A 72089-nucleotide genomic window follows, 5' to 3' on the forward strand; every position below is an offset into this window, starting at 1 on the left:
ACGCGAGTTTACTCTGGTAACGGATCATGCCGCTTTACAGTGGATGTCCCTTCATTGTGAGTCTAACCTGCGCATCACTAGTTGGTTCTTGGATTTGCAACCTTATCGTTTTAGTGTTATTTATTGTAGAGGTTCCTTGCAAGCCAACACAGATGCTCTCTCTCGTGTCCACAACCTAGCGGTGCAGGTCGCCTGACCTGAGGGGTCTGGGCTGAGGAAGGGGGGGTCATGTCACTCATGTGCAATTAGGAGGCAGTCAAAGAGCCTAAAGGTGAGTGAAACATCATGAGATAAGGGGTTGTCACGTGGTGCTTACCTGAACTTCTTTTCATCAACAGAAATCAAGAAGAGAAATAATCACACATATCACCTCACTTCCGGCCCATCAGGATGACGTTGTTTCCGGTTCCTGCTGCAGCGTCACACCATGCCAACCATTTTCTGTCACATGTTATCATTCTTCTAACATAAAACATATAATTACAAAGTTAATACATAAATCATGAAGTAAATACACGCTGAATCACAAAAAATGAATGGCATAGTTTAATCTTAAACAATGACCTTAAACCTGAAGTTTCAACAAAATACTACTTGAGCAAGTACAACCTGAATTTGAATGCCTTCCTAAAAGGCAAGTTGAAAACAAGGTCAATGTATTAATTCTTAAATTGGCATTGCATATGAGACACAGACGTGTCAAAGTAAAAAATGATCAAAACGACTGTTGACTTTGAATGCACTGTGTGGTCCATTGCCAGCTGTGTATTCTGGCCAATACCCCCATACTGCCAGAGGGAGCCCTCACAGTGGCATGGAAGGTCTCCGAATTCCAGCGGAGCCTCATGGACATTGTAGTTTTTATGGACAGCCTTGCTGGATACCATGGGGGCCACCAGGAGTCACTGTAGGGAGGCTTGGGGAGTGTTATTTGCCCTGTGCCCCGGGAGTACTTCCAAGTCACATGAGCGGAAGGGATGATGTATTTCCGGGGTGAAAAAAAGGACTTTTATCTGACCCGGAAGTGATAAGGAATTATGGACTGAAGGATGAGAAACACTTCCGGGTCAGGAACTATTAAAGTACTATGGGAGCTCCCAGACGGCGAGCTGAGCTGGGTGGTAGGAGGGCAATGCGTCTGGGAGTGGAGGATTGATTTATTATTGTTATTGTATTGATTAATGAATAGTGTAGAGTGGAGGGTGCTTAGTGCACATTATTATAATAAAAATAATTATTGTGGCACTTTTACCTGGTGTTTGGCGTAGTACCTGAGGGTTCAAGGGAGTGATAGTGCCCCTTACTGCTACACTGGCATAATTGGCAGGATTCTCTGGCCGTATGTTGGCATGGGACCTGCATTTAAAACAAATATTGTGTACGCAGACGACCCTAAGAAGGTCCCACTCGAACGCATGGAGGTAAAAATGCTACCCTCTACAGCGAGCGCTGCAACAAGAGGCCTCTTTCAACACGTGATGGGTAAAAAAAAACGGCAAAGAAGAATGGGGATCGCTCAGCAAAACAACCCCTAGATGATGGCGTGAGTATGTGGACTTACCTGACGGGAAGCGAGGAAGACAGGGCAATGATTGAAGCCGAAAGGGCCTGTGCGTTAAGGCAGCGGGATGGCTGCCGGACATCGGACACAAAGGACTACTGATATGAACTGAAAAAACATAGTGAAGGTTCAGAGGTATGTGCCAGAAACACACCCGAAGCACCGGTAATGTATAATTCCTATTTTTAAGAAACCTGTCTTTTCATTTCTGACGACGAGTCGGAGAAATACTTCCCACCAAGGCAAGATGGCCCGATGACAAAGAGGCTAACCCTTCTAGGTAACAAGAATGGGGGATCCTATTCGACGAAAAGGGTCATGTGAACTATCCTGGAGCAGGCTGGGAACACCTAAAGGACTACAGTCGATCATATGATCATGAGGGTTGCCTTCCATTTGCCGAAAGTGGACACGTGATTTCTCCAGAAGGATTATGGGAAGGAGAAGGTCGACAATAGTTCAGAGGTGAGGTCAGCATTTCCTCGATGGAATCAAGCTCCCTGAAGGGGAGGGGGGAGGCAGGCGAAGCAGCGCCAGCTATAAGGGAAAGTAAAGAGGGATGGGACGTGACTGAACAGTCCGCCGATAAAGTAGAAAAGGTGGATCACAATCGGCCAATGGCGCCACCCCGGCCCTCTAAAATGAGAGACTCCAGTTCCCAAGAGCCTTTGCAAAACCCAGCCGAACATGTGCCAGGAGCGGACGTGCTGATTGGCTCCCGGCTGAAAGGTAAGGTGAATAATGATAGTAGCTTGCCTTCGGCCAAAGTAAATAACATTTTAGAACTGTGGGATCTCGAGAAACTGCTCGAGCCCGTATATGATTTATTACAGGAATTAAAGAACATCAAGAAACAGATGGAAGAATTGGGAGCGGGCGGCACGGTGGCGCAGTGGTAGCGCTGCTGCCTCGCAGTTAGGAGACCTGGGTTCGCTTCCGGGGTCCTCCCTGCGTGGAGTTTGCATGTTCTCCCCGTGTCTGCGTGGGTTTCCTCCGGGCGCTCTGGTTTCCTCCCACAATCCAAAGACATGCAGGTTAGGTGGATTGGCGATTCTAAATTGGCCCTAGTGTGTGCTTGGTGTGTGAGTGTGTTTGTGTGTGTCCTGCGGTGGGTTGGCACCCTGCCCAGGATTGGTTCCTGCCTTGTGCCCTGTGTTGGCTGGGATTGGCTCCAGCGGACCCCCGTGACCCTGTGTTCGGATTCAGCGGGTTAGTAAATGGATGGATGGATGGAATTGGGAGCGACGGCTGAAGCACCGCTGAAAAGGATATGGGATTATCTACAGCGTTTTGGTCGGGAGGCTGTGGTGTTATGGGTCCACAGCTCGTTGAGTAAAGGCCATTTTTAAATAAATAATCATTGTGCTTGCGGCTTAGCGAGGGGACGTTGGGCCATAGTGAGCCGCGGGGCGATCCGTAGGGTGTGGGCGTTTCTCAACTAGTGCACAGGTGAGGAACTGCCCACATTCATGATTGTCCCGTGGCTAATGCTGCAGCTGCTGTGGCCCTCGTCATTTTAAAAAGAAGCGCGAGTCGGTTTTAAAGAGGGAGGAAAAGCGTTGGAGGGAAAAGAAATGGAGAGAAAGAAGGAAAGGAGAGGACGGAGGTTACCGGGAGCAGGAGAGGAAGCAGACGGTGCGTGAGTGTGGTGGCGCTGATCGGCGCTCGTGGACAGCTGCATGGAAGCTGGGTGTTAGGCCGACACCCTCGTGTTGGTGTTGATGTCGCTCCCGCTGAGCGATCAGGTAGCGGAGTGACCAGGGAAGGCGACTGGCGCAGAGAGGCCATGGAAAAGGCAGCGAAAGTCGGGAGACTTGGTGCTGGAATCCCCAACGTGGGCGACCTGGCCGTTGGTTGGAAACCAAGTTCTCGGGACTGGGATGAGTGCCATACCGGAGCCAGGGATCGGGAGGTCTCCAGTCTCGTGCGTGTGTTTCAGGAGGGCAGCTGCAGAGAGCGTCTTGCCTGCTGCGATGCCCAAACGGGATTAGCAGGTGAGACGCTAACAAAAGAGCACCGGATTTGTTTGTTATTGTTTTAAAGACTGCTTCCACAAGAAGATTTAACCTCACGTTTTAAAGGATTGTTTTTCTATTTATTGATTTTTTTTAACCTCCACGTGTTCTTTTTATGGATTATTTATTTAATGAATATGAAGAACTGCACTATTTATTTGAACACTGTTTTTGTTTTGTTGACTGTTTTTAATAAAGCACTATTGCACTTTTGTATACCACCCCTTGCTCAATTGTTTATTTGCCTCCATTGACTAGCTCACTCGGCAACATTATCGACGGTGTTGGGTTCATGTGCTTCCAACAGCAAAGGGAGTGTGGAGCCAGAACCCACATCGTCACAGAGGCTCCCGTCATGCTTGATGTGGTGGTACAGGTGAGTCCGTTACAACGTTCCCCCAAGCTTCTCTGGGGAAGCGAGACAACACAGCCAAGGCCCAAGTGATGGGACCTCCTGGAGGAAGACGCCGCTCGCGGGGCTGGACGCTCCGCCCTATTAGACTTCGCTAAGGGGAGGGAACTGTGGTCCATGGCCGGCTTTGTATTCCGGCCAATACCCCCATACTGCCAGAGGGAGCCCTCACAGCAGCATGGAAGGTCTCCGAATTCCAGTGGAACCTAATGGACATTGTAGTTTTTATGGACAGCCCTGCTGGATACCATGGGGGCCATCAGGAGTCGCTGTAGGGAGGCTTGGGGAGTGCTATTTGCCCTATGCCCTGGGAGTACTTCCAAGTCACATGAATGGAAGGGATGATGTACTTTTGGGGTGAAAAAAAAGGACATTTATCTGACCCGGAAGTGATAAGGAATTATGGACTGAAGGATGAGAAACACTTCCGGGTCAGAAACTATAAAAGGACGGCGAGCTGAGCTGGGTGGTAGGAGGGCAACGCATCTGGGAGTGGAGGATGGATTTATTATTGTCATTGTATTGATTAATGAATAGTGCAGAGTGGACGGTGCTTAGTGCACATCATTATAAAAATAATTATTGTGCCACTTTTACCTGGTGTTTGGCATGGTACCTGAGGGTTCAAGGGAGCGATAGTGCCCACTACTGCTACAACTGCTAAAGATTTATTTCACTGAAATAATACAAATCTCTTAACTGTGCATACATTAAAACTTATGTTAAAACTCCACAAATGCCATTTTCAATTGCTCATCACCAAACATGACTTGATAATAATACTCTACACAAGTGTTTTTCAACTGGTGCTGTGAAAATAACAGTGTAGTGCCCCTACACTGTGTCCAGACCTGACAGAGACATGCTCCTCAGGTAGTCGAGACTACCTGGAGAAGCTGACATAAAAGCAGCTCTTTGATCGCTGTTTCGCAGACACAGCACTTAAAGAGCACTTTAGCAGCCAGAAGATGTGCCGGGTGTCCATCCTCCTGGGTGCATGTTCGCCAGTGAGTCTCGCAGAGGTGGAGGCCAGAGGGCATACAAGTTACATCTGACCCCAGGCCAGTGGAGTGAGGCAGGTAGGAGACCACCTGTATGGGCAAAAAGGCAAAGCAGCTGGGAAATACGCCCAAAGTGCTGATTAAGTGCTGTTCTGCTAACAGCAATCTCTGAGTTGCCTTTCTTTGCCGCCTCCTGTCCAGAGCCTTTGTACAGTTTAGCATGTTTAAGAGATTTAATGATTTTTTGGTTGGTAGAATTGTTGTAGTTTGGATAATTATGTTGTGTTCTTTGCATAAATTAGCAAAGATACTGCAAACTGAAACAATGTATAGGGTCATTTCACTTCTGTTTCATAGAATTTTGTCATTATATTGGGCAGTTAGCACTGTAAGCTACCTGGCAGGTCAGCGAGTTAAATACAGAGGTACTGGAGCAGGGGTATTGAATTCAAAAGTTTCTCCTATCAACAATCTGAACCTCACGTTTGTGATTCAGATCCCTATATATGCTGTCTCTGAATGTCTCTAAATAAAATAAACAAGGTATAGTTACAGCAGCATTCCAAAAATATTTATTTACAATTCTCAGTAAGGACTTTAAACGTGAATTTGAATTTAATTGGCCTTGTATTTGTATGGAATACAAATAACTCTCTTTAACATATATTAAATATTATATTAACATATAAAATGAATAAACAATTATATTTATTAATAAAGTAGGCCTATCACGTTCACATTTTAAGTAAAAGAAAACAGAACCATCTGAATAAAACTAAAACTTGCATTTCTTTACAACAGTCCCATCAGAAATTTTTTTTATGTTTCCCCAGAATCCACATTACTTTAATTGAACGTAAATTTTCATGCTGCTGGGCTGTAAATGAATGTGAAAGGACTCTGGTGGATCTGTCTTAGTGGGCTCCCAGTTCGGTTATTTTACATGCCCTTACATTGGACTGCTGACAATATATTTGCGCAGACGATCCATGTTTTCTCTCATAGTGGCGCTTCACATTGCTACTTTTTACTAAACCCATAAACTGGTTCTGAACTATCCACAGGTAGAATGAACATATATATTGGTATGTCCACTCATCTTTGAAAGTTCAGTTTTCTGTGTCTACTTACCTTTTCTTGGAACAAATCATTCTCCCTGTCACTCTTTGTTTCTCTTATTTCCTTCTGCGGCATCCATATGTTTTACTCATATATTGTATCTTATTGATCCTCTCTCCGTTGAGTGACATGAATAGACAAGCACACCTCAAGGAGAAATAAAAATTGCTGCATAATTGTTTTCCAGTCATTCTCATTTTTTATCAGAAATGCATCATGGTCCAGATAATGCTGTCACTTGGTCCAGGTCTGCCTTTTAGTGATGCCTGTACTAGAGACTTATTTTGGTTTTAGTGCCATTCAAAGATAACTTATTTAGTAATTATGTACATTAATACTTATGTGATATGATATTGATTCATTCATCATACAGAAACATGAAATGAAAAAAAAAAAACTTTTCTCTAGCATTAAACCACTCCCTCTTTTTCCAAGTATATGGGATGGATTGCCATACCTTTAACTTTGTTGTTTATATTCTTTTACAATATATACAGTATATATACAGTATATATATATATATATATATATATATATATATATATATATATATATATATATATATATGTATGTACATGGCCAAAAGGGGGCGCCCCAGATTCCAGACCCAGATGCATCCAACAATGACAAACATTCACATTAAGTGACTTTTATAATATAATAGTCATTTTCACAAGCTCATACTTCAAAATACAAAATTACCTCTAATATGAACTCAGAAATCTCCCTCCACACAACTCCAGGCAAGTTTTGTCCTACCCGACTACTGCTTTCCTGGATGAGGACAAGTGGCTTCTTTTTGGTGGACCCGGGAGTATTTCCGGTGCCATAGCACTGAATGGCAGAAGCACTTCTGGGTCATTCAGAAGCCTCACAAAACAGACAGCTCTTCTCCTGGCAGAACTCTCTGTATGGAAAGAAATAGTTTTCAGCTTCAGGTTAATTAAATAAAAACCTCGTGTGCAAATAAAAGCATAGAGTTTGTGAACAATTGGGATGATTTTTGGGAAAGGCCTGGATTTTTCAGAAGAGATGGTCTTCATCCTAACTGGAGGGGATCTTATGTATTATCCCAAAATATGGCAGCAAAACTGCCTGGTTGACTGATTAGAGCACCATCCAGACCATAGTCATGTGATCTTAAATCACAGGTTGTTGTTTATCCCACCTGTTTTTTTTCGTGAAGCTGTTACCCAAAGCCCTTGTCATGGGGCATCCAGTAAATTTAGTCTTGATACAAACCTTAAATTAATTGATAACCAAAAAATAAGCTGTATAATTAGACCAAGGGATAAAAACAGACACTCCACCAGGGGCATCTGTAATAGAAATTTACTTCAAATTAAAACAAAAAATATATCACCAGTTCAGAAATAACCATGCACTTTTAAATGCTGTTTATTGAACATTCACTCTCTTGGCACTAAAGTTGTTTTGGTAAATGATATTATATTAAGTACAAAATCTGATCTGTGTCTTCTCACTGAAACCTGGCTTAGTAAATATGACACTGTTCCCCTAGCTGAGGCGCCACCAGATGGATACTCGTTCCTTCATAAGTCTAGAGATTCTGGTCGAGGAGAAGGCCTTGGAATAATTCATTGTAACAAAATGCAAATCACTTCTAAAAATTTAGGCAACTTTACATCCTTTGAGGCGTTCATTTTAAATATTAAAACAGATTCCAACAAAATTATAGTACTAGTCTACAGACCACCAGGGCCATATTCATTGTTCATGACTGAATTTAGCAAACTTCTATCTGATTTGGCTATAAATTATGATCTCGTAGTACTGATGGGGGATTTTAATGTACACATTGATGTGGTTACTGACACTTTTAGCAAATGTTTTACTTATTTGTTAAATTCAGTAGGATTTTGTCAGATTGTCAAAGGTCCAACTCATAATCATAACCACACATTAGATTTAATTATAACTTACAAAGTTGAAATTCAAAATTTAAATATTACTCCATTAAATGAAGTTATTTCCGATCACTTCTTAATTACATTTGATTTAGTCCTGCCCTTGCCAACGCACTCACAGATTAAAACAAAGACAGTGCGACATCTAGATTGTAATTCTGCTTCAAAATTTATAGATACCTTGAGTAAGTCGAGTGTAATTGTGGAAAACTATTTAGATCAGTTAACATCAGATGTAAATGTGGAATACAATTTAGACCAGCTAACATCAGATTATAATGTGACCTTAAGAGATGCTCTGGACAGTGGCTCCCTTTAAAACAAAAGTGATCAAAGCATATAGAAACTCTCAAATCCAGACATCGTTACTATGAACATGGAGAGAAAGCTAATAAGCTTTTAGCTCAACAAATTCACAAGCAAGAAGTGTGCAACGCAATCTCGGTAATCACTAACACAAACGGAGATAAAATCATAGAACACAAAAATATAATGCACACTTTCAGAGACTACTATAAATCCCTATATACTACTAAGTTTAAAGAAGACAATACACAATCTAATGCATTCTTGGATACATTACAACTACAGTGGGATGCAAAAGTTTGGGCAACCTTGTTAATAGTCATTATTTTCCTGTATAAATCGTTGGTTGTTACGATAAAAAATGTCAGCTAAATATATCATATAGGAGACACACACAGTGATATTTGAGAAGTGAAATGAAGTTTATTGGATTTACAGAAAGTGTGCAATAATTGTTCAAACAAAATCAGGCAGGTGCATAAATTTGGGCACCATAAAAAAAAAATGAAATCAATATTTAGTAGATCCGCCTTTTGCAGAAATTACAGCCTCTAAACACTTCCTGTAGTTACCAATGAGAGGCTGGATTGTGGTTGAAGGTATTTTGGACCATTCCTCTTTACAAAACATCTCTAGTTCATTCAGGTTTGATGGCTTCCAAGCATGGACAGCTCTCTAACTCACACCACAGATTTTCAATTATATTCAGGTCTGGGAACTGAGATGGCCATTCCAGAACGTTGTACTTGTTCCTCTGCATGAATGCCTTAGTGGATTTTGAGCAGTGTTTCGGGTCGTTTTCTTGTTGAAAGATCCAGCCCCGGCGTAACTTCAGCTTTGTCACGGATTCCTGGACATTGGTCTCCAGAATCTGCTGATACTGAGTGGAATCCATGCGTCCCTCAACTTTGACAAGATTCCCAGTCCCTGCACTGGCCACACAGCCCCACAGCATGATGGAACCACCACCATATTTTACTGTAGGTAGCAGGTGTATTTCTTGGAATGCTGTGTTCTTTTTCCTCCATGCATAATGCCCCTTGTTATGCCCAAATAACTCAATTTTAGTTTCATCAGTCCACAGCACCTTATTCCAAAAAGAAGCTGGCTTGTCCCAATGTGCTTGAGCATACCTCAAGCAGCTCTGTTTGTGCTGTGGGCGGAGAAAAGGCTTCCTCTGCATCACTTGTGCATACAGCATCTCCTTGTGTAAAGTGCGCCGAATGGTTGAACGATGCACAGTGACTCCATCTGCTGCAAGATGATGTTGTAGGTCTTTGGTGCTGGTCTGTGGGTTGACTCTGACTGTTCTCACCATTCGCTTCTGTCTATCCGAAATCTTTCTTGGTCTGCCACTTCGAGCCTTAACTTGAACTGAGCCTGTGGTCTTCCATTTCCTCAATATGTTCCTAACTGTGGAAACAGACAGCTTAAATCTCTGGGACAGCTTTCTGTATCCTTCCCCTAAACCATGATGGTGAACAATCTTTGTCTTCAGGTCATTTGAGAGTTGTTTTTTGACCCCATGTTGCTACTCTTCAGAGAAAATTAAAGGAGGAGGGAAACTTACAATTGACCCCCTTAAATACTCTTTCTCATAGGATTCACCTGTGTATGTAGGTCAGGGGTCACTGAGCTTACCAAGCCAATTTGAGTTCCATTAATTAGTTCTAAAAGTTTTGGAATCAATAAAATGACAACGGTGCCCAAATTTATGCACCTGCCTGATTTTGTTTGAACAATTATTGCACACTTTCTGTAAATCCAATAAACTTCATTTCACTTCTCAAATATCATTGTGTGTGTCTCCTATATGATATATTTAACTGACATTTTTTATCGTAACAACCAACAATTTATACAGGAAAATAATGACTATTAACAAGGTTGCCCAAACTTTTGCATCCCAATGTACCACAAATAGACGCTTTTAGTGTGGAGGAACTTGATAAACCTCTGGCATTATCAGAATTACTAGATGCTATAAAGTCACTCCGGAAAAGCAGCAGGCCCTGATGGCTACCCTGCAGAGTTTTACAGGAAATGTTCCGCTCAGCTAGCTCCCCTCCTATTAGCAACATTTACAGAAGCCAGAGATTACCAATTTTTTCCACAAACCTTTCGCCAAGCACTAATCACTGTCTTTCCAAAACAAAATAAGGGCTTATTACAATGTGCATCATACAGACCAATTTCACTTCTGAATAACGACGTTAAAATACTCTCTAAAATCATAGCCAGAAGGATGGAGAAAGTGCTCCCCTCTGTAATATCACAAGACCAAACTGGATTTATTAGGGGCTGGCACTTGTCTTCAAATCTTCGACGCCTGTTTAATGTAATATACTCACCAACTAAATCAAACACCCCAGAAATATTACTATCATTGGATGCAGAAAAAGCATTCGACATGATTGAATGGAAATACATTTTTACTACATTGGAGAAGTTTGGGTTTGGCCCGAACATTTGTGCATGGATTAAATTACTGTATACTAACCCAGAAGCTTCAGTTTGCATCAATAACATTTGCTCAGACTACTTTAAACTAGAACGTGGCACTAGACAAGGATGCCCCTTGTCACCGCTGCTGTTTGCGATTGCCATTGAACCACTGGCAATACATTGTCGAAATACTGATCAGATAAAAGGGATTAGCAGAGAAGGACTGGAACAGAAAATCTCATTATATGCAGATGATATGGTACTGTATACAGTAATCCCTCGCTATATCGCGCTTTGACGTTCGCGGTTTCGCGGTTTCGCTCTATCGCGGATTTTATATGAAAGCATAACTAAATATATAACGCAGATTTTTCACTGCTTCGCGGGTTCTGCGGACAATGTGTCTTTTACTTCCTGTACATGCTTCCTCAGTTGGTTTGCCCAGTTGATTTCATACAAGGGACGCTATTGGCAGATGACTGAGAAGCTAACCAATCAGAGCACGCAGTTAAGTTCCTGCCTGCTGAATGCAGTGTTAACCAGGAAGTCTCATCTCGCTCATTCAGCATCAACGTGTTTCACTGTGTAAAGAGTTGTGCTCTTTTGTGTTTATCTTTGTGCATAGTCAAGCCCTTCGTTATGGCTACAAAACAATCTGCTACTGCTTCAGGGGCCGTGCCCAAGCGCAAACGGAAGATGTTAACGATTGCCGAAAAGGTAAACGTTTTGGATTTGTTGAAGGCTACGATTCTTTTTATTTAAAAAGTAGGAAAGGAATATAAGATCTACGGCCGAAGTGTCCTTTTAACCAGGGTGCAAAACGAGTTGTAAGTGGATGTAATAAGGCAGTAGTCTGGATGGAATCTGCTTTAGGGATTTGGATTGAAGACTGCCAGAAGAACAACAACGGCAGTGCTACACAATCGCCTGAAGTGGCTCCTTTAAGGGCTGTAACGCTCTCCTTTGTTGTGCAGTAAAATAAAACTCATTGTTATTGGACAAGTCATCGTATCATTGTTGGTGAGTAACCATAATTAATTTTCTACTTACAGTACTTAGTACATGTACGTACGTTTAGTGTCACTGTACACACACATTTACTGTATACTATTTTTGTTGCATTGTACGTATTTATTGCTGGTGGCATGTCTATTGTAATGGCTGTAACATATGTGATATCGGAGACACTCAATATCTTTAAAATAATATTTAGGTTTTACTATATATAAACAGTGTGCTTATATACATAATTTCAATGAATCTTACCTAATATCTAAGAGAATACAAAGGGATTATGCTGTATAACTCTGCGGGGAATATTTATAAACAGTGTGGCAGAGTTTATAAGGGCTTAAAATATATAAAAATAACCATACAAACATATGGTTTCTACTTCGCGGATTTTCACCTATCGCGGGGGGGTCTGGAACGCAACCCCCGCGATCGAGGAGGGATTACTGTATTTCAGACCCAGAAAATTCTGTGCCTGCAGTCTTAGCAGCACTCACAGAATTTCAAAAGATCTCTGGTCTCAGAATTAATCTGAATAAAAGTGTACTCTTTCCAGTGAATTCTCAAGCATATAATATTAGACTAGATACCCTACCTTTTATCATTGCAGAACAGTTTAAATACCTAGGGGTAAACATCACAAGTAAACATAAAGCTCTATATCAGCAAAATTTCGCCGTCTGCATGGAAAAAATTATACAAGACTTGCATAGATGGTCAACCCCTTCATCTCACACTAGCTGGAAGAATTAACACTGTTAAGATGAATATTCTTCCTAAGCTCCTTTTTAATTTTAAAACATCCTAATATACATTAATAAGTCATTCTTTAAGCAATTAGATTCAACAATAACCTAATTTATTTGGAATTCAAAACATCCACGCATCAAAAGAGCGACCCTAAAAAGACAAAAGGCAGAAGGTGGCATGGGTCTACCTAACTTCCAGTTTTATTACTGGGCAGCAAATATACAGGCGATAAGAACCTGGACACAAATAGAAGAACATACACAGGCTTGGACCGCAATAGAAGTAAAATCTTGCAGTACTTCTTTGTATTCCCTGCTCTGCGCTCCAATAAACACATGTTATCGGCAATACACTAATAACCCAATTGTGCTCCACTCACTTAGAATCTGGAACCAATGTAGAAAGCATTTTAAGACGGAGAAGCTTCTATCTGTCGCACCTCTGTAAGAGAACCACCTCTTTCAACCTTCACAAACATATACAGTTTTTAATATCTGGAAAAAATTTGGAATTAATTTGCTTAGAGATCTTTATATAGGCAACATCTTTGCATCCTATGAACAATTACATTCCAAATTTAGCATTCCAGCTACACATTTCTTTCACTATTATTATTATTATTATTATTTTTCGAGCACATCTGTCTCGTCTAAAACTCTCCAAAACGTTTCCTGGGCATGATCCAACCTGCGAATGCTGCAACCAAGCCCCAGCCTCACTAGGTCACATGTTCTTGGCCTGCACGAAATGAACATTATTCTGGACAAAAAGTTTTACTTACCTTTCAGATAGCCTTGGACTCACAATCCCTCCTAACCCATTAACAGCTGTGTTTAGGGTTCTTCCAGAGGGGCTTAAAGTGGAGATAGACAAACAAATTGTGATTGCATTCAATGCACTCTTGGCATGCAGACTCATTCTGATAAACTGGAAGAATCCAAACTCTCCTCTTTTAAGTCAGTGGGAAACTGATGTGTTGTATTATTTGAAATTGGAAAAAATCAAATACTCAGAGGATCCGTACAGACTTTTTTCAAAACATGGCAGAATCTAATCAGTAATATTTTAAAATAAGTTCATAAAGCACAGAGAATTTATTAATTTAGGTATGTTTACAAGCCTTAAAATTTAACGCGGCTCGGCTTGTTCTCTCTCTCAGGGGTGGGGATCGATCTGTTCTTAACTCAATTTTTCTTTTTGTAAAAACTCGATTGCTTTGTATGGATTGTAATAAAATTTCTAAAAAAAAAAAAAAGAAAAAAAAAGAAACTCCCTGGTTTAATGAAAACACTCGCGCTCTTAAATTAGAGTGTCGAAAACTGGAGCGCAGATGGAGAACAACAAAGCTACATGTCTTTCAAATTGCATGGACAGAGAGTGTTAATAAATATAAAAAAAGCCCTATTAAAGCTCGCTCAGAATACTATTCCATATTAATAGATAGCAATAATAAAAATCCTCGGGTACTGTTTAGAACAGTGGCTAAATTAACAAATAAGAATTTAGATCAACAGTGCAAAATACCAACAGATATTAGCAGTACAGACTTTATGAACTTCTTCAATGAGAAAATTAAAAATATAAGATCCCAGATCTCAACATCACAGTACAAACCAAATACTAGCTTAGCAGACCCTGTCTCACATTGCATTCAGCACTTTAATAATTTTAATCCTGTATCTGAGCAGGAAGTCTTAACTTTAATTTCTAAAATGAAGCCCACTGCTTGTTCCCTAGATCCAGTGCCAACAAAACTAGTAAAAAGTGCAATGGATGTTCTTGCAGTGCCTATTCTAACCGTTATCAATAGTTCATTACTGCATGGCACCGTACCTGATGCACTAAAAGTGTCAGTCATTAAACCTTTACTTAAAAAGTCAGACCTAGACCCACACATACTAAATAATTATAGGCCTGTTTCAAATTTACCATTTCTCTCTAAAATACTAGAAAAGTAGTCGCCTGTCAGCTTCAGTCACACCTTACATATTACAATTTATTTGAGAAATTCCAGTCTGGTTTTCGCACTGGTCATAGTACAGAAACTGCACTAACACGGGTTGTAAATGACATTCTGATATCCTCTGATGAAGGAAACTCCACTGTAATTATTTTGTTAGACTTAAGTGCAGCATTTGACACCATTGACCATTCTATTTTACTGCACAGGCTAGAAAACGATGTTGGGCTTACAGGCCCGTGCTCGCTTGTTTAGTTCTTATTTATCAAATCGATTCCAATATGTACAGAAATGTGCTGACAGTACTCCATCATTATACACAGAAGTTCAATATGGTGTCCCGCAGGGCTCAGTACTGGGACCTTTACTGTTTTCACTTTACATGCTTCCACTGGGATCTCTCATTAGGAAACATAATGTTAATTTTCACTCATATGCAGATGACACCCAGTTATACCTTTCATTTAAATCAAATGAAGTTTCTCCGATGTTGTCTTTAATTAGTTGTGTTAGCGAATTAAAGGAGTGGATGAATGATAACTACTTGTCTTTAAATACAGATAAAACAGAGATGTTAATTGTTGAAGGGAATGACGCTGATCACAGCAATATTTTGTCATCATTTAACTCAGTTGGAATCCCAATTAATTTTACTGAATCAGCCCGCAATCTAGGAGTTATCTTTGATTCTAGCATGTCATTTAAAGCACATATTACAAAGTTGTCCAAAACATGTTTCTTCCATCTTAAAAATGTTAGGAAATTAAGGCGCTTTCTAAATAAACAGGATTCTGAGAAATTAATTCATGCATTTATCTCTAGTAGGATTGACTACTGCAATGCAGTGTTCACTGGCTGTTCAAACTGTTCTTTATACAGCCTCCAGTTAATCCAAAATGTGGCTGCAAGAATTATTACAAGAACAAGAAAATATGAACACATAACTCCAGTTCTTAAATCCTTACACTGGCTCCCGGTTAAGTTTAGGGCAGATTTCAAAATCCTCCTTTTAACATATAAAGCATTAAATGGCCAAGGTCCGCTTACTTGTCTGAACTTATCATGACTTACAAACCTGAGCTCATATTAAGATCTCAAGATGCCGGTCTGCTTATGATTCCAAGGATTAATAAAATAACAGTGGGAGGTCGAGCTTTTAGTTACAGGGCCCCTAAACTGTGGAATGGTCTTCCTGCTTCTATAAGAGATGCCCCTTCGGTCTCAGCCTTTAAATCCCGGCTGAAGACTCAGTACTTGAGTACTATCCTGACTAGAGCTGCTGATTAACTGTACAGACTGCATCTCTGTTGTTAGTCATTAGCACTAAAACATAAGTAACATGATAGTTATAATTGAATACTAACCCTCACCTATTCTGTTTCTGTTCTCGGTACACAAATGTAACAATTGGCGCCACAGCCCACCTGCCAAGTTGTTTGCCTGCCTATGGTAAAGTCATCCCTGATGGAGGATCACAGGAATCATGGGAAAGAGGTATCCTTTCTTCAGATTGGCTGGCCCAGCACTGTTTCAGCTGTGGAATGGCCAAATGGGGGAGGCAGCTTTATGGATGAGGTCTCCAGGACTCTAAAAATATCCAAATCTTATTATGTGCTTTTATCTACTGTTAAATTCTGCTCCATACTTCTAAACTTTTTATTTTTATGCTGTATTAAGGATTTGTTCTGTTCTGTGTATTGTATTGTATTGACCCCCTTCTTTTGACACCCACTGCACGCCCAACCTACCTGGAAAGGGGTCTCTATTTGAACTGCCTTTCCCAAGGTTTCTTCCATTTTCCCTACAAGGTTTTTGGGAGTTTTTCCTTGGCTTTTCAGAGAGTCAAGGCTGGGGGGCTGTCAACAGGCAGGGCCTGTTGAAGCCCATTGCGGCACTTCCTGTGTGATTTTGGGCTATACAAAAATAAACTGTATTGTATTGTATTGTTAATTAAATCTCTAAGACAAGTCAATCATGACTTTAGGAAGGTTCCATTTGGATTAAATCCTATAAACAAGGCTCTCTGAACTCTTGTGAGTCTGCACATAATGATATTTCATATTAGTTCATGCTCATTCCAGTCCTCTGTGGATGTTCATGTACTCTTTTGCATTCATGATTAACCTATCGTTGAATGGGGACGCTATTTCCAAGCAATGCAGGAGAAAATTGGCCAAATGCTTGGTATTGTCAGGCAAGTCTCATAGCATAACATGACACTAACTTACAGGTCTTGAAGGGATAGGGCTATTTATTTTGCAGTAAATCGAGAAAATGATATACCACTCTGTCATTGACTTGAAAATGAGCAATGTGACTTGTTAAGGACATTGTGTACACCTATTACAAGGTAACAAAAAAACAAAAAGACTATGAATCTCTCCTACAATTTCCAGTACAATATGAAATTCCTCTCTATAATTTGTCATGTCAATGAAAAGCAAACATTTATGGAATTTCTTGTGGTGTAATTATTGCAGATTTTGTTTGCTTGGTTTCAGATTTCTTTACCGTGTGGTTACATACAGTTGTACAAAACTGAAAATCAATACTTAATTAAAGCATCTGAAATAATTACTATTCTCTATTCACTATTGTCTACTAATCTTACAAACATGAACAGTTTGTTTTACTGTTGTTGTTGAACTGTAGCATAGGGTTGTGCTAAATATTTAAAGGGTGTGAACTTTAAAAAAAAAATAATCCTCTTATGTGTTTTTTTTACTTCTATACCATCAGCTAGTGATTATCTTAAGCCAAACTACCAATCAGCAGCCTGCGTTGAGAAGCACACACACAAAAAAAGTTATATAAGAATTTGTACATAAATTAAGAGAGGCTATCTGCCTTTCATAGCCTTCCAAAGCATTAAGAAACCGAGCTACGCCAGCCCAGTTGATCAATATGTTTGTGACTGTGCTTCTGATATGCATTTTCATTTTCACCCTGTTTCAGGCTTTGAAAACCAGGAGGTTTAGAAATTTTCCACCCGGACCGCCAGCTGTTCCATTTCTTGGAAACATTCTACAGCTGAACTTAAGAAATCCCTTAGAAGATATGAAAAAGGTAAAGTGCAAAATACTTACCAAATATAATTTGGAATGAAAGATAGTAAGAGCATTTGTTTATTATTAAGGATAAAAATCAAAGCAACTATTTAAAACAATTTAGGAAAGAATTATGTAAAATATTAAATTTGCTAAGCACTCTACACTTGAGACATTCTTTATACACATGTTACAGTAAATGATATCTTTCCATTTAATACTAAAACATGTTTTGAAGGCACCATACACAACATGAAATAATGACAGATGAAGGAGAACAATTACAAAAGTACTTCTCTTCCTTTCTAGAACTGCTGCTGCAGGATTAACCTTCTAAAACAGACTGCTGTGATTTACTGAGCTACACTTTCTCTAGATTCTACTATTTGTTGTTTAATATGGCGCAATACACATTTTCTTCATATTCTCAGCCAAACTCCTCTTTATGCTGTCAATACCGCATTATACTTTTTAGCTGGTATTACTATTTCTAATTGTACTATAATCAGCTTTTCAGATTTAAATGATATTGTTGGTTTAATGACCTGTAAAGCATGTTAGCGTGGTGCATGTAGTGAAAGGCATTATATAAAATAAAGATTGATTGACTCAAGCTGTATTATTGGTTCTTTTTAAAATCAATGAAAGTGGAAAGTACTAAGTTAACCTTTCAACAGATCAAGTGTAAGATATTCTGTTATTACGGGAGATCTGAGATCAATATCCAGTGGTCAGGATTGTTATAATTAATCATAAATATTTGGAGCCAAATAATTCAAATGAAGCAGGCTAAAGGTGATTTATAAGACCAACAACTCACTCATCATAAGATACAGAAAGGGTTGCCACAATACATTAAGTAACTGTCTAGTACACTCATTGTGTGTTAAGAAAAAAATGAAAAAGTATTCTGCGCCATCCTTGTCACTGACTAACTAACAAGAATCTGCAATATATTTTCAATGTGTTTATGAAGAGGTCATTTTTTTTTAAATACAGCAATATCTCAACCTGACAGCCTGAAAGTAATGAATAGACATCCAATAATCTATCTATCTATCTATCTATCTATCTATCTATCTATCTATCTATCTAATCCATTATCCAACCCGCTATATCCTAACTACAGGGTCACAGTGGTCTGCTTGAGCCAATCTCAGCCAACACATGGCTCAAGGCAGGAAACAATCCCTGGGCAGGGCGCCAGCCCACTGCAGGGCACGCACACACACACCAGGGACAATTTTGAATCATCAATGCACCTAACCTGCATGTCTTTGGACTGTGGAAGGAAACCGGAGCACCCGGAGGAAACACATGCAGACACGGGGAGAACATGCAATCTCCACGCAGGGAGGACCCAGGAAGCAAACCCGGGTCTCCTAACTGCGAGGCAGCAGCGCTATCACTGCGCCACCATGCAGCCCTTCTTTATACATAGTAAATAAAAAATAAAGCGCTGTTAGTTAATTATTCAACTGAATGCTGCCCTGCACTTTAAAGGAGTCCAAAGCGTAAAAGTTGTTCCTGGTCCTGCACAAATTGTTTAAAGTATCTAGTGCGTAAGTGCTATCTTTGCAGACATTGGAGCCTAAATAAATAACATATTTGGTTTGCTCATTCTCTGATTCTGCATCACGTTTCCATTGCTACTCCAGCTTCCTTTAGATTGATGGTTGAATCTGGATGGGCAAGAAGGACTGAGTGCATAACTCTGTCCTATAGTACACTGACATTCTCTCCTACGTTGTTCTGTACCCTTGAGTATGCCTTTAATTAATTTAACAGGTTTAGAAAATAAATGGATGGATGGTTGTAATTTTTAAAGAATACAGGATTAAATGTTCTTCTAAAATATGTATCAAAAGATATTCATTATTCCTAACACACAAATATAAATGGAATAGAAAATTCAGAACAATATTTTGCTCAACTGCTGATTTAATGAAACCTGAAAACAGCCCTTGTGTTTTGTTTTTTACAATTAAAATGTAAGTTTTATGAATCATAGAAATCTCTTTGTAATGTGTGGAACATAATCCAATTACAAATGCAATCAATAAAACATACAGACGTGAATTTTCGGAGTGCAATAGTCACTAGTCACTGCACATTTACAGCTAATATTTTTGGGATCTGAAATCAATGTAACTAGCAGACTGGATTTAATGTGCTTTATTCATTTTATCACAGAGAGGGCTTGTGAATTAGTTGTTGACTAAGTGGTTTTTTCTGAGTGACCCCCCCCTACATGCAGTCCCATTTGATGATTATAAATGGAACTTTGGTATATTACTCTCTTTACAGAGTAGTGGTGGCACTGGGTGGGTAAAATGCTTATGCAGTGGATCCCCTTTGGTGATTTCAAGTTAAAAGCAAGTGTGATTTCCTGATAACGATTGTTTGAATTTCTCCATGAAGTGTGTCAAAAGCTACAAGCTGAGCATATCTGTGATTGTGGCTGCAACCACAGCAACCATTTATGAAAACCTTCCTTTGATACCTTTAAGACATTCCTATGAAACTAAGAAAAATAAGAGCGGGACAAAGCAGCAATCTGCATGTGTGCTTTATGGCTTCTTTAGTCTTATTGGTATTTTCTTAAACATAAGTGCATCTCTTATAGATGGGAAAGTATTTGAAGTTTGAAAACTTCTGGTGTTAAACATATGTACATCTCTTATAGATGCTAAATTATTACAAGCTTGCAAACGTCTGGTGTAACATTTGTTTTGCCATTTGTAAGCAGCTCTCGGAGACATATGGAAATGTCTACAGTGTGTTTATTGGGAGCACTCCTGTTGTAATCCTCCACGGGCTGCAGGCAGTAAAAGAGGCTCTGGTCACACAAGCAGTTGAATTTGCTGGAAGACCTCAGGGACTCTTAGTCAACGATGTTACTGAATATAAAGGTATGTGCTTGAGTTGTATACATATCAGCAGGTTAAAAAATACAATTCTCCCTGAAGGTTTTGGCCGAGATAATTTTATTGTATGTGAAAAGGTACTTTTTATTCTACCATAAAGAAAATCAATCTTATGCAGAATTCACATGACAACAATTACAAGGAATGCATGCATTGCCATGTGTAAAAAAATAAAATTCAAATAGTGACGAAAGGGCTCTTTACAGAATAAAGACCAAATAGTCTTTGTAATTGTTAGGTGAGATCAATTGGGAATTCCCAGTTTTAGGAAATGGCATTAAATGTATGCAAATTGCAAATGAGTTTGAGTTACTGGACAGTACACTCACCCTTTTTTTCTCATTTCCATCTCAATGCAATTTTTCATCCTGCCAGGAGTGATCATTGTTAACTACGGCACTCATTGGAAGGAGCAGAGACGTTTCGCTCTCAGTACATTGCGCAATTTTGGCTTAGGCAAAAAATCAATGGAGGCCAGGATTCAGGAAGAGGTTGCACACCTGACAGAGAGCCTAGAACAGTACAAAGGTAGGTACAAATGAACACTTCTGCTGGGCTGCAGAAAAAAAAGAATGTATGTATTCAATGTCCTAAATTGAATGAATCAACTTTTGTGAACTTTAATGCATTGGCTCCAAAGGACAAAACAAATACATAAAAATAAAAATGTAATGGAAAATAAAGAAATCACAAATAAAAAAAGATGAAAATGCAAAGAAAAATGAATGACTTGAGGAAAACAGTATCACAGTGATCTTGATTCCATTCCCAACCTAGGGAATATTCTGTCTGAAGTTAGCATGTACTCCCTTTTTTTTTTTTATTCAAAAACATGTGTAAGTTAGGATGAATATTAATTGTAAAGTAAATATGGGAGTGTTTCCCGAAAATGGTGAATCTTTGCAATTAATGAGTAACTTTATGATGCCCAGACTTAAACTATGCGTGACGTTTGAGGGCGCTACTTAGTTAACTATGCTTTTACAGTCGCCTAAAAAAAGCATCATAAGTCAATTGGAAAACAGTTGATTTGCAATAATTTCATTAAGGTGACACTGTAATCCAAGAGTGGTACAGAAAAAGATGTGAAAAGTAATATAAAGTAAACCTAACATCATAATTTAATAATACATAATGGCAGAGCATATAACACAAAATCAAATGTAATTCTTTCTGACATTAACACAGGAAAATGATGGACAAAAAAAAGTCCATTCTTTTGAAGACAGAGTGTCGTGGTTTACATTACTAAGGTACACAGTATCTGTTTCAACTGCAAGAAACAACAGTGAGTGAAATAATACATGGAGAAAGGGGTTTTGGAAGCAAGGAGATTGTATGTTCTCCCCATTGGAGTTTCCTCTGGGTGCTCCTGTTTCCTAATTCAAAGACATGCAGGATAAATAAATTTGCATTGTTAAATGGCCCTATTCCCTATGCGTGGGTGTGAGTGTGTTCCATGACCCTGTCTTGTGGTAATGGGTTAAGAGCCTGGAAAGATGGATGGATTGAAGGAAATGATACAAAGAGAAGAATAAGCCTACACAACAGTGTCTTTTGGACACATAGTCACCACTTGGACACCCTGGTGGAAATGTACAAAATATTCATGTATCCTTAAATTAAGTAAATAGATTCAATTATGTATTCAAAATTCCTTACACATGTAAATACTGTACAGAATAACTCAAATATAATGTAATGTACAAAAACACACCTACATAAACTCTCATTACCAGACAGCAGCAGAGTTTTTCTGCATACAGTAGCTATGCTTATATCTTATATTCCACCACAGTACTGGTTTGTTGATTTACTGTATTGTATTGTCTTGCTCTTCTCTTCTTCCACCACCTGAAGGTTCTGTCAATAGGAAAGCAGGAAGGGAATACTTGCTAAAACGTAGTACCTGTCTACCAACAAACTCTCCATTTCCTCCCTTTTCATACTGTCAGACTGGCTCAGATGAAGACATCATGGGTACTCCCTGACTACTTTGCCACATTATTCGTAAAAATTCCTTACTGATTGCAAAATATCTTTCTAAAAGATATATCTGATATGCAAAAAGATCTTTCAGAGATGCAAGAAAATAATTCCAGGAAAAAGTAATGAAATAATATATGCATTCATTCAAACAAATTATTTTTGTGGGACTTCTTTAATATTTTAATGAGAAACAAAAGTTGAAAATGAATGCCTTATCCCTGTTTCTCTTTGTAAAAATAATGTTCCTAATACATTCAAGGTCTTCTTGTCCCTTTGCAGGTCAGATTATGAGTCCTCACACGCTCCTTCACAATGCTGTGTCCAATGTGATTTGCTCTGTATTGCTGGGGCAGCGTTTCAGTTACAATGATATATTCTTTCAAGAAATGATCCATTGTGTATCAGAGAATTTGAGACTAATCAATGGACCCTGGGGCATGGTAAGATTTTTTTTTTTTACATAAAAAATGAGCAGAATGCCATTGGGGGTGGGGAATGTTAGTGTGGGTATATTTTTGGATAACAAGCAGAGGCAGAAATAAATGTGTTTTCTCCAGATACATTCCATTATGTTAGGAAGGCTTAATTATAAATGACACTCTTTGAAAATATGGACTTTGCACTATAGGTTGACGTACAATATCAGAGACTGTTATAGTGAAAACCAGGGTGCAATATAAGAAGAGAGAAAACATCAAATATGCAAGGTTACAAAAGAGTACATATCAAGGGGGAGCTTGGTAATGTTTGTATAAAGGAGTTTTCTGATTCTGTTACCTTTCACTGTGCTTAAGTTCTGTCCACAAACACAACAGAACATGGCTACTAGTTCTTAGCAACACTGTCCTATCTATATGACTTAACAGACCAGAAGAGCATTAAAGACGGTCAATGTTTCAATGTGTGGTGCACTGAGGATAAAATCTAAAGAAGAGTGGCTTGAACATCTGAGGTTACAGAAAAACCAACAGCAGACATAGTGCAGTGGTTGTGTACCTGTTACACTAGTGTAAGAAGTGGGATAGTCTTTTATCATAGAAGGTCCTATTATGTTGGTAGATCAAGTAACAGGAACAAGTAAAATGTAATAGATAATACAAAGGTAGATAATGTAAAAGGTAAGACTGTTATGGGGTGAAGCAGTGATGTCCCTATGTAAAAAAAATCTTTAGCTCAGTAAACTGTATTAGCTATTTTTTGATCCTTATGATGGCTAAGAAAGATTTTGGAGTTAAAATCAAAAAGAAAATTGACATGTGGTTGGCTCAAACATGTTTTAGTGTGCTACGATTGTGATAAACCTTTTCTGAAAATCAATATTATAAGGAGTACGGGGAAAGCATTGTAAAGGAAAAAGTGTGATAGCAGAGATATCAGTACTCAACACTAAAGGAAACCTGTTGGGTTACCACCTAGGTACGTTTCTTGTCTTGCCAGTCTATGCCAAAGTAAGGAAGGGTAAACCTGAAGGTTCAGTTCCAGTTGGAGATACAATTTTGCCATGTGCATATCTGACACGTTGACTTTAGAAGTTTGATATCCCTTTGGTGACTTCTACCACCATCTCACAAAGAAGAAAAATAATTTAAAAACCTCTCTATAGCTCTGCAGGCTAAATTTTATTTTGAAAGCAAAAGATTGCAGATTAGGACCCTGGAAAGACTGACCTATGAATTAATTGAAATGAATGTGTCAGAAATTTTTGTTTGGTGTTTAACAGATAAATATAGACTACCTCTCTTCAGTCTGTACATTATTATCATAAAGCAAGTTACTAGCAAAGTAAAGGTATAATTGTCTACAAGAATAACGCAACTAGTAGATAACAGTTTTGAGTTTGTATTTTCAGGGCATGTAAATGCAACACTAAAATAGGTATAATGTATTATTCTTGAAATTGCACTCTGGGCAATTAATAGTTTTGAATCTGAACATTACATGTTAGTTACGCAACCATATTATTAGCTTGGAAGAAGAAGAACAAGTTAGAATTATATGTGTACAGAAGTACAATGTGACCTTGTTTATCATAAAAATGGTTTGAAAAGATTTAATCCCCTGAGTAACATGAGATGTTCTTAGGCATAAGACAGAGTACTCCATGTTCTCATGCAATCTAGTCACGCAAGCATAGCATTCATTCAGTACAGACTGCATGACTTTTAGTGTAAAGCTTTTTTTTTTTTTGTTAGCTGAACCTTTACTTATTTTCCTTTTCCCCATTTCAAGCTTTATGATGCCTTTCCCATTATCCGTCCTCTACCCCTCCCTTATCGGAAAGCGATTACCAACGCATTCAAGGTTAAATCATTCTTAAAATCCATAGTTGAAGAGCACAAGAAAACAAGAATAAGAGGGGAAGTAAGAGACATCATTGACAGCTACCTAGAAGAAATGGAGAAGGTATGTGAAAACCTAGCATAGAGGTACAATGTGAAATTCATTAATTACGTCAATTTATTTAAATAACAAAATGCAATAAAAAATTTTATCCAATCAAGAAAAAACAGCAAGTTCAATAATATATTCCGAAAACAATCCATGAAACTCAGTGATTGAGTTTGCTGTACAATAAGAATAAGAAGTCTATAATGGTTATAAATGCAAAATAAAATGGCAAATAAAATAAAAAAGGTTCAGCACAAGCTTATTATTACATTAATTAATTCTTTCTAAATTCTGAAAAAAATCTGAACAGGTTCTCATGAAAAGAATTTGAGTTTTTCTTTAAATGTGAAATTTTATAGAGTGTCACTTTTCCACTGAATAATAAAAGGTGATTTACAACTAGCCTGACAAAATTAGTCTTGTGTAAATAGTGTGGTATAGGATTTTTCAAATCATACTTTAACTGCTTCTAGTATTACTTCAAATATTGTTATTAAAGGATTAGAAGTCATTTTAAATTCAAAGCTGTCCAAAAGAAACAAAAATTGTTAGTCAAAACAGTTTGATTTTAGAATATTTCCAAAAAATATGAATTATTTATGCAGACACTTGATGACATCATTCACAGGTTGGATCTGGCACTGGGTATATTTTAGCCAATTTAAGACAGAATTTATGTAAGCAGTGCACTCATTTTAGTTGAATTACTCGTCAGTGTATGAAGAAATAGAACATATTTAGTGACTGCTTGAATTCCACACCTTTTCTGAAATGTTTACTGAAAGATCCCTTTCCCATCATACTCTAAGATCATCAAGGGTTAGGGGTAAATTCCTTAAATTTTTTTTTGATATCTTATGGAGTTGCGGGTGAAATATTGATCCAAAATAGCAAGTATCACCAAAGGGATAGATACAGATGAAACTAGATTAGTAGGTTAACTTTCACAAAGTGTCCCAGGACCCACATCATAGTGGAACTCATTGGTTCCAGAAAATAAAGTTTCTGCTGTGGGAAAACAACTTTTAACTTAGGTCTTGCTCTTCACGAAGAAAGCAAACAGTAACTACCAAATTAGCCAGTCAAGCCAAAGCTAATCCTAGTCTTTAACTTGAGAATGTTTATTGTAACAGGCTCACTTCACCTAAGCCATGTGTGAGGGACAGCCGACATTTCAGTCTGGACAGGATGTCCCTCAACTGGGAAAATCAGCCTCTAAAGGACACTGCATCCCCCGGAACACTAGATGTCAGCTCCCCTGGATAGAAATGGCTCCTCAGGTTCCCGCAGGGCAGCAAGGGACATGGAGTCCGTCTCTTCAGCCCAGTTGGGTACCGTGGGTGCCGCCAGGGGGAGCGCACCAAGAACCTGGGGTTATGATTATGCCACCCTGGAAGTACTTCCGGGTCATGAGGACGGAAGTCCACAGGAAGATGCGGAGTTGACCTGGAGAAGAAATGCTTCTGGGTCATGGACTATAAAAGAACTTTAGGAACTCCCAGACGACGAGCCGGAGTTGGGAGGAAGTGCGACAGAGCTGCTGGGAGGAGTGGAGGAATAATTGTTTATTGAATTATTGTATGGTAGTAGTGTGGATTAGTGGTGCTTGGTGCACATTATTATTATAATAAATAATTATTATTGGATTTTTACCTGGTGTTTGGCGTGGTACCTGAGGGTTCAAGGGAGCGATAGTGCCCCCTACTGTTACACTGGCGTAGTCGGCAGGATTCTCTGGCCGTGTATTGGCAGAGGAACTGAATTTTAAAAAATATTTTGTGGGCAGAGAACCCTAAGAAGGTCGCGTCATAGCACTCGGAGGTAGAAACGCCACACACTACATAGAGTGCTGCAATAGTGAGCCTTGCTGGATCGTTATACAATGGGGAAAAAATCAGGCAGAAAGAATGAGAACAACCCGAAAAAACAGACCCTAACTGACAGGGCGAGTGAGTGAGGACATACCTGACGGGGAGTGAGGAAGACAGGGCACTGATAGATGCCGAAAAAGCATGAGCGGTACGGCAGCAGGAAGGCTGTTGGATACTGGACACGCCGGACTACCTACATGAGTTTGGTACACGACGACAAAGTCTGGAGGTATGTGCCGAGAAAACGCTGAGGCACCGGAAATTTTCTTTTCTTATTTTGCAGAGGCATGTCTGTGGAATTCCGACAGGGAGTCGGACACATACCTCATACCCGGGCAAGATGGCTGCAATAGCGAGAAGTTGAGCCACTCTAGGGATCTGCAGGGGAGAAGCCCACTCATCGAAAACAGTCACGTGGACTTTCCTGGGGCAGGCTGGATAAGCCAAAAGAAAAACACAGTGTCACCTGACCAGGAAGAGACCTGCCTATTCACCGAAACCGACCACGTGATCTCGCTCAAAGGAAGTTGGGAAAGAGAAGGTTACCATCGGTCCATCGGCGAGGTTATTTATTCTCTGAGGGATCCGAACTCCCTGAAGGGGAAGGGGGAGGCAAGCGAAGCAGCGCCGAATATAAATAAAGATAATGAGGAGCGGGACACGACTGAATGGTCCACCGTCAAAGTAGAAAAGGCGGATCACAGTAGGCCGGTAGCGGCCCCCGTTCCTCTAAAAACTCCAAATCCCAAGAGCCTTTGTGCAACCCAGCCGAGCACGTGCCAGAAATGAACGTGCTGATTGACTCCCGGCCGGAAGGTAAGGCAAGTGATGGCTGTAGCCTGCCTCCGGCCATATTAAATAATATTTTGGGACTGCAGGATCTTGAAAAGTTGCTCAAGCCCATACACAGTTTCTTCCAGGTATTGGCGGATGTGAAGAAATGGGTGGAGGAGCTGGGAGTGACGGCCGAAGGGTAAAGAGTATAGAAATGCCTACAGCATTTTGATCGGGAGTCTCCCGTCATGATTGATGCGGTGGTATAGGTGAGTGGGACCGGTACCGTACAACATATAGGGAAGCAGTGTAATCCGGGCCCACGATTAATAAGTAGCGGGTGCCAAAGCACAGCGAGCCCTATAAAGGAATGTGGAGTGGTGACAGAAGGGGCGGGGGAAGTGCCGATGGAACCGGAGCAGCTGAAAAGTGCTGTCTCTTGAAGCGAGGCAGTGCTGAAGACGCCGCCTTCGATTAGCTTAAGATCAAAGGGTGTGCAGACAGCAAAAGGGCTCTCTTCCTCTAATAGAGAGACCCAAACTATAAGCAAGCCCCAGATTGAAAAGGAGTACCCGCAGGTAAAACCGGGAGCTCCTGACAGAATAGAGCGTGTAGGTAGGGGACACTCTCCACGTGGGCGGGGAGATAGTCCGGCCCCAGCTGGACAAAGGGCAACGCAGGCGTTACCAGACTGCTTCCAGTCCCGCCAGACATTACAATATGGGAGGAGGCTGTGTTATGAATGCCACCGACCGGGCCACGTATGGCGAGACTGTCCAGGGAGAACCGGGAAAGTCGTTAAAGGAAAACAAAAGTGCCATGTCTCCCCCTTGTTCTCCTGCTCTTGTTTTACAGGAAGAAGCCATGGTCTGGTCAGGACAGACAGTCCCTCCCGGGGAAGAACTACCCTAGTGGGGCTGGCCGCCTCATAGGATAATGTTCGGCAGGGGGAGGAGTACTGTGAAGGACAGCTGACATTTCAGTCCGGACAGGACGTCCCTCAACTGGGAAAATCAGCCTCTACAGGACACTACATCCCCCGGAACGCTAGATGGCAGCTCCCCTGGATAGAAATGGCTCCTCGGATTCCCACAGGGCAGCATTGGACATGGAGTCTGTCTGTTCAGCCCTGTTGGGTACCGTGGGTCCCGCCAGGGGGAGCTCATCAAGAACCCGGGGGGCACTGGAGGAAGGAAGATGTGGAGTTGATCCGGAGAAGAAATGCTTCCGGGTCATGGACTATAAAAGAACTTTGGGAACTCCCAGACGACGAGCCGGAGTTGGGAGGAAGTGCGACAGAGCTGCTGGGAGGAGTGGAGGATTGATTGTTTATTGAATTATTGTATGGTAGTAGTGTGGATTAGTGATGCTTGATGCACATTATTATTATAATAAATAATAATTATTGGATTTTTACCTGGTGTTTGGCGTGGTACCTGAGGGTTCAAGGGAGCGATAGTGCCCCCTACTGTCACACGTTATACTAAGGCTAAAATAAATGTATACCTCAAAAACGGAAGTAGATTATTCTTTTATATTTGCCGGTATATATATTATTTTGTAAAATGGTGCTTTGAGTCCACTCTACCACTCTTTTGTGATACATGGTCTGGTGTGGTGTAGGAGCAGATGTTACAATACTGTATGTGAAATTGAAAACTGAAATAAAGTTGACAAGAATTCAGAACCACATGCAAAAATCAGCATACTTATTGTTATATGAAATAAGACTGTCTGGTAAAAAAGATGTTTTTAATTTCATCAATCTTGGATACTATAAATATATACACACACATTTTTTTTTACCCTAGAGAAAAAATGAGCAGTCCTCATTTGATAATGAAAACTTGACCATACTTCTGACTGACTTATTTGCTGCTGGCACAGACACCACGTCAAGTACACTAAGGTTTGCCATCCTGTATTTGATGATCCATCCAGATATTCAAGGTAAGAACTGATATCTGCCAAAAACAATTATAGTTGATTATATCTGCCTCAGCTGATAGAGATATTAATAGTAGCTCTAAGAAATTCAGTGGAACCTAGCCACAGTGAATGCTAGGCCACATAAATCCCATCCCCAATACTGGCACACCTGTAAGTTAGATGCACTTATGTTGAAAATTTAGACAATTTTAATCAATGTATTTTCCAAACTCAGGTACAGTATTTCAATAAAGGAGAGTACATAGAACATCACCCTATGTTTGTATGTGTTTTCATAAGGTATTCCAGTTTCTTCTCTGATTCAAAACATATTTAATTTAGATTAACCAGTGACTTTAAAGTAATGAGATTATGGATTAGACCACTAATAAGGATAATTTTCAACCTTGTTTCTGATTCTTCCTGAATGGGCTCCACCGCCCCGCAGACCCACACTGGAAGTGGGTACAAAAAAGAAAAAATTGAATGTCTTTAGCAAAACAAGCGTATTGACCTCCTCTGTAAAACTGCATGGGTCAGCAGGATACTTTAAGCTAATATTAAAATGTAATGGCAAATCATTTCTTTTTTTCTTTAGCAAAGTGCCACCAAGAAATTGACACTGTCCTTGGGCAAAACAAAGACTTCAACTTTGAGGACAGACTAAAAATGCCCTACATACAAGCTACAATTCATGAGATTCAGCGCTTTGCTGATATTGTACCTCTAGGTGTATTTCACGCAACCACCAAGGAGACACACCTGTGTGGGTACAAGCTTCCCAAGGTAGGAAACTGATTGCACCTCAGCATTTACATCATTCTGTACAAAGTGCCTACATTTTTTGGGATGATCCAGTGAAGCCAAGTTGATATGAAAGCATGTGAATTCACAAGGACACAGTAACCTCTGCACCACTATATACTTTAAGCTTCTGCAAATCATCTGGAGCCTCATTTATAAAATCTTGTGTAGATTCCATACTAAAATTGTGTTTATAATCAAAAGGCGAAAATGGCACATACACAAAAAAAACCCAATTTAAGAAACCATGCATATGCTATGTGCCATGCCACGTATCTTCAGAAATCTGAAATCAACTTAAAAATAAGTATGCATGTTCTTATTTATGGCATAACAATATATGGCATAAAAATGTTTTCTAAATATTTATGATCTAATTAACTCATTAATTTGGCATTGTTCCTGAGTGACTTCTTAATTACAGAACACAGAAAATGGAACATCAAGTATTACTAACTGAACATTGTTTTTGCTGGACCCTTTGCGGGAGTCACAAATAAAATAAGAAATGAAGAGTAGGAGCAGCTGAATGATTAGAGTAATGGCAATACTGCCATTATGCAGTGCTTAGACCACCACAGCACACAGCATGAATTAAAGCTGGCGAGATATCAAGATCAGTCTTATTGCACTTAAAAAACCAAAATAATTTGTCAAGTAAATATCAAATTTATACTACATATACCTGTAATTCATTTTACAGTCATTTTACAACATCCAAATGTTTTTGATTTGTCATTGCTTCGATGACCTCAGACACAGGGTCTGAATCATCCACACGTTCATCTTGACTTATGTAAGGTGGCAGAGGCAGTTAATTTTTTGTGCTGTGCTGTAAATTACTGTATAAGTCATTGCAATGCAGCAAACCTTTGTGCGCTTATTCAACAGTGTGTCCCACAAGTTCAAACACTGCCATCTGCCTTCCAATGCTCCATTGATCCATTCTATCACCAACTGTGTATGGGAGCGACTTTCATTATATCTTCTCTCTTATGGTGTTTGTGGGGTGGTGCATAGTGGAAGGAGCCAGGCTTTGAGAAGGCACACACTACCACCTGAAAGAAAGATTGTAGAAATTGTGCTGTCTGTTGTAGGACATAATGGCTATGACAGCATTACATTTTTTGGAGGATATTGGCATTGGCAGGCTACTCAAGGAGGAAGTTTTCAGGGATCATAATGTTTTATTTGGCCTAATGACGATGACTGGCTTATAAAGCCAATTAAGAATTCTTAGAGATGCCCTCTTGGAGTTGTGTCCTGAATTGGAGCCTAAATTATAGTGACCATAATGCGGAAATCACACAATCCATGTTTTTTTACGTGTTTTAACAACCATAGGCTTTTTGTTAACTGGCGCTTTTCAGTATTTACACTATCTCTTCATGTTGTCATTGACAGTTAAGTTGTACAACACGCAACACACCCTTTTTATAGACAAAATAGATTGGCTACAGACTAAGGCAATTAACATTAAGCACATGCATTAGGCATTGTTACCCACATTGAAGACAGCTGGTTTGAGAAAATATGTGAATGAACAATATTATAATCAGTGCAAAAATGTCAAAATGACTGATGTGCCATTGAAATGCTCAATGAAACAAGATTTTCTGCTCATTTCATTGTCCTGACGCCTGGAATCACTAAAATGCCAACAGCAAAAAGTCTGCATAGGACTTATGGATTGTCAAAATATGCCATAATTTTATGCCAATTTATATGCCAAGTTTGTGTTTTATAAATCCTGTGTTTTGCACCAGAAATGCCTTACACATGTTTCCAGGCGTATACATGAGGTCCTGGGGCTTCAAATGAACATTTATAAAATTGCACTGCATATTGGAAATAACCTCAAGATGTTGTTAACCTTGAAAATACATTCTAATTATGACATTGTTCTGGAATAAATAACAACAATTAAGAAAGATAGTGTTAATAGAAGCTGACATGACATGGAGATGCCTATAATACTGTATTATGCATACAGCAATGGGTGAAAATTTAATTTGTTAGGTTAGGATTTTATATTGTTGGGCCATGTGCAATCTAGGCCTACAGATCTGGACAAATTTAAACTTGAAATTATAATATTCTCAAAGGCCTGAAAATACTGGACGATGAACACAAGATTTAGGAGGTCATAAACAGATTGATATCCACATTTCATTACATTGTAGAAAGAAAGGTATATTTTCAAAAGCACTTAAAACAGTGGAAACTAAACACAAATGATCTACATGTAAATAAATTTGCAAGTTATCAAAATGAAATAACTAAACTTTTATAGCAAAACAAGACTATTCAAACAATCAAAACAGTGTTGCAGATATAAAAGCGTAATTAGATATATCCCTAAATATAATTTAAATATATAACAGCAAAGGCATGTTTTCAGGTGTGTTTAATCATCAGGAACACACTTTAAAAAAATGAAGATTCTAAAAGAAAGCAAATCAAAAATAAAAAATAAGTAATTCATTCCTTTTTCTTACCTTATTTTATAATTACAGGGTCACTGGGACCTGAAGTCTGTTCAGACAGTTTCAAGTGCAATAGAGGAAGCAGCCCCGACTAGGAAAGCAATCCATGCACGGCACACTCATTTGCACCAGGCCAGGTTTTTGCTGCTATTTAACATTATGGACATGTGAGGAGAGCTACTGGAGCAGTTCCAGGAAACCGCCCTTGAACACTAGAAAAATATGCAAACTCCACACAGACAATGATTGAGCTGAGAAACATGACTGGAGCACTACAGTTGCACGGAAGTTGCAGGAACCACAAACCTGAAATTAGAAAAAACAAAACAAAATGAGGACTGATAAAAATATAATACTACCCAAAATAAAAACAACCAATTATAAATATACATTTAAAAAACACACAAATACAAAAGTAACTTCACAAATGCTGAAAATAGAGAAGCAACAATTTTTCATGGCACAATGTCAGTAATACATGAAAAATGTTAAAGATATTAAGACATGTGCTGGGACATAGAGTTGATTCCTGGTGGGGTAACTCTGTTCATGGAGTTCTCATTGTCCTCCTGAGCATTCTCTGGGTTCTCCAGTGTTCCTTCCAAAATCTTAAAAGAAGGCCACTTATGATGGTTGGTGACTTTATAGTTGGCTCTGTGAATCCGAGGAAAATGAAAATTCGGCAGACAAAGATGGATGGAATTGCTTCAATTTATTGTCTATTATATTTTGTTGATTTATTTATTGTGGTGTTTTTAATGGCAAATAGATTAGTTTATTTTATGTGGTGAGATTATGTTCATGTGTTGTATTTACCAATCTATACTAATAAAAGGCAAAGCCCTCACTGACTGACTGACTGACTGACTGACTGACTGACTGACTGACTGACTCACTCACTCACTCACTCACTCACTCATCACTAATTCTCCAACTTCCCGTGTGGGTAGAAGGCTGTAATTTGGCAGGCTCATTCCTTACAGCTCCCTTACAAAAGTTTGGCAGGTTTCATTTCGAAATTCTGCACGTAATGGTCCTAACTGGAAGCTGTTTTTCTCCATTTACTGTAATGGAGTTGAGCTCGAAAGCCGTGGGGGGCGGAGTTTCGTGTGACATCATCACGCCTCCCACGTAATCACGTGAACTGACTGTCAATGCAGTGTGTAGAAAACCAGGAAGAGCTCCAAAAAGCGCTGAAGAAAACATGCATTATATAATTGAGAAGGCAGCGAAATAATAAGAAGAGAGCAACAACCATATTCATGAGTGCTGCTACTTCGGAAACAAAGCACGTTGTAAACCTAAAGTTTAAATTAAGTTCATAGGCAGGCTGCCGCTGGCGTTTGTCATGCCCACGGGTAATGCGGGATACAAGTTTAATGAGAGGACGCAGGATATAAACGAGAGTTTTGATCACTTTGTAACTAAGTTAAAATTGCAGGTGAAGGGCGTTGCTTATGCAAATTCCGAGAGACTGTGTTTGTGGGGGATTGACAGTTAAGGTGGTTGGGGGAGTCACGTCATCATCTCCCCTCCCATTCACCTCATTTCGCTCTGAGCTAAGCGCCGCAGCTAACGCAGTAGTGATGGGAAGTTCAGATCATTTTACCGACTCAGACCTTTGAGTCTCGTTCAGCAAAATGAACAAATCTTTTTTCGAGTCAATTCGTTCAATTCTCTTTCCGGCTCAGACTGCATATGTTAAGCTTATGGGGCTGTCACGTAATGATCGTAATGATCGAACGACTCAAACCTGAAGACTCGAGCGATGAACTAATCAATTCTGTTTCCGGCTCAGACTGAGTTGGTTAAGCTTATGGGGTTGTGATGAACGAACGACTCGAAAAACCCGAAGACTCGAAACAGGTGAATCAATTCTAATACAGAAACTATAGGAAATTGTGCAAATGCGCGACTGAACGAATCACTCCCATGAGACGACTCGTTCTTCCCGAGTCACATTAAAGATTCGTTCAAAATGAATGAATCGTTCAAGAACGACCCATCACTATAACGCAGTGTTACGGAAGCGACTTTGTGACGCTGCCACCAAATACTCACAGAAAAATCCACAAGTTAATACACACGCTGTCTCTACAGTTTCTCCACACTGAATCCTCCAGGCACTACTTACAAAAGGTTACATTGACAATCGTGTTACGTTATTTTTAAAATGTTTCCTTTTCTTAGCACAAGCAGAGCTGAGAAGCTTCGATGCATGTGCTCCATAACACGTTAAAAAATCACGCATTTAATCACACTTTGCAATACAAGCAAAGGAGAACTTCCGTCAATGCATGATTTCCTGGTACACCGATTACATTGATCAGCGCTTCCCGATTCATTTTACCCTCGCACCCCCTTGGTTTGAGAAGAAGTATGAAAAAATATGAGGTTAACACAGAAAAACAGATCACCAATTGAAGCTTTATGAATAATCAATTCGCCATCAATAATTGTTTTGGTAAAGCCATACTCAGTGTAATCCTCCTTCCATTTTATAATTTTTCCGCCACTAGCCATGATTGAATGAACGGTAAAAAAGTAAGAGCGAAGCGAGGGTGACTTATTCAGGCAGGCAGGCGACAGCTCAATAGCTCGAATTTGGATATAAGTAGGTTCTATTTAGTCATCAGAAATATCTTTGTTAGGAATGGAAGTTGAATTTAGTCTTTAAATTTCTATGGTAAAGAAAAAGTTATGCAATGATGACTAAATTTAACTATATTAAGTCATATATAAAAAAGTTTATATATAAAGTCATTCCCGAATATATAAAGTCAAACCTTGATTATATAAAGTCAGCGTCGGTATATATAAAGTAAAAACTTGTTTCTGAATATATATAGTCAAAACTTGAATATATAAAGTCATCGCTGGAATATATAAAGTCAAAACTTGAATATATAAAGACATTCCCAAAGTCAAAACCTGAGTATATAAAGACGGCGTTGGAATATTTCTGAATATATAAAGTAAGCGCTGGAATATATAAAGTCAAAACTTCAATATATAAAGTCAGCGTTGGAATATACAAAGTCAGGGCTGGAATATCCATCCATTTCCCAACCCGTTGAATCCGACCACAGGGTCACGGGGGTCTGCTGGAGCCAATCCCAGCCAACACTGGGCGCAAGGCAGGAACCAATCCTGGGCAGGACACATGCATCATTTTCAAAACATTAACCGAACAGTGTTTTTTTAAATTATTTTTCTGATCACGTTTTTTTAATTAAGTTCAGTTCAGAGTTGTTTCAATCAATAGATTATATATATATAATATGCCAGCAACACTCATGACAATGACAAAACAATTACATTGTCAATCATGTTACGTTATTATTAAAATGTTTATATATAGATATAGATATAGATATATATATATATATAGATAGATAGATAGATAGATAGATAGATAGATAGATAGATAGATATTTAGATATATATATATATATATATATAGATATGAGAACAACACTCATATCAATGACAAAACAATTACATTAACAATCATGTTACGTTATTTTTTAAATTTTTCCTTTTCTTTTTCATAACTTCTTTAACACATTACTTATCCGCTGCGAAGCGCGGGTATTCTGCTAGTTATTAATATGTGTCGGTACTGTACTTTAAATGTTGATATACTTGTCTATATCAAAACTACTTTCTGTATCTGCTCTTAAGTAGGTCTATGTATGTATTGTGTTACTTATTCATTGCATTTCATTTTGTTGCACTTCTATTATGTTTACTTACTTTTTTTATTTTCCAGAACACAACTGTGATTGCCAATCTCTCTTCAGTTCTCCATGATGAGACTCAGTGGAAATTTCCATACGAGTTTAATCCATCTAACTTCCTGAATAGCAAGGGAGAGTTTATCAAACCAGAGGCATTCATGCCCTTCTCTGCAGGTAAACCCACAGCACCATTCATATTTTTACATTTTGAAAACCACTGATGTTTAGATAATGTGTGAAATAAACAGCGAAGTACTGAGGTATCCCTGACCAATTCAATGAACGAATACAACCTAAACATTGCTTTTATATTTAACATATACAGGACTGTTTATTACTTTAATCCTATATCAGAAAGAACATGCATAATAAGTCCTATTTTGATGATGAATTGTAAAAGCTAAAACATACACAACAGAAAACTTAAGAATAGAAGAAAAGAGGAAGATGGATTTATTTACTCCATCAAAATGAAAACATATTCATCAGGTTGTTGACATAAATAGACATCTATACTAATAAAAGGCAAAGCCCTCACTCACTCACTCAATCACTCACTCACTCACTCACTCACTCACTCATCACTAATTCTCCAACTTCCCATGTAGGTAGAAGGCTGAAATTTGGCAGGCTCATTCCTTACAGCTTACTTACAAAAGTTTTGGTTTGGTTTCATTTCGAAATTTTACACGTATTTTTGTCCATATACTGTAATGGACTGAGCTTGATGGTCGTGGGAGGCAGAGTTGCGTGTCGGGTACGTAAGTACGTAGAGAACAAGGAAGAGCTCCAAAGAGCGCTGAACAAAAAACGCCATTTCACAAATGAGAAGGCAGCAAAAGTTTAGGAAGCGAGTGATGCATAAAAGCATATTCATAAGTGCAGCTACTGCGGAAACAAAGCACGGTGTGAACCGTAAGTTTAAATTAAGTTTATAGACACACTCCCACTGCCGGTTGTCATGCCTACGACGAGTATGGTATTCGCGAGATACAAGTTTAATGAGAAGACACGAGGTATAAACGAGACTTTGGATCACTTTGTTGTGGAGTTAAAATTGCTGTAGCAAGAAACTTTGAAGTGCCGGGTCTTAGCTAACATTAAATAAAGTCGTGGACATCGCGAGATTGCACGAGCACAGCTGAGAAACTTCGATGCATGTACTCTGAGCGGCTTGCGTCAACTGACTTTGCAGGACTGGAAAAGATTAAATTAAGTTCATACACATGCTACCGCTAAATATTCACAGACAATTTCCACAACTTACTACCGGAAATGCCTGCTGAACATCTTACATTCACGAGTTCCGATTTGGGTGGTGAACACTTTGATGAATGAAACCTGTTATCTTTACAACGGTTGACAAACATGGAATAAGCTTGAACACAACATGTCCTCCAAATATGAACCTGATTGAAAGAAATAATGCTAATCAAATCCTTGATGACAGCAACACTCATAACGGTCACAAGGCTATTACATTGAAAATCATGTTACGTTATTTTTAAAATGTTTCCTTTTCTTAGCACAAGCACAGCTGAGAAGCTTCGATGCATGTACTCCATAACGCGTTAAAAAAAATAACGCATTTAATCACACTTTGCATTCCAAGCAGAGGGTAACTTTTGTCAATGCATGATTTCCTGGTACATCGATTACATTGATGCACACATCAGAGCTACAAAAATGTAAGAGTCGGAAGAAAGCACATTGCTAGCACTGATCAGAGGCAAATTTCATTTCAAAAGACTACCCGACGAAAGCCTTGATAAAAGCGTGGTTTGGTGCAAACTGTGCAAAAATGAGTTTGCATACCACTGAGGCACTTCAATCTTACGGTTCCATCTAAATGCAAAACATGTTACAGCGAGCACAGAAACTGTTTGCTGTTAGCACTAGCAGTACGGGTTTGAGTACCAACAAAAGGTGTCGGCAGCCCAAACCTCATGAAATGACTGGCTTCAGGACCAAAATTAGTAAGTCAACATAGGTCAAACTTACAAATTCTCTCGCAAAATACATTGCTTTGGACTGGAGACCACTAACAGTGGTGGAAGATAGGGGGTTAGAAAATGTGCTACAGTTAGCGTATTTCAAGTAAAATTCAACAGCTTTATGACATTGAAAAGCAAGCAAAATTAGATGCATTACAGAAAGCGGACTTTGTGGCTCTTACTGGGGATCATTGGACTTCCGTGACCGTTAGTAATTCTAAATACATCTAATTACAAAATGTTCAATGATCACACTGTTTTAGCCTAATGTACAAAATAATTTTGGCTAATGTTACTCAGAGTTTAAAGAGTAAGCTGGTCAAATTACCTTTTATGTTTCTGACTTATTTTTTTAAGAAGAAAAACTGCAGTTTATGTTGAAATTTTTGTTATTATTATTTAAAGACAATACCATTCTGAAAATGTACTTAAAGTACTTAAAATACCACTTTTTTTTAAGTCTGCACAATTTTAGCCAGGGATCATATTTTTGTTTCTGGTTTAAAATGAAATGCAGTTTAAATGCATTTTTTTTTCAGAAATTAAAACAGCTTGAGTTTACAATATTCCTGTCCTTGTCTATTATTTGATTCTGTCGCCCACTAAAACCCTTTTAAATTAAAAAACAACATTTGCGATTTGGGGCAAATTTTCATGTGTGATTACATACGATTAATCAAGATTAATTAATTACACAGCCTCTAATTAATTAGATTAATTTTTTTAATCGAGTCTCACCCCTAATATATATATATATATATATATATATATATATATATATATATATATACTGTATATGTAGATATGTATATGTATATATATATATATGTGTGTGTGTGTGTGTGTGTATATATGTGTATATATACAGTACAGGCCAAAAGTTTGGACACACCTCCTCATTCAATGTGTTTTCTTTATTTTCATGACCATTTACATTGGTAGATTCTCACTGAAGGCATCAAAACTATGAATGAACACATGTGGAGTTATGTAGGTGAAATAACTGAAAACATGTTTTATATTCTAGTTTCTTCAAAATAGCCACATGTTTTCAGTTATTTCACCTTTTTTTGTTAAGTACATAACTCCACGTGTTCATTCATAGTTTTGATGCCTTCAGTGAGAATCTACCAATGTAAATGGTCATGAAAATAAAGAAAACACATTGAATGAGGAGGTGTGTCCAAACTTTTGGCCTGTACTGTATATGTATGTGTGTATATATATATGTATATATATATATGTATACATGTATATTTATGTATCTATATACAGTATATGTGTATGTGTGTATATATATGTTTATATGTGTGTGTGTACATGTGCCATGTAGAACAGAACATCCTGTCCCTTCAGTTTCTAGAATCAACTGCCTTAACACGCAAGTCTCATATCTCACACTAATAAACATCATTAAAAGTGTCTCTCTCACTAATGCCGTAGGTTTTCTCCCTCTGGGGCTTCTGTTTCAAATATGTTAGCCACTGTTCCTCTCTAACAAGTGAGCTCTGAGAAGATGCTTTTGAATTGTATTAAGTCTCAGAAGGTTTTAAGGGAGTTGAGTTTTATTAAAGATTGGTTAAGTTTTCTTTTGTGTTTTATTTGTTACTGAAACTATCTATTCTTGAAGAAATTGAAACAGTTTTAAAAAGAACCCAAAATGTTGCAATGTGAACTTGCAATGCATAAAATAAATAAATAAATGAAATCAGTCTTTTAAATGAAGGGCTCTCTTCCCATAATGTAAAGATGGATAAGTGGGTGTTTTTACAGAGTTTTAATCAATCATGGCCTAGGACGTGGGTCAGTTCATACACAAATATAAAATGACTTGAAACAAATTTGAAATTGGATAACAAAGGTCATCTCACATGTTTAAAAGACTTGAAAGAAGCTGATTGTCGGCTCATAATCAGCTTAATGTGTGTGAAAGCATGTATACGTCAATGGATGAGCACCTTTTCCTGGGTTGATTTCAGTCTTGTGCCAATGCTGTCAGGTTAGGTTCCAACTGCTGTATTACTACAGGATTTATCCATTTATCTACTGAACCATCTCCCAGCATCTTTGCATTGGAATTTCTTTGCCAGAAAATGGGTGGCAATTCAATTAATATTGTAAATTAAAGCATTATTTAGACATGTTTAATTGTTCAAGGAATAAAAGTATATAAAAGTAAATATTCTAAAACAATAAATGACATGGAAACATACAATTTACAATGGATTTCACATTTCATGATCCTTTGATTTCTATGCAGCATGTGTTCAATGTGGTAACCCAGTTCATGTCAATATAGGTATAATTTTAGCCAGGCCATCATTCCATTTCAACTTAGGGGTTTTGGACCTATTTACCACTATTTCTGGTATGGACTAGCTCTAATACAACTGTGAGTAGTTTAGTAGTAATGTTACTTAGTCAAAGCAATTCTAACGGGTACAATTTGCCTCATTCAGGTCCACGGCTTTGTCTGGGAGAAGCTCTTGCTAAGATGGAGATTTTCTTCTTCATGGTGGGACTGTTACGTCGTTTTCATTTTATATGGCCACAAGGATGTGGAGAGCCAGACCCTACTCCAATGTTTGGACTCACTCAGGAGTCAACAAAATATAAAATGATTTTTAAAGTCAGAGAAAAGCTAAACTAAAATGTCCAGTGAGGACCTGGGCTATAAGAAGAATAGACCTGATTGATACTGCACATATACAATAACACATTTTTTAGAGCTAAAGCTACTATATGAATAAAATAGAATGCAAGATGGTGAGTCAAATAAGTACAAAAAGAGCTAAAAAAAAGTTTGGTGATAATAACAGTGTACTCACCTGACAGCATGTCTTGATCCTACTAACCCATTTGAAGATATCTACCTTTAACACTGCACTTCAATATATTGGTTTTCTCATTTGGAGAGTATTTAACATAACACAATAAACTTATATCAGTCCATTGTGTTCAGTTGCTTCTTTCATGCCCCAAAACAATCTCTAAACATCCATCTTTCCCATCTCCAGCCCAATCTCAAACCTCCAACTGTCAGTTCCAACCTCAGTTGTGTCACTGGACAGTGACCATTTTTCTTCAGTCACAAGACAAATCAACTGTCAAGAATGTCATAAGACTTAAGATGAAACTGAACCATTTACTGCTACCCAGAATTGTAAGTTAGGCTGGCCAATAATCTTTTGTGTTGTGTTCCTCCCTCAAAACAGCCTTAACCTGGGTTAAAAAAGAAAATGGCTTCATATTTTACATATTGTAGTTTAGTGTCCTGAGCTGTCTTGTCATAGTATACTAAGTTGTCCATCCATGCAGTTAATGTCCAAGTTGTTTAATCCACTTCAGGGTCATGACATATGGAGCTTACATTGGACAGTCAGTCAGTCAATCAGTCAGTCAATCATTATCCAGCCTGCTATATCCTAACACAGGGTCACAGAGGTCTGCTGGAGTCAACACACAGTAGGGATTATCTCTAAAAGGGGAGCCAGTTCAATATATACTTGGCAGTTGATCTGTTAAACTGACGTAAATTATAAGGTTTAACTTAGAGAACCGAGCATCTTTAGTTTAAAGTTTATCACAAATGTTTACCCCAATTAAAGTAATCCCATAACAGTTAAGGCAGCACACTGAGCAAACATATTTTGAAAATGTGATGATGACTGTTTTGTGTTTATATTAAAAATGCATCACGTATTTTTAATGAAATTTGTTCAGCATACATTCTGTCCTTTTATAGCCGTCTTAGTAGAGAGACCCTGCTTAGCAGTGATAATCAGTCATTTTTTAATAAAATGTTGTATGATACAAAACACCAATCCAGGCAGGAACCTTGCTTGATTTAAAAGAAGTTACAATGTATGTTAGAGTGCAAGTGCAATACAAGGATTATATATTTGTGTGTCAACCTGGTTTAAAAACAATTCTGTCCTTTGAATAAGATGAATTTCATCAGTATGTTGGATATGACTACCTTAATCTATGACTATTTTACTAAATGAAGGCATAGTTAAAGTCTAATTTCCTGATATTAACCGTAAGTGTAAGACTGACAACTACTCATAAAATGAGTTATTGATCATGAGGTTTATTAACCTCTGCCTACACAATTACAAGACTTTTAAATCCAGTCTGAATTTGTCCTCAAAATTGACTAGGAGGGGGTTGCATCATCCTTTTGAAGCATATTACTAAAATACTAAGGATAAGTCATCCTGAATGTTGGTGACTTCAACCAGGCAAATCTGGATGGAACATACTTTTAAAGGAATGCCCCTTTTGTGGGCACAGCAAGCTGGATCTGCTGTTTTCAAATGCTGGTGCCTTAAATTGTAAACCTGAGATCCATCTGGACAAGTCTCACCATCTTACCATCACCAACAGGCCTGTTATTGACAGCAGCATCTCCTCATTATCCAGGCCAGAAGTTCTTATCTATCTGGGGAGTTGTTGTTTGTTTATCAGAATATAAATATATATTTTCCTACTTGAGCTTCTGTAAAGTTTTTATTTCTTCTTAGGGTTACATAAATATTATCTATGTATAAATGAAAAATTATATCAAGCCCTTTATAGGCCAATTTCATGTTACACATTTTCTATTAATATAACCTGATAATGTTATCTAGTTGGCCAGCTGTTTCTCTAAACTGCCATGGGACACAAACAACAAGAAATTACAATCAAAATAAAAAAAAAAAATCAAAACACATGGAACATCATCAAGGCTTAGTACACAAAGTGCATAACACATTTAAATAACATTAGCATTAAACAATGACCCAAAAATGAACATAAAATACATAAAATAATAATATGAACGGAGGAGGAACCCTGGCTGAAATATTACATCAACAATCTTAACGAATAAGGGGAATTTGAAACAAGTAAAACTTTGTAAGAAATTAAAAAAGCTGGTAGAGGAAGTACCAATCTCATTGGAGCCCATTGACTCTCACACAGACAGAAGCAGCTGATGGTATGTCTGTGGGGGTCTCAAACATGTGTCCTGGGAAGCCAATGTGCCTTCTTTATAGTTGTTCATGGAATCTGATATTTATCTACTTGATTTATTCCTCTTCCCATCTTGGTACATTAATGTGGGCAGATCAGCAGAATGTTTTATGGATTCAAGTGAAATTACTACTCCTGCTATCATTCTTCTTATTTATTTTGTTCTATTTAAATTTTACTTGATTAAGTTACAGTGTTTGTTGCCTCATTTATGTGCCATTTGGTACAGAATTCACTACAGTTTTTGGGGCCTTATACAAAAAAAATATTGAAAATAAAAAACATTAAATTACAAAATAATCAGTCACTGTATGTGAAAATATTTTATTCAACAAAATACTTTCAAATATGTTTATACAGTATATATTTATGAATAAAGGTTAAATGTCTGTTTCAGGATGAAATGTAAATGTAAATGAAAAGGATGTGTAGGCATTGTATGGCACAAATCATCAATAGATTAGATTAAATGGATTTTATTAATTCCAAGAGGAAATTTAGATTCACACAGCAGCGGAAACATAAAAAATAAAGACACAGACTCAAAAGACAATGCAATCGATCAATCAATCAATAATAGATTAATATTGTGCAGAAATTGCAAAATGAACTTGAAGAGTATAAGGATTTAGTTTTGGACGTTGGGATGAAGCATTGAATTGCCTCAAAGCAGCAGGCAAAAACACCAAATATGTAAGAGGGGCAATGTTAAGGGGGGGGTGGGCATACTTGATAGGTAGAATGAAGTTTTCAAAATAAAAGTTTGTCACACAAGAAGTTGTAAAAATAAAAGTTTGTCATGTCATTACTGATGGTAAATATAATAGGGAAAATATGCACTTTAAATATACAATCTAAACCAAATTGACAGGATACACTGCAAGAAAAGTTAAGCCATGTTCCCAAAACACAGACCTAGACCAAGAACAGCCAGCATAAGATCGACACCAAGATCTTTAATTAAACACTGAATTTTACAAAGGGCAGCTTGGATACTTCCAATTAACATTGACAATAAAGTTAAGCATAGCAGATAGGATCGAGAGGTACAAGTTACTGCAAACTTTATCTTGTGAAAGCAGATTTACATAAATCTCTTCTCTCTGGTTTGGGAACTGCAGTGTCTCTGACCACAAGGTCCTACAACAGATAGTCCATACAGCAGAAAAGATCATTGAGATCTCTCTACCCTCCACTGAAGACATTTTTATCAAGCTTTGTACTCTCAAAGCCTATAGCATTGTGAAGGATCTCTCCCACCCTTACATGTCTCCTTGTCCTACTTCCACCTGGAAGAAGGCATCGTAGCATTCAAACTACTTTTGCCAGGTTCTGTAACAGCTTCTACTCTTTGGCTGTCTGGACTCTGAACTCTGTGCTGTCCACCTCCACTGAGATCTGCTTCTAGTAATTGATCTGAGTGATACACCATACTCATATATCTGTTACTATTGTGTCTTATTGTCATTTGTTGTATCATTAATCCAAAATTAATTAATAATCTAGGGCGGCACGGTGGTACAGTTGTCTTGCAGTAAGGAGACCTGGGTTCGCTTCTGATGTTTTTTCTCAAGGAGCACATTGAGGAAACACAGTTTGAAATTGACAACCATTATTTTATGCTCATGTCTTTAGTTGTGTCTGTCTTCCACAAACTAAGGCTATCCCATATTGCCAGACCGAATACTCTCAAATTACAGGATCTGAGTGAGCGAGAGGGAGTGTAAGTTTGTAGGAGATCAGTGAGGTAGGGGGAGCTTTAAATGTTTAGAGCGGTGTTTTGTATTGTATTCTGTAGTTAACAGGGAGCCAGTGAAGCTGAGAGAGAGTAGGTGTAATATGTTCAGTGGATTTAGAACAGCAGGTTATTATCCTGGCAGCAGAATTTCAAAGAAGTTGTAAGCGATGGATACGTTTTTGTGGGATACCAGATAGAATAGCATTACATTAATCTATACATGAGGTGACTAGGGCATTAACCACTACTTCAGTACTGTGTCGCGCTGGGCCGGTTCTAGACAGGCATATTTAAGGGGGCAGACAGAAATGTGAAGGGAGCACATGGTGGCAATGGAGGCTGGAAAGAGGTGGGGTGCTCTGGATAACTGTTTTTGTCATGTCATTGGATTGCACTTCATCAGGCCTCTACCCTAAGACCTGTCCAACTTGGGTGTCCCACCTGAAGGCTAAGCTTCTGCTGGTGTAGCTCTTAGGGTCACTGAGGCATGCAAACCCACTGACCACGATAAGGTGGTAATCCCACAGGAGGAAAAATGAAAAATAAAACAACAAAAAATTAAATATTCCTCATCAGATTATAAAAACATGGCATTTACCTTAATCGGATGGCCTATATCAAATATATTAGATCCCAACAATAACAATTCTCACTATTGCCAATATTAACAAAACTAAAAAGGGTAGGCCAAGTTATTAAAAAAAAAATCAATTCACCAAGTCTTGAAAAATAAAACTGAAAAATAGAATAAAAAATAAAATAAAATATAAAATAAAATAAAATATCCATCCAGATCTTTACAACCAACAACATAAAATGTATCTTTATTGGATGGCCTAATTCTCAAATAAATTTGCAAAATAAAGTAAGAATAAAATAAGATCTCTCAATATAGCCAATATTTACAAAACTATAAAGGGTTGGCATAGTAATTTAAAAAAAAAACAATTCACTATGTCTCTCCCTACAATTCTCAAACTAATTTGTAGAACACAACAGATTTAGAACAGAACATTTTACCTTTTTTCTTCTTTTTTTGTCTTTTTGTCTTGTTTTAAGCGTGTTTGTTTTGTAAGCAACTGAACTCTCTGTTTGCAACTAAACAGCTCCGCTCTCCTTTCTCCTCAATCCACTCTACAACAACGGTCTCCTGTTTCCCTTTGCAAAAACTCTTACAAATTTATCCATATCCAAGTTATTTGTTATGGACTTCTCATGGGCCAAGATCACTAGATTCCTCTTTCTAATTATGTAACATGTTGCGACGATAGGGGGTTAGGACCCATGACAAAGTGGAGAAGGAACTCTCACACGATGCTGAAGACACACCAATTACCAGGGCTGTTACATACAATTTATGCAACTCAGGAAAGGCTTCCTTGTACTCCTGCAGGAGTTTACACACAGTGGACAGGTCTGTTTCCTTTGAAAATTTTTGAGCAGCATCTGTTTTGCAACAAGAACTTCATTTTTCAGACTTACAACATCTGCTACAGTGCCAGCCATCACAGCCAGAGGGTGCAACAGGATGGGATCTAGAAATGCACTAGATTTGGGTGCAAAACTAGATATGGCTCTCATCAGGTCAATCTTCTTATGTGAAAATCTAGTTTCCATTTCTGAAATGGCCCTGTCAAGGATTTTGAGCAGGGATCTTTTCAGAGACTGATGGGGGGAAATGGTAGGGTCACCAGAGTCTGTATGGCCCAAGGTTGAGAGCACAACACTTTGACCCCGGTGTTTGCTCATTGTTCTCCTTCTCTTTGTTGGATGTGACTCATCCTCAGCAGGAGATGACACTCCCCAACAGTCATCTTCATGGATTTTTTTTTTAAAAAGCCCAGTGTAGCAGGCCTGATTCCTCGGTGCACAGGTCAACTGCAACATCATCATCCTCTGTCATCTCAGATAGGATACTAAGGATTTGTTCTTGATTGTCCACAGTGCACTTTGTCACCTCACCTCATAGTGACTTGTCCATCTGATCTCAAGCAGCCTTTTTAGACAAGGTACATCATGTTTATTGAGCATATAGTGGTGGTGAAAAATGTTGTAGAGTGAACTAGATAGACTAAAAAATCTTTTTGCACACGGCTCACTCTGCATGGCATGCACAACCACTAAGTGCAGTTGGTGGTTGTAGCAGTGGATGTATGGGACATATCTGTCAAGCCTCTTTTGGAGCAGAGCTTGTACACCACCTCTAACCCCACTCATCACAGAAGCCCCATCATAACACTGGTTAAGTATACTGTCAGCACTGTAGCCAGCATCAGAAAGCTGTAACAGGATCTCAGAGGTGATGTACTCTGCATCAAGTTGTTACAAGTCAAGCAACCCAATAAGATGCTCCTCTGGCATGGAATTTCTGACAAACTGTATTATTACAGACAAATTTTCCACATTGCATCTATCCCTGGTCCCATCACTTTTGAGGCAAAACCCTGCAGAATCAGCACTTTCATATTTTTTCCTGACCTCTCCAAGCACCATGTCAGCCAGTGTTTGGATAATTTCATTTTGGATATCCTTAGATGTGCATTTTGCATTTTTGGGGATACCCTTAGCAATGCTTGCTAGCTTCTCATCCTTCTCTAAGGTATATTCCATCAGTTTTAGAAAAATACCTGAAGCAATGTCATCATCATTGCCCGCTGCATCATGTCTCAAGGTTTTTGCATTCCCACGGACCCCCAACTTATTTAAACTGAGAAACCTTATAGCACTACCAATACTCTTGACATAGTAATGGTTTTTTTCAAGTTGTGTTTTACCAACCAACATTGAATCTACTGTCCCCCCGTGGCCTCTCTGCTTTTATGCTCAGTCCAGATTATTGAAGCATGCACATGTTTGTGGCTGGACACATGCCTCTGTAGCCCCTTGTCTCGATCAAGTGCTGCTTTCCAGTTGTTAAAACCAGTTAAGGTAAAAACTACATTCCTCTCATTAACAGTGCTGCCATATTTCCGACAGGGGAACAGAAGCATGCGTCCCATACAACAGAGTACTCCAGCCATGGTTGTGTGCAGTACCAGGCAGGATTGAATGATCTTAATGTTGTACCACGTAATACACGTTTGGGGTAACTAGCCAGTATTGGCTGGGATGGTGTATTGCCATTTAAGTCACTGGGTATCTGAGCGGGTTGCTTTGGGGAAGCAATTGTTGGCAGGGGTACAGGAGAAGCAGTGCCTGTTGATGCCACAGGAGTAGACATGCTAGCTGCTGTCTCTGATGTACCAGTAGCAGCATCATTGCTACTGCTATTTGTACAGCCAGGAGCAGCGTCACACTTTTTAAAAGCTTGGGAAAAAGGATGCATTTCACAGCATTAACTTTCCCTTTGTGAGCTGCTGGAAGCTGGGGTGGAAAGTGAATAAATAAGCTTTACTAAAATCTCTGTGATTACATCAGTATATGAAACGAGAAAACTGTTGAGTGCAGAGTTGAAAGCTGGGGCGGGGCTTTCTGTTGGGGTCTGACAGACAGACACAGGTCCTCCAGTCGGCTCTGTGCAGCAGACAGGCTCACAGTGCTGCTTGTGGGATCGAGAAAGAAACACTTTTGCAAAAAGCATTGACCACAGAGGCTTTTTATTCACTTCCTTGATGATTTCAACTAATGTTAGTATAAACAATAATGGTCAATGCCGACTCCTGATGCACTCCTACTCAGGCTTCAAATTCTTCTTCCCTACTTAACAGAGAAGCACCACACTTACTTCAGCATACATATTTTTGAAAGGTCTTATTTACTACTCAGTTACCACTTTGCTTCTCAAGCCCAATTAGATTTCCCCTATTGGCACTCTTTCATAGGCTTTTTCTTAATCTGCAAAAGCCAATGCTAACTCTTTCCTTACTTTTCTGTATTTCTTCCTTAGATAAATAGACCAATCCACCTAATTCTTCCAAAATAACTTCAACGCTACTCTCTACCACACTATTTGGTAATTTATTCCCTGTGTCTATGGCTGTCTTTGTGAAGAGAAACTTCCCAATGTTTGTGCTAAATTTACCCTTAATTTGCAATTGTGCCCCCATGTTCTTGTTGAAATTATTATAAATTAGGGGCCCTCGCCCCCTACTCACTTCGCTTGCCAACCCCCGTGTTTGGTTACCCAGATACACACTTTTAAGATTTTTTTTTCTTTGAATTATTGCTATTTCATTAGTTTCATTTTTATTTCAGAACTTCATTAAAACCAATATTTGGAGTCGTTCGAGTCCCAACATGCTGAATCTTTTAAATGAGGTCAGTGAGACATGTGTTTAATGACTTTGTACCATAATTCATGATAGGTTTCTCTGTTTTGGAATTTCAGCACAGACAAAACGATCTCCATCATCACCAGTTAATAATTTTTTTTGCAAAGTAACCAATAAATGCATGTGAGGTAAAACCCGTTTTTGAAATTCTCTGACTTAAACTTCAAAGCCTTACAATATTTACATACTTCTTTTTTTTATTATTTTTATTAATTTCATTGCAATCCATACAAAGCAATCAAGTTTTTACAAAAAGAAGAATTGAGTTAAGAACAGATCGATCCCCACCCCTAAGAGAGAGAGCAAGCCAAACGGCATGAAAAATTTTACAGCTTTTAAATATACCTAAATTAATAAATTCTCTGTGCTTCATGAACTTATTGTAAAATATTACTGATTAGATCCTGCCATGTTTTGAAAAAAGTCTGCACGGATCCTCTAACTGAGTATTTGATTTTTTCCAATTTCAAATAATATAACACATCGGTTTCCCACTGACTTAAAAGAGGAGAGTTTGGGTTCTTCCAGTTTATCAGAATAAGTCTGCGTGCCAACAGTGTAGTGAATGCAATCACAATTTGTTTGTCCTTCTCCACTTTAAGCCCCTCTGGAAGAACCCCAAACACAGTTGTTAATGGGTTAGGAGGGATTGTGAGTCCAAGGCTGTCTGAAAGGTAATTAAAAATTTTTGTCCAGAATAATGTTAATTTGGTGCAGGCCCAGAACATGTGACCCAGTGAGGCTGGGGCTTGGTTGCAACGTTCGCAGGTTGGATCATGCCCTGGAAACATTTTGGAGAGTTTTAGTCGAGACAGATGTGCTCGATATATAATTTTGAGTTGTATAATTGTATGCTTTGCGCATATGGAGCTCGAGTGAATTCTCTGCATTGCTACTTTCCACTCCTTTTCTGATATATTAATTGAGAGGTCATTTTCCCAGTGTCCTCTTAGATATTTGAAAGGGAGGGATTGTAAAATGATTTTATATATTGTAGAGATGGAGTCTAAGTCCTTAAGATTGAGCAATATTTTTTCCAGCATGGATGAGGGTGCAAGATGAGGATAATCTGGAAGGTTCTGTTTAACAAAGTTCCTGATTTGAAGATAGTGAAAGAAATGGATATTTACATACTTCTGACATATCACCTATGTCCATATATTTGAATATTTCATCTCTATTCGCCTTTTTGTTTTTTCTCTGAGTAATAATTTCTCTTTGTTTGTGCTAATGCAATCTTTACTTTCTTTTTTTTGACACTTTCGTTTTTTTCTGCTTTCATTTTCTGTATGTTGCTCTGCATGTGTATTGCACCTACGTTTTTTTTGAGTCTTTTGAATTCCACTGTTTCATTATCTCTAACCTGCTCTGCATGTGTTTGCCCCCCTTGTTTTTTAACCACTTTATGACATTTTACTTGGTTTTCTACTCTGTCTTTTATTTCTGACCTCGCTTTGTCCTGCTTTTTTTTTCAATGACACCTGTTCTGTTGTGATTATATTCCCTTTTTTTCGAGTAATAATTTCTGTTTCTTTGCGCTACTGTGATCTTTACTTTCTTTTTTTTGATACATTCTAATTTTCCTTCTTTCATATTCTTTAACTTTCTCTGCATTTGTATCGCAGCAACTTTTTTTTGAAGCTTTCGAATTCCACTGCTTTCATAATCTCTAACTTGCTCTGTATGTGTATCGCACCAACGTTTTTGAAGATCTATATGAAGTTCTACTTTGTCTTTTACTCTGTGTTTTAATTCTGAGTCTGATTAGACGTGTTTTTTTCAATTCCACTTGTTCTGGGCTGTGGTGTTATGGGTCCACAGCTCGTTAAGCAAAAGCCATTCGTTTTAAATAAATGATCGCGGCTTAGCGAGGGGATGTTGGGCCATAGTGGGCCGCGGGACGATCCGTAGGATGGGCGTTTCTCACCTAGTGCACAGGTGAGGAACTGCCCACATTCGTGACTGTCCCGTGGCTAATGCTGCAGCTGCTGTGGCCCTCATCATTTTAAAAGAAGCGCGAGTCAGTTGTGGAGGAAGAAAAAAGAACGAGATGAGGAAAAAAGAAAGAAAGGAAAGGAAAGAGGACGGAGGTTACTGGGAGCAGATGAGGAGGCAGGTCGATGAGAGTGAGAGAGAGCCGCGAAGAGCGAGCGGGTGAACAAGCGCTCACGGGCAGCTGCGAGGGCCTGGGGTGTTGGGCCTACACCCAGGCGTTGGAGTTAGATTTCGCTCCCGCTGAGCGATCAGGTAGCGGGAGTGACCAAGGGAAGGCGACTGGCCGCAGAGAAGCCACGGGAAGGCAGCGGAAGTCGGGAGACTTGGGGCTGGAATCCTCAACGTGGGCGACCTGGCCGTTGTGGAAATCCAAGTCTCTGAGGCTGGGATGAGTGCCGCCTGAAGCCAAGGTTCGGGAGGTCTCCAGTCTCATGAGTGAGAAGTAGAGGGCAGCTGCAGAGAGCGTCTCGCCTGCTGTAAAGCCCAACCAGGAGAAGCAGGTGAGACGCTAGCACAAAAGAAGGCACCGAGCTTGTTGTTGTTGTTTTTAAAAAAACTGCTTCCTGAAGAACATTTTAAACCTCTCGTTTTAAAGGATTGTTTTTTCTATTGTTTTAACTTCCACGTTGGTTTTTATGGATTATTTATTTAATAAAGAACTTTGAGAACTGCACTTTATGAACACTGTTTTGTTTTGATGGACAGTTTTAAATAAAAGCACTATTGCACTTTTTGCACCACCCCTTGCTCAATTATTGTCTTCACTGACTAGCTCACTCGGTTACGTTATCGACGGTGTTGGGTTTAAGGCTTCCAAATCACAATGGGAGTGTGGAGCCAGAACCCACATCGTCACATGGGCTGACTATTACTTTCCTTATTTTCTGAATATTCACTTAGATTATTCTTTTTCTTTTTTGCATTTTTTTCCCTCCAACGCTTTTGAGTCTCTTTACTTCGTGCTGCTCTTTCTTCTTTGCTTAGTTGTCGACGTTATATCTATAACGTATTGTCCTTATACGCTTTATATGCGCTGAGAGCCCTGGATCTGTGTGTGCTCAACGCCTTTACACGACTGAGTGTTTTGTCCCGTGGTCTTATTTGATATTGGTTTGAAAGTAGGGCGTGTCTTGCAAGAATCTCATGTTTAAGGTCCCCGCGAGACGCTCCGTGGCCAATCTTGTTCGTCTCGCGGGTCTTTTAAGTGTCCTCCGTGATCACGTCTCATCTCCCTAGTCTTTCTCTCCCAGGATTTTTTTTTTATAATAAAGAGATAGAGAGACAGTCTCGATCCACTGTACTAATTCCCTTCATAATTTTAAATAGTCATGTCACCGCTTAATATCTATTTGCTTAAACTGAAAAAGGTTAATCTCCTTCAATCTTTTCTTATAACTCATACCCAACAGTCACTGAATCAGCCTAGTCGTTCTGGACTTTTTCTAGCACTCTCTTTCTCTGCTATCTCAATAAGATCAAGACTGCGTCTAACAACTGAATCTGCATGTTCTGCCTCTCTCTTAAAGTAACAAAGTTGTAGAATATGTATAGGATGTCACTACCAACATCAAAGATTGCATCTCCGATTCCTTTTCCCATTCTGAAACTGATTTTCTCAATCACCCTCTATTTCTTGTATTTCTTTTCAATTACCATTTCTTATATCTTAAAAGAATGAGGTAGCAGATGAACACCTCTGTATTTTTACAGTCTTGTGTATCTGCACCCCTCTGTTGCCCAACAATGTCTGTATTTCCAATTGTACTTCATTTTCTCCAGCTACTTCCTTATTATTCATGCTTTGCATCACTGTTTTTTAATAATCAAATGTTGGAGAAAGTACAAAATTAGTCAAACCAATTTAAGCAAGCATTAAAAAACAACTCTAAATGAAACAACAAACAACCCCCAAACACATTTCTGAGCCTGTATAGGGAGAAGCATGAGTGTGTACAGTAGACCCTCAAGAAAGAGACAAATAAATATCAGGAATTAAGAAGAAGGATAATGGCACCGGACCTGGCTTTGAGCTATTTGCACTTTGTCGAGCCATGTATCACTATTCTGACTTCTTCTTTTGGGTTACTTGGATTTTCCTCATACATTCTACTCTATTTTAAAGATTGGCTGGTTGAACAATGCTGGGCTGGTTAATTGTTTACATCATGAAAATGACTGGTGGCTGCTCAGACCTTATTCCAGTTCTTCTAGCTGGCAATGTTAATTTTTGGTGGTAGCAGTGATGTTTTTGTTAGAGGGAGTAGGGAAAATTCTGATGGAGTTGGCAGAGAAGACATCAGATACATTTTGTACATTCTGTGTTGGATACAACAAACAAAAACTGAAGTGGTAGAAATAAGTAGGCCCAGCAATAGAATGGTTTCCTGTTCAAGTTTGTCTCTTACCTTGTGCCAATTTCTGATAGGAAGTGCTGTGGTTTCCTAAAACTCTGAAATGGATTAAGCAAGATAGAGTATAGTTCTATGGATAAATACTAGGAGTGACTAACCCCTTTCCCATTAAAAGTTCAATATTACTGAACGAACTGGCAAAGTTAAATCACTCCATTCACACAAGTTCAATTTTGTCAGCATCTAGAGCACAGCCTAGTTGAAAGAGCAGAACATCAAACACAAAGTAGGAACTTTTTATGACAAAGGTTTTCTGTAAGTAAAGTACATCCTACAGAAGAGCCAGAATATTGATAGCAGTATGTCTTCTGCGCTAGTTTTCTTAATAAGGTGTGCCATCGTAATCCAATCCCCATCATTCTCACTCCATCATGGGTTGTTCATGTTTTAGTTAAATAAAACATTTTTTTCATTGTATTACAAAAATCCATCCTGAGTATGACATTAATCTGCATCCAGCCCTGCATGTAGGCCCTCCACCCTGCAAGGAAAAACCTGGGGGTTGGTGGCAGAATTGGCACTCCAGCCACCATAAAATACCTCACACTGGTTCCACTCCATCTGAACTAGTGTGGTGCTGAGGTGTCACCCATTGCATGGCTCCACTCAGGTCCTGACCTGGGGTTCTGAGCTGGTTTGTCATGTAGTGGGTGCGGCAATGTGCTGTATCAGCGTCTGCTCCTGATCTCTCTCTCTTCTTACAAAAATCACCATCTAGTCAGTGTCTTTCATTATTGCTCTAATCTGAGGGAACATCTAAAGACATCTCAACAACCATTTGGTGTTCAAAGTCCTTCTAAATGATGCCAAGTCAAATTCCAGAAAAGATCATCAACCAGAAACCTAAAAATGAAGGTTTAGTTTGTATGATACCTTTCACTGTCTCACTCCTTGTCCAGGGTTGGTTCTTGCCTTACCTTTGAAGCTGCTGAGACAGGCTGTGGTGCCTCCACAGTCCTGAAATGGATGATTAGATTAGCAAATAGATGAATAGGTTAGCATTTTATTGTAAACACCATGACAAAATCTTTAAAAAAGCTAAAAATGCAATAGAAATGCAAGATATCAAATGAGATATTTTAGGGAATACATGACTTTATTCAATAGCTCTTTATATTTGGTAAAGTCAATAATGTGGGAGGTTTATAATAGATACAGTATATGCTATTATTTTCAGCCAAACACATCCTTACTACTCCATGTAGATTTTATTTTTGGGTTTCAAAGTTTTACTTTTAATGTAAGTCATTAATGTTCAGTTTAAGAACAAGACCAATTTGTTGATATGCAGAAATATTGCTGTGTGAAGTAAATCCACAATTTCAAATACCACTAGCCTTAGTAGCTCTCAAGTAATTAGTATCCAAACCAAGTAGCACTGGAAAATTTGGTTGTCACGTTTTTGATGTTCTGTACCATGCTGAAGGATGAAGTGTTCTGCCATAGATGGAAACAGACAGGAACAGAAATTTCCTCGGGGGGAAAAAAAACATGACATCAGGAGAGTCTGGAAAAATATTTTTTTCCAGACCAAAACTCAGGGTAATGCTACTGTGAATTTATTTCTCCCACACTCTTCTACTTCCTAGATTCTCCTACTTCTGTCACAAACTGTTTAGCTGAATGGATTAAGTCATTAAATGAAATTAAAAACTGGGTTTGCTTTGAGGCGCCCCTGAACTGTCCATAACTTGCATTGGAAGAATGTATTTTAGTAAATAAAAAATACACTTCCTTGTTAGCACTGCAATAGGGTAATCTGCCCAGTAGGTGGAGGCAGAAGACAGAGAAAATATGCATAAGTCCTCATTACAAGGTACAAGGATATTTCCAACTATCTGTCAGAGTGCTCTTTTCCCAAGTTCAGCTCTAGCGGCTCACTATGGCTGCAAGTATTTGTCCCAACCATCTTTTCTGATTTAAGCAACTCTTTTTTATCAGTTTCCATTTTTAATGCAGAAATGACAAACTGGATTTTCTAAAAATTCTTGGACCACACTAGAAATTTTTGAAGTTTATTTTTTATTATCATCGTCAGGTTGTTTATCCTGCTGTTTACTAATGAACATATTAATGGGTCTGCAGACTTTCAGCATTGAGCTGTTAAATTGCCTTTTGTTTGCTCTGCTTGTCATTATTTGTCATTATTATGATACATTTATGGGACCAGAACAGGTAAAATATTAGGCAATGGCAAAAGAGTATTAAGTACTAAGGCAGAAATATAGATATTTCTAAATTTATTATAAACTAGCAAAATACCCGTGCTTCGCAGCAGAGAAGTAGTGTGTTAAAGAAGTTATGAAAAAGAAAAGGAAAGATTTTAAAAATAATGTAACATGGTTGTCAATGTAATTGTTTTGTCATTGTCATGAGTGTTGCTGTCATCAAGGGTTTGAATATCATTTTTTGTTTCAATCAGGTTCATATTAGGAGGATGTGTTGTGTTCAAGTTACATTCCGTGTTTGTCTAGTCTATCCCTGACCATCTCAACTTCGTTGTCAACTGTTGTAAAGATAACAGGTTTCATTCATCGAAGTAATCACTACCCAAATCGGTACTCGTGAATCTAAGATGTTCAACAGGCATTCCTGGTATTAAGTTGTGGATTTGCCTGCGAATATTTAGCGGCAGCGTGTCTATGAACGTAAAAAAGTTTCTCTCGCACTTTTGCTGAGTTTGTGCCAAAAACTATTCTATCCCTGACCATCTCATCTTTGTTTGCATAAGCACAGTCCTTCACCAGCAATTTTAACTCCGGTACAAAGTAATCAAAAGTCTCGTTTATACCCTGTGCCTTCTCATTAAACTTGTATCTCGCGAATATCGTATTCGTCGTAGGCATGACAAACGCCAACGGCAGCATGTCTATGAACTTAATTTAAGCTTAAGGTTTTCACCGTGCTTTGTTTCCGCAGTAGCTGCACTTAAGAATATGCTTGTATGCGTCACTCGCTTCATATTCTTTTGCTGCCTTCTCAATTGTGTAATGTGTTTTTGTTCAGCGCTCTTTGGAGCTCTTGCTTGTTCTCTGCGTACTGCGTTCACAATCATTTCACATGAGCCGCTCGGAGTACATGTATCAAAGGTTCTCAGCTGTGCTTGTGCTATCTCGTGTGATCTGGCGATGTACACGGCTTTATTTAATTTTAGCTAAGACCTGGCACTTAAAAGATTCTCTCGCACTTTCACTGAGTTTGTGCCAAACACTAGTCTATCCCTGACCATCTCATCTTCGTTTGCAAAAGAATAGTCTTTCACCCGCGAATATTTAGCGGCAGCATGTCTATTGGATTACTGCTGACGGACGGCCTTATATGGGCAGGCACTCAATTACGTGGGAGGTGTGATAATGGGGGATGCAACTCCGCCTCACACGGCGACCGAGCTGCAGGCTATGGCCGTATATACTGTATGTACGTAAGTAGGTTCCAGTTATGACCGTTACGCGTAGAATTTCTAAATGAAACCTGCTTAACTAAGTAAGCTGTAAGGAATGAGCCTGCCAAATTTCTGCCTTCTGCCTACACGGGAAGTTGGACAATTAGTGATCAGTGAGTGAGTCAGTCAGTCAGTGAGGGCTTTGCCTTTTATTAGTGTAGATGCATATTTCATGCTACTGCCCTTTTCTCAATGAAACAATGAATAAGATAGGAAGTTTGCTGTATCTTTTGAAAACCTGTATTTTTCAGTTCTCATTCACTTATAAAAGGATATTAGCAAGTTAAATGCCAAAAATAATGAGATTACTACTACCTGAGTACTAGATATATATATATATATATATATATATATATATATATATATATATATATATTGTGAACGCTGGCCCCGGCACAGACAGACGGACATCATATTTTTACCACACACCATTTATTTACAATACTATTTACAAAGTTTGTGCTCACGTGCACCCCCAGTGCCTTCTCGCACCGATTTCCCCAAAGTCCAGGCCCACAGTCTTTTGTGCCTTTCTGGCCGCCTCCAGTCCTTCCTTCCGCTCAGTCCACTTCCTCCCGATTTCCACCACTCACTGGAGGGAGGCGGCCCCTTATATAACGCCCCCGGATGAGCCCCAGGTGTTTCCAGCATCTGCTCTCTAGCCGCGCCCCAGCGTGGCGGAAGTGTCGGCTGCCTTCCTGGCAGCTTTCCGGGCACCACACAAAGTCTTCCCCCCGGCACTTCCTGGTGTGGCGGAAGTGCCGGGCTCCCGGGATAATTAGGCACAGGGGCGCCGCCTGGCCTTCCTATCGGAGGAACCGGCATTCACCCTTCAGTTCCTCCTTCTTCTCTTGGATGCCCCGACGGTCTGGGTCTGAGCACAGCAAAAGCTCAAATCCAGTCCCGTCTGCGTCCAGGCAGAGCGACAGGAGACAGCTGCGGGCTTGAAGCGCAGGGCGCTAGGACCCAGGGCACACAGCAGCCCCGATCCTATCAGCTCCTGCGTGTTTGATCTCCCAGCCTCGCTAGCCGTCTGCACCGCCGCGTCCGCTGTTGGGAAGTTGCCTACTTGGAGCCGGTCGTCCCATAAACGGTCACGGCCATGTTCGGCGAACCCCCACTTGGCTCCCGGGATAATTAGGCACAGGGGCGCCGCCTGGCAGAGGCCACGGGTCCCTACAGGGCTGGGCTTCCATACCCTATACCCGAGGCCCCTGCCTAACCAGGCGGACGCCCCCACTCTGTCTGGAGGAGGCACTCGTCCTCCTCTGGCCCTCCAAGGCGTCCTGGCCGGGCTCCAGCCCCAGCCGAGGACTGTACGGGATACACCGGCCTCGGGGCGCCGCCTGGCGGTGACCACGGGCCCCTACAGGGTAGGGCTTCCAAGCCCTCCACCCGTGGTCCCCAACAGAACCAGGACGGACGCCCCCTCGCGGTGTGGAGGAGGCACAAGCCCTCCTCACGTCCTCCAGGGTGTTCCGGCCGGCTGCCAATAGGCAGGGAACTCACCTCCCCGGACTCGTCCACCCGAGGAAACCTCCTCGGCGTGGCCTCTCTGGACGCCATGCCGTCCCGGGCACCCCCAGCAACGGCGCGCTCGTGGGAGCCCGCTGCACTCCTTGTAGGCATGCCACCCGCCCGCATCAGGGAAATATGGCCTTCTTGCAGATCCCTGGCGGTCCGTGGGGTTCCTTTTCTTTTTCTTTCCTTCTTTAACACACTATTTCTCTGTTGCGAAGCGTGGGTATTTTGCTATATATATATATATATATATATATATATAGTAAAAACCGCCGCCGCCGAGAAGTAGTGTGTTAAAGAAGTTATGAAAAGAAAAGCAAACATTTTAAAAATAACGTAAGATGATTGTTAATGTAATTGTTTTGTCATTGATATTGAGTGTTATTGTCATATCTATCTATTTATATATATATATATTTATATATATCTGTATATATATATATATATATATATATATATATATACTAGTAAAATACCAAGGCCAGATGAGAAGTAGTGTGTTAAAGAAGCAATGAAAAAGAAAAGGAAACATTTTAAAAATAACGTAACATGACTGTCAATATACAGTGTTTTGTGAGTGTTACTGAGTGTTGCTGTCATCAAGGATTTAATTTTCATTATTTCTTTCAATCAGGTTCGTATTTGTAGGATGTGTTGTGTTCAAGTTACATTCCGTGTTTGTCAATCGTTGTAAAGATGACAGGTTTCATTCATCGATTCGTTTCTTACTGCATCAAAAACAGCTCGCCTTCTTCTTTATCTGAGACCTGACACACTGCATGCACGGGTTTTTTACACTGTCTTCCTTTAGCGGGACATTGACTTTTCCAACGTGTGCTTTGTTTCCGCAGTAGTTGGATTTATGAATATGCTTGTATGTATGAGACGCTTCATTTTTTTGCTGCCTTTTTAATTGTGTAATTCGGTTTTTGTTCAGCGCTCTTTGGAACTGTTGCCTTTTATCTGTGGCATTCGTCAGTTCACGTGAGCCACTCAGTGTACATGCATCGAAGGTTCCCAGCTGTGCTGCTACCATCTCCTGCTATGTCCATGGCTGTATTTAATGTTACCTTAGTCCTGGCACTTAAAACTTTCTCTCGCAGTTTCGCTGAGTTTGTGTCAAACACCACCCTGACCATCTCATCTTCCTCTCCATAAGCACAGTCCTTCACCCGTGAATATTTACTCGTGGCAGTTTGCTATTGGATTGCCGCTGACGGACGGCCTTATATGGGCAGGCACTAAATTACAAACGCCAGCGGCAGCCTGTCTATGAACTTAATTTAAAGTGTAGGTTTACATCGTGCTTTGTTTCCGAAGTAGCAGCACTCATGAATATGGTTGTATATGTCACTCGCTCACTTCTTATTGTTTCGCTGCCTTCTCAATTATATAATGCATGTTTTCTTGAGCGCTTTTTGGAGCTCTTCCTTGTTTTCTACGTACTGCGTTGACAGTCAGTTCACGTGATTACGTGGGAGGCGTGATGATGTCACACGAAACTCCGCCCCACGGCTTTCGAGCTCAACTCCATTACAGTATATGGAGAAAAATAGCTTCCAGTTATGACCATTACACGTAGAATTTCGAAATGAAACCTGCTTAACTTTATGTAACTATGTACTTTAACTATGTATATATGTATAGATATGTATATATATATGTTTATATGTGTGTGTGTATATATCTATACTAATAAAAGGCAAAGCCCTCACTCACTCACTCACTCACTGTCTGACTGACTGACTCACTGACTCATCACTAATTCTCCAACTTGCCGTGTAGGTAGAAGGCTGAAATTTGGCAGGTTCATTCTTTAGAGCTTCCTTACAAAAGTTGGGCAGGTTTCATTTCAAAATTCTACGCATAATGGTCATAACTAGAAGCTATTTTCCTCCTTTTACTGTAATGGAGTTGAGCTCAAACGCTGTGGGGGGGGCGGAGTTTCGTGTGACATCATCACGCCTCCCACGTAATCACGCAGTACGTAGAAAACCAGGAAGAGCTCCAAAAACCGCTGAAGAAAACATACATTATATAATTAAGAAGGCAGCGAAACAATTAGAAGCGAGCGAGTGACATATAAAACCATATTCAGCGGCTCACGTGAACTGACGCAGTGCGCAGACAAAAAGCAACAGTTCCAAAGAGTGCTGAACAAAAACCAAATTACACTGCTATGCTCAAATAGACAAACCACACGCCGTGGCTCAATAGTACTACTCTTGGCGTCCGAGGTTCGATTCCCGAAAGGGGATGCACTGAGTATGTACGCGCGCTTCCCAATTTATTTTAGCCTCGCATCCCCTTGGTTTGAGACGTATGAAAAATATGCGGTTAACGCAGAAAGACAGATCACCAATTGAAGCTTTATGAATAATGGATACTTTATTTGCGATCAATGATTGTTTTGGTAAAGCCATACTCAGTGTATTTATTAGATGAACGGTAAAAAAGTAAGAGCGAGGAGAGGGTAACTTATTGAGGCACACAGGCAAAACCACAATAGCACGTGGGCTCGATGTACTGTAGTGCGCGTCAACTCGATCTGAATTGCGCTATCACATTTGAAAAAATATATCTTTTCAAGTTCTATTTAGTCCATATGTGTCAAACTCAAGGCCTGCAGGCCACATCCGGCCCGGCGTAATTATATCCGCCCGAGATCATTTTATATATTATTGTTATTAATGGCTCGGGGATATGAAGCGCTGGTAACACAATAAACTACAGATCCCATAATGCAGAGCTTCAGCTGCCTTGCCGAACACTTGCCGCGTTAATCAAGTCTTGCTTATTATGCTGCAAGTTATTGCGGCTAGCCCACACGATGCCAAGAGAAAAGGTGATTCTGAACATAGAGCCTTTAAAAACCAATGGGAGGCTGAGTATATGTTTACTGACATTGCCGGTAAACCCGTGTGTCTCATTTGTGGAGCTAATGTGGCTGTAATTACAGAATTTAATCTAAGACGGCACTATGAGACAAAACATCAAGATAACCTGAAAGACCTGAATGCAATGCACAAGATACAGAAAGCAGAAGAGTTAAAGAAGAATCTGACACTTCAGCAGGTGTTTTTACCCGTGCATAATCACAAAGTGATTTCAAGTGAAGCTACTTTTATGGGAGACACAAATGCACCAGTGCAACTTGCCCCACTTTCCCTGTTGCCAAGTAATGTTGAACCAAGTCAGCACTACGGTGTTCCTAAATACGCACTTTGCTGATAAACTGAGCGCACTGCGCACTGAGTTCGCACAGCGCTTTGGTGACTTTGAAGAACAAAAAAAGAATTTTGAATTGTTTCGCAACCCATTTGCTGTCGACGTGGAAACTGCACCTGTGCAGATTCAGATGGAGGTGATTGAGCTGCAGTGCAATGGCACACTGAAGGCAAAGTACGATAGTGCACGGCCCGCACAGTTTATTCACTCCATTCCCGCACAAGTGCTCCAGCTCGGTCTACATGCGGCTCGAACCTTGTGCATGTTTGGTAGCACATATCTGTGTGAGAAGCTCTTCTCAGTCATGAAGACTAACAAAACAGCACACAGGAGTCGCCTCACTGATGAGCACCTGCAGTCCATCCTGAGAATCTCCACAACACAGAACCTCACACCAAAATAAACAAACTTGTTGCCAAAAAAAGATGCCAGGCGTCCAGCTCTGATAAAATGACATAAGAGCAAAGACAACTGAATGATTTGATTTGTTATTGCTGAAAAGAACAAATTTTATTTATATTTCCAGGTTTTGTTATGCACCATGTTCATATTTGAATTTGTATAATTTTGACAGGATATATTTTTGTGGAGAGCAAAATCTTTTGGGATATTTAAAATTTAAGTTTATTTTTTCTATAAAATTACATAAGAGTAAAGAAATTTGAATGTTTGTTCTTTTAACGTTTACTTTATTTCTAACTTGTATAATTTAGACAGGATATATTTTTATGGAGAGCAAAATATTATAAGTTATTTAAGGTTTGAGTTGATTTATCCCGGAATAATATTCTGTCGACTAAATAAAAATTCCTTCTATTTAAAATTTAAATAGAACTTGAACAGATATGCTAGTTCATAATATCCAGGCAGACTTGCACGTAAGAGCGGGAGTCATCCGTTTTAACAAGCAGCGTATTGCACTGATAAGAAATAGCCTGCCCATTTAATTATTTAGGAATGGATAAATAAATTAAGATTTTGTACAAATAATGTTTTTCATTTTTCTTCCTTCATGGATTCTGGCACCCCCAGCAACAGTTGCTTGCACCCCAAAGACTGTATATATGTATATATTGTCACACACACGCGAATAGGAGACCGCGGACGGACCTTAAAACGCTTCGGAAGACGTTCACCGGCAGGGAGTGGCGGGGTACTAACCTTTCTCCTTTGCTTTCTTCCAGGAAAAAGGACGCTCTGCCATCATAAGCCTTCCTGCAGTACGCTTACTTCAGCCCTTCCTCCACCATCTTTCCTAACGTCATCAGTCCCATCCTCCCTCACGGTTCCTTCCCAGCATTCCTCCACTTCCGGCTCCTCCCTTATAAAATGGCCGCCGACGCTTAGAATGGCGTCACGCATATGAACCTATTTAAGTTTGTGTTTTGCCCTGAGTTTTTCTTTAATTGTGGATTGTCTACAATATACGGGGCCGGATAACCCCAAACCTTTATGCTGCTTATTGTTGCATCTTTTACAATATATATATATATATATATATATATCTGTGTGTGTGTGTGTGTATATGTATATATGTAGATATGTATATATATATATGTATATATTTGTGGATGTATGTGTATATATGTATGTATATATATATATATGTATGTATATATGTGTGTGTGTATATATATATATATATGACAGCAACACTCATCACTCACAACAGTGACAAAACAGTTACATTGACAATCATGTTACGTTATTTTCAAAATGTTTCCTTTTCTTTTCATTACTTCTTTAACATACTACTTCTCCGCTGCGAAGCGTGGGTATATTGCTAGTCTATACTAACAAAAGGCAAAGCCCTCACTCACTCACTGACTGACTGACTCACTCATCACTAATTCTCCAACTTCCAGTGTAGGTAGAAGGCTGAAATTTGGCAGGCTCATTCTTTACAGTTTACTTGCAAAAGTTGGGCAGGTTTCATTTTGAAATTCTACATGTAATGGTCATAACTGAAATCTATTTTTCTCCATATACTGTAATGGAGTTGAGCTCGATGGCCGTGGGGGGGGCGTAGTTTTGTGTGACATCATCACGCCTCCCACTTAATCATGTGAACTGACTGTCAAGGCAGTACGTAGAAAACAAGGAAGAGCTCCAAAAAGCGCTGAAGAAAACATGCATTATACAATTCAGAGGGCAGCGAAAAAATAAGAAGCGAGTGAGTGACACCTACAAGTACCATCTTGCAAACACCCCTTGAAACAACAACAACATCTGGAAGATATTTTCCTTCATGCAAAAATTCAGGTTGGTGTAACTGTGGGTTTACTATTCCCAGATTCTGTGATATAAATTCTTCCATTCTCTGTTAACAAAGAGTAAAGAGATTAAATTCAATCAATCAATCTATCCTCAATCTGGTAATGTGTGGTCTTTGGCTGTATGGATGCCCACAATGTATTCTGGAGTCCACGGGAAGTGCATCTCAAATGCTTCAGTGATCCCATTCCATTGACATCAGTCCAGCACAATGTGGGTCTTTTTCAGTGCTTTTTTGATAACTTTCCAATCCTGTGGGCAGTTCCATTTTAATACTCATTTGATCAGCCATGTGGTGTTCATTTGAGCTTTCATCTGATCTTCTGCTCTTTTGCTGGTTGATAAAACAAAGTTTAGCAGAGAGATTCATTCCACCAGTGATCAAGAAAGAAAATGCCTAGAATTACCCATGGGCACTTCATTTGGAACACCTCCAACTCACACAAGTCATCTACTATTATTAGAGTTTATGCTTCCACTAAGTAAAGTAGGACTGGTGTGATAGGTATGCCAAAGATTTTTATCTTTATTTTTAAGCTAACATTTTTATTTTTCCACAGATGCTATCATATGCTTGTAAATGTGATTCAGCTCAGGCAGTCCTGCAGGTTAAGTAAACTTTCATACACTGATTATGTAACCCTAGAGGCCTGAATGTGTCTCAGTGCGAATAGATGTTATAAAATAAATTTTGTGATAGCACACACCCTTGATGAACTTCAGATTGTAAAGCAGTCATTTTGTCATTTACCTTCTGAAGGAAGTGCAGTTTTAGAAAGCAATGATAACAGGGACAGTTTTAGTAGGAATGTCAGTTGCCAAGAGAGCCTTCCACATGGAATTTGTGAGGAAATGGACAAAGGTGCATTTAAAATCAATAAATATGTTGATGGTCTTTTTTATCACACAGCAAGCACTCTTTGAGAACATGTCCTACTAAAAAAATGCAATTATAAGAGCCTTGGCCAGGTCTGAACCTACAATGTAGCTCATGGGTAGTGAACTCTTGCATTAGCTGTAGACAGACTCCTATCGCTTTTGGAAGAAGCTTCCTAACAATGGATTGTAGATTGAATTCTCTATGATTCTCACAGTGGATTTTATTGTCTTTCTTAAATATAAAGACAGTATCAGCCAACGTCCAATTCCAAGAAGCATGCTCTTCATTCAGTACAGCTGAGAACACACTGTGGTGATTATCTACTGTATAAGGATAGGGGCTCTCACCTATAGCTCTTCCAGAGAGACTTGGTTTGTTTTGTCCTGTGGCGTTGAAATTTTTGAACCTCTGAAATGCCAGACCAATTTAAGCTTTAGGTGTTTTCTCTTTGTTTACAATAGCTGCTGATGGGGTCCAATGCAGCTCACAGTTTAGGAATGAATGGAAGTGCCTTTTACAGCTGATCAGACAGCATGTTCAAGGGTTGAGAAAAGAATTCTTTGATCGCGTGAGTCAGCTGCTACCTTCATATCCACAGCTACATTGTACCAGAAAGCCTCATTCTCCCTTTAATGCTTGCTGCTGATAAGCTTTGTTAGCTAATTTTGTGTCAGGTTTATCAGTTGACAGCATTCATTTTAGTGTAGTATTTTATAGCCTTAGAGCTCATAGTCATCTCATCTTCAGCTAAGATACTTCACAGTTCCATTTGGATGGCCTCAAAATGGTTTAGTTCAGTTTGAAAGAAAGTTGTTTGTTTTTTTTGCAGTCAAATATTTATTTAACAGATACATGACAGAAGAACATGGAAACTTTTTGTTTCAAAGTTAATAACAAAAATGAGAGATAAAAAACAGTAATACCACCCCTCCACCAGCCTTGAGAATTAATGAACACTAACTAAAAACAAAAAAACCCAAAAAGGAACAGCAATCCAACAGCTGTCCAGCATGTACAAGAGATTAAAGCATAATGAAAAAAAACTGAGGAAATTACGTCATGGGGCAACCCAGCTCTTAATCAAATGAACTGAGCCAACTCTGAATTGTAAAGCTGAGTTGTAGAAACATGATGTAGAAAGTTCAGACAGGACTAAGTTAAACAAGGATACATTCCAGTGGGATGAAGTAACAAAGCCAGGTAATCTCATGTAGGAGGCCAGCAATAGTTTTGCTACAACAGTATCTACAGTGATTACCCTGAGAGGGGGAAGGAAAGAACGAAAGAAGGCAGCAGCAAGCAAGGTCAGGGGTCCCGCGAGGGATCGGCGGTCTAGATATGGATTGTACCCATTGATTGTGCTGAGGAGTGGGTGCGATCAAGGTGGCATCTTCTCAAGTGATCCGAGGGAAGACTTTGTGGGCATGAAGGATGACGAGAGGACAGCCGACCCTGGTCTAGTAGGCGCTGACAGACACGGCCAAGATAGGGGTCAGGAGTGAGAGGACCGTGGCTGCTGAAGTCTCAGACAGTTGAGCGAGCCATGGGTGAGCTGGGGAGACATGGAAGGAGTTGTGCTTGGCTCCTTTGTCCCAATGACTTTTGCTGGTTTTAAACACTTGGATTTTCATTGTTTTTATGGATTATTTATTTATGGAATAACTGAGCACTCCACTTTCTTTTTGGATACAAGCTGTTTTGATATTTTGAACACTGTTTTGGTTTCTGTTTAATAAAAGCACTTTGCACCATCTTGTTGCTTAGAGTGTGGTTTGTCTCCATCTGTCAGCTCATTTGGTTAGGTTATCGACAGTGATGGGTTCAAGAGGCTCCCAAATCTGGAAAAGGTAGCAGGGAGTACAGACACAATGCTGCCAAAACAGCTCTGACCTGTCAAGTCATGGAATCCACAAAAAACCTGAAGGTTTCATGTGGTTTCTGGCTCCAAGACATTAGCAGCAGATCCTTCATGTCCTGCAAGCTGCGAGGTAGGGCCTCCATGTACAAGACTTTTTTTGCAGCACATCCAATAAATGCTTGATTGAACTGAGACCTAGGGAGTATGAAGGTCAAGTCAACACCTTGAACTCTTTGTCATTTTCCTCAAACTACTTTGAACAATTTTTGCAGTGTGATAGGATTCATTACCCAGCTGAAAGAGGCCATTGCCATCAGGAAATACCATTGGCATGAAGTGGCATACGTGGTCTACAACAGTCTTTAGGTAGGTGGTGAATGTAACATCAACATGAATGCCGGGACAAAAGGTTTCCCAGCAGAACATGGCCTCAGCTATTCTGAATAGATAATCAGTGTTACTTCACCTGCCAAACAATGTGGCTGCATGTCTTATGTGATCTACTTCAATTTCAGTTTTCAATAAAAACAAAACTAGATCAAAAATGTAATTTCTGATTAAAGAAAGTACAACATTAGCTGGAAGAATGTGGATAGTTAGGAATTACAAGGTAAAATAAAACAAAAACCCCAAAGAGTATGTATCACTCCTCTCTATAATTTGGCATTTCAATGAATATCAAACATTTATGGAATTTCTTGTGGTGTAATTATTCCAGATTTTGTTTCCTTGGTTTCAGGTTTCTTAACCGTGTGGTTACATACAGTTGTATATAACTGAAAATCAATAATTAAAGCATCTGAAATAATTACTTTTCATTTAAATGTCTGCTAATCTTACAAACATGAACAGTTTGTTTTACTGTTGTTGAACTGTACCATGGAGTTGTGCTAAATATTTAAAGTGTGTGAACTTTTAAAAAAAGAATCCTCTTATGTGTTTTTTTTTACTTCTACACCATCAGCTATTTATTATCTTAAGCCAAACAGCCAATCAGCAGCCTGCTTTGAGAAGCACACAAAAAAAAGTTATATAAGAATTTGTACAGAAAGTAGGAGAGGCTATCTACCTTTCACAGCCTTCCAAAGCATTAAGAAACCGAGCCACGCCAGCTCAGTTGCTCAATATGTTTGTGACTGTGCTTCTGATATGCATTTTCATTTTCACCCTGTTTCAGGCTTTGAAAACCAGGAGATTTAGAAATTTTCCACCCGGACCGCCAGCTGTTCCATTTCTTGGAAACATTCTACAGCTGAACTTGAGAAATCCCTTAAAAGATATGAAAAAGGTAAAGTGCAAAATACTTACCAAATATAATTTGGAATGAAAGATAGTAAGAGCATTTGTTTATTATTAAGGATAAAAATCAAAACAACTATTTAAAACAATTTAGGAAAGAATTATGTAAAGTATTACATTTGCTAAGCACTCTACACTTGAGACATTCTTTATACACATGTTACAGTAAATGATATCTTTCCATTTAATACTAAAACATGTTTTGAAGGCACCATACACAACATGAAACAATGACAGATGAAGGAGAACAATTACAAAAGTACTTCTCTTCCTTTCTAGAACTGCTGCTGCAGGATTAACCTTCTAAAACAGACTGCTGTGATTTACTGAGCTACACTTTCTCTGGGTTCTACTATTTGTTGTTTCATATGGTGCAATAAAGATTTTCTTCATATTCTCAGCCAAACTTCTCTTCAAGCTGTCAGTACTGCATTATACTTTTTGGCTGGTATTGCTATTTCTAATTGTACTTTTTATTACTAGATCAACACACTAATCAGCTTTTCAGATTTAAATGATATTGTTAGTTTAATGACCTGTAAAGCATGTTAGTGTGGTGCATGTAGTGAAAGGCATTATATAATATAAAGATTGATTGACTCAAAGCTTTATTATTGGTTCTTTTTAAAATTAATGAAAGTGGAAAGTACTAACTTAACTTTTCAACAGATCAAGTGTATGATATTCTGTTTCTATGGGAGATCTGAGATCAATATCCAGTGGTCAAGATTGTTCTAATCAAACACAAACGTTTGGAGCCAAATGATTCAAATCAAGCAGGCTAAAGGTGATTTATAAGACCAACAACTCACTCATCATAAGATACAGAAAGGGTTGCCACAATACATTAAGTAACTGTCTAGTACACTCATTGTGTGTTAAGAAAAAAATGAAAAAGTATTCTTCACCATCCTTGTCACTGACTAGCTATCAAGAATTTGCAATATATTTTCAATGTGTTTATGTAGAGGTAATTTTTTTTAAATACAGCAATATCTCAGTCTGGCAGCCTGAAAGCAATAAATAGACACTTCTTTACACATAGTAAAATAAAAAATAAAGCTCTGCTAGTTAATTATTCAACTGAACGCTGCCCTGCATTTTAAAGAATTCCAAAGTGTAAAAGGGAGAATTCTGAGGGGAGCGGACAGCACCAAGTTGTTTGATGGTTTTAAATGGAACTTTGGTATATTGCTCTCTTTACAGAGTAGTGGTAGCACTGGGCTGGTAAAATGCTTGTGCAGTGGATCCCCTTTGGTGATTTCAAGTTAAAAGCAAGTGTGATTTTCTGATAACGATTGTTTGAATTTCTCCATGAAATGTGTCAAAAGCTACAAGCTGAACATATCTGTGATTGTGGCTGCAACCACAGCAACCATTTATGAAAACCTTCCTTTGATACCTTTAAGATATTCATATGAAACCAAGAAAAATAAGAGCGGGACAAAGCAGCAATCTGCATGTGTGCTTTATGGCTTCTTTAGTTTTATTGGTATTTTCTTAAACATAAGTGCATCTCTTATAGATGGGAAAGTATTTGAAGTTTGTAAAGTTCTGGTGTTAAACATATGTACATCTCTTATAGATGCTAAATTATTACAAGCTTGCAAATGTCTGGTGTAACATTTGTTTTGCCATTTGTAAGCAGCTCTCGGAGACATATGGAAATGTCTACAGTGTGTTTATTGGGAGCACTCCTGTTGTAATCCTCCACGGGCTGCAGGCAGTAAAAGAGGCTCTGGTCACACAAGCAGTTGAATTTGCTGGAAGACCTCAGGGTCTCTTAGTCAACGATGTTACTGAATATAAAGGTATGTGCTTGAGTTGTATACATATCAGCAGCTTGAAAAATGCAATTCTATTGTATGTGAAAAAGTACTTTTTATTCTACCATAAAGAAAGTCAATCTTATGCAGAATTCACATGACAACAATTACAAGGAATGCATGCATTGCCAGGTGTAAAAAAATAAAATTCAAATAGTGACGAAAGGGCTCTTTACAGAATAAAGATGAAATAGTCTTTGTAATTGTTAGGTGAGATCAATTGGGAATTCCCAGTTTTAGGAAATGGCATTAAATGTATGCAAATTACAAATGAGTTTGACTTACTGGACAGTACACTCACCTTTTTTTCTCATTTCCATCTCAATGCAATTTTTCGTCCTGCCAGGAGTGATCATTGCCAACTACGGCACTCATTGGAAGGAGCAGAGACGATTTGCTGTCAGTGCATTGCGCAATTTTGGCTTAGGCAAAAAATCAATGGAGGCCAGGATTCAGGAAGAGGTTGCACACCTGACAGAGAGCCTAGAACAGTACAAAGGTAGGTACAAATGAACACTTCTGCTGGTCTGCAGAAAAAAAAGAATGTATGTATTCAATGTCATAAATTGAATGAATCAACTTTTGTGAACTTTAATGCATTGGCTCCAAAGGACAAAACAAATACATAAAAATAAAAATGTAATGGAAAAATAAAGAAATCACAAATAAAAAAAGATGAAAATGCAAAGAAAAATGAATGACTTGAGCAAAACAGTATCACAGTCATCTTGACTCCATTCCCAACCTAGGGAATATTCTGTCTGAAGTTAGCATGTACTCCCTTTTTTTTTTTAATTCAAAAACATGTGTAAGTTAGGACGAATATTAATTGTAAAGTAAATATGGGAGTGTTTCCCGAAAATGGTGAATCTTTGCAATTAATGAGTAACTTTATGATGCACAGACTTAAACTATGCGTGACGTTTGAGGGCGCTACTTAGTTAACTATCCTTTTACAGTCGCCTAAAAAAAGCATCATAAGTCAATTAGAAAACAGTTGATTTGCAATAATTTCATTAAGGTGACACTGTAATCCAAGAGTGGTACAGAAAAAGTTGTGAAAAGTAATATAAGGTAAACCTAACATCATAATTTAATAATACACTATGGCAGAGCATATAACACAAAATCAAACGTAATTCTTTCTGACATTAACACAGGAAAATGATGGACAAAAAAAAGTCCATTCTTTTGAAGACAGAGTGTCGTGGTTTACATTACTAAGGTACACAGTATCTGTTTCAACTGCAAGAAACAACAGTGAGTGAAATAATACATCGAGAAAGGGGTGTTGGAAGCAAGGAGATTGTATGTTCTCCCCATCGGAGTTTCCTCTGGGTGCTCCTGTTTCCTAATTCAAAGACATGCAGGATAAATAAATTTGCATTGTTAAATGGCCCTATTCCCTATGCGTGGGTGTGAGTGCGTTCCATGACCCTGCCTTGTGGTAATGGGTTAAGAGCCTGGAAAGATGGATGGATTGAAGGAAATTATAAAAGAGAAGAATAAGCCTACACAACAGTGTCTTTTGGACACATAGTCACCACTTGAACACCCTGGTGGAAATGTATGAAATATTCATGTATCCTTAAATTAAGTAAATAGATTCAATTATGTATTCAAAATTCCTTACAAATGTATTGTGGAATATGACCCGGACACAGACAGGTAGACACGTTGTAACCACCCCAGACACATTTATTGAGGGTTTCCATTTTACAAAAGTCAGCTCAAAAGCCCCAATACCACACAGTCCAGGCGAACACAATGCCTTCTCTCTCTGTCTCTTCAGACCGCCTCCTTCTGTCCTCCACAGACCTTGTCTTTCTTCCACCCGACTCAAGTCCCCCTCTGAAGGGAGACGGCCCCT

General features: G+C 39.0%; 2 protein-coding genes across 3 annotated transcripts in view; both read left to right on the forward strand.

The window, feature by feature from the left end:
* Positions 1 to 17404: 17404 nt before the first annotated feature.
* On the forward strand, positions 17405 to 41107 carry LOC120535406 (cytochrome P450 2J6). The gene is made up of 9 exons (XM_039763233.1): positions 17405 to 17574; positions 20305 to 20467; positions 20858 to 21010; positions 22751 to 22911; positions 24701 to 24874; positions 29316 to 29454; positions 30032 to 30219; positions 36496 to 36637; positions 40917 to 41107. Exons 1-9 carry the CDS (start codon positions 17413 to 17415, stop codon positions 41105 to 41107), a joined length of 1473 nt encoding a protein of 490 aa, XP_039619167.1. The 5' UTR covers positions 17405 to 17412.
* A 27034-nt stretch (positions 41108 to 68141) lies between these two features.
* LOC120535404 (cytochrome P450 2D3-like) overlaps positions 68142 to 72089 on the forward strand; it is a 25246-nt gene continuing 21298 nt past the window's right edge. Inside the window, exons 1-3 of one of the 2 annotated variants that reach the window (XM_039763232.1) lie at positions 68142 to 68382; positions 70042 to 70204; positions 70566 to 70718. In XM_039763232.1, coding sequence (XP_039619166.1) covers positions 68221 to 68382; positions 70042 to 70204; positions 70566 to 70718 — 478 coding nt within the window. In that variant the 5' untranslated portion in view covers positions 68142 to 68220. The remainder of the gene's footprint in view (positions 68383 to 70041; positions 70205 to 70565; positions 70719 to 72089) is intronic. The other variant, XM_039763231.1, reaches the window with a different exon arrangement.

This window comes from Polypterus senegalus, chromosome 9 (genome assembly GCF_016835505.1).
Source record: "Polypterus senegalus isolate Bchr_013 chromosome 9, ASM1683550v1, whole genome shotgun sequence".
In the NCBI taxonomy this organism is placed as follows: domain Eukaryota; kingdom Metazoa; phylum Chordata; class Cladistia; order Polypteriformes; family Polypteridae; genus Polypterus; species Polypterus senegalus.

Bases quoted from the DNA above. Each gene is read 5' to 3' on its own strand.
- LOC120535406 (XM_039763233.1), top strand. From the start codon at position 17,413: ATGTTTGTGACTGTGCTTCTGATATGCATTTTCATTTTCACCCTGTTT. The intron at 24,875-29,315 runs GTATGTGAAAAC...TTTTTACCCTAG, and splicing joins ACCTAGAAGAAATGGAGAAG to AGAAAAAATGAGCAGTCCTC. The intron at 30,220-36,495 runs GTAGGAAACTGA...TTTATTTTCCAG, and splicing joins GTGGGTACAAGCTTCCCAAG to AACACAACTGTGATTGCCAA.